The following is a 72089-nucleotide window of genomic DNA, read 5'->3' as shown; positions in this document are numbered from 1 at the left end:
CCTAGTCCTACCTCATTTCTTCTCCTCTCCAGAGGAGAAGGATGCCAGAGATGCACCTAAGCAGCAGAGCTGGGAATACGCATGGAAGAAAAAACGCCTTTGTGTAATAGGATCTTGACCATCTGCTGCACCTGCCATTTCAATCCCTTGTCTGTTTTGAATCATACATTGTCAAATGTCACAATTGCTACCAGGCCTGAAGCTTGGATTAGTTTTTGAGCTTGTAATGCTTATTTCTGAAATGAATGGCAAAATGCCTACTGACTTCAGCACAAGCAGAATTCAAGAACTGACAGCTACAGTCACCTTTATTTGCACCCCACCCATAGTGGAAGAATATATTGGAAGTGGTGTCAGCAACAGCAGTGGGACTGGGGCATTTGTGACAAACTACCTTTGGGGTTTGCTTTTGGAATAAAATCCTCATTTACCAGCCTCTGGTAATGAGGTGGCCACATGACTTTAGAGTGAAGGCATTTTTATTAGGGCCTAATGGTAGATATTGTAAATGAGGTTTGTGAATTAAGAAAATACTTTGAACATTCAAGTGATCAAAATCTTTGATGATAAAGATGGGTGTCAGAAATTCCCCAGTTCCAATTGTTGGTCCCATAGCACTTACATGATTCACTACATGTTAATCTAGCTGTCTGTGCATTTATTGTAGAGGTAACTGTATGGTGGGATGATAGTAATTACATATTCTGTCCTCCACAGCACTCAGAAATGTAAGAGGTGTGCTATGTCAGGAGCAGGGGAAATTCAAAGTCCAGTAAGTATACCTTACTGGGGTTAAAAAGAGAGCTGCTTTTCTTGCTCATGGAGCTGGAAGGGGCTAAGGTGAGGAGACCCACTCAGATTCATAGCAATAAGGGCTCTGTGCTGTCTGGGGTCTCAGTTTTTTAAAAAAACCCTTCCCATTCTGTTGTGGGATGTCTGAATTCAGCAGATCCAATTCTCATCTGTTTGTATTTTAAACTGTGCCAGACCAAGTATCTTCTCCTTTCCCTGCTCCCTTGGCAAACAGCTCACTTCTTTATTCCCTCCTGGAGGAAGGATATCAACGCTGAAAAGGTTAAGTGGGCTGCCTTATGAGTTGGGATGTTGTGAAATTTACAGTCATTAACTTCTCTGGGTGGCCATCAGGAATTTAATTAACATCCTTGACATGGGTTGTGATAACTGGTATTGTGGCTTCCAGATGCCCATTGCTGAGAGACAGAGATTGTACTTGTGAAGAGTGACAGCTTTCAGGAATGTGCAGAGGCTTTGTACTCTGTCTTGCAAGAAGAAAGACAGCTCTGGTTGCCACCTTCTTCCTGTGGGAAAAAAAGGGAGAAAAAAAAGGCAGCCTTTTTGCAGGTAGCCTCACTCATGACAGTAACATCACGTCTGTTTCTGCCCTTGTCAACACATCTCACTGTCCACAATCACTCATCATCTCCAGACAGACAGCACTGGAGGAGATCATCAATTGCCAATGCAATTCAGCAGATACACTTCATAAATTTTAATTACATTCCCACTGAAAATGAATGGTCAGAAAATATAAAACATCTGCCATCCAGATCATTTACATTTTTCATACAATAAATCATTGGCAACATCCAAAACAATGGATTAAATCATGTGAAGTGTGATAGGTCAAGAAAGAAGAAACGGCACCCATTGTGTGATTACTGTTTGGACCAAAGCCATTACACGGTGTACAGTATCAAGAAAAATAAAAACATTAAAAAATAGTAACCATTTGGACTTGTGCTCATAAATAAAAGATCCCTGGTATCAGATAGACCTTTCTAATGGATCTATTACTGTGTCTCTGGAAAAATGAGGGATTGTTTAAGTAAAAGAATATTTAGTTAATTAAGATGGAGGGAAATGAGCATTTATCAATTGAGTGTCTGGCCTATTTAGCTTGTAAATAGAATAAAGAAGTGATGTCAGTGGAAAATAATCTGTTAATCAGGTTTAACTAATATCATGACTGTTAAAATAACTCAATCAACCTTGTCTTCGATAGTGTAGTGTGAAATCCTAGTGTGAGATCATCGAACAGTATGTCCAAATCATATGTTTTACCTGACAAAGCATCACCACACAGGTTTAAAAAACCAGGTATGGGACTCAGAGGGGACCTACTACATAATTTCTTTCTCTATTTGGCAAGGGAGGCAGCTCTGATGTGGTGGTACAGTGATGGTCAATGAGCCCTGCCCCAGGAGGTAAGAAATCTGTGCTCAACTCCTGTTCTTCAAACTGCTGGAGAGACAGGCCAAGGCAGCAGGGTCATATTTCCCTCCACAGAGGGTTTAAGGCCAGAGCCACAAATGCAAAAAATTACTTTCTGTTCTAGGTACCACAGATTTCCTCAGATTTAGTGAGATTTGGGTGCCTCAGACTCTTGGAAGTTTTTACTCTGAATTGTAGGTGTTTCGTGCTGTTCAATATTATATGGGTTTTTTGTTTCATTCTGCTTTGTTATCTTTTTTTTAATGTGCAAAGATATTGTTATATAATCTTGTGTAGCATTTTAATCCAAATTATTCTTTCTTCAGCCATTCTCCTCACTACCTATGCAGTTACCAAATCTGAGACATTGTCCTCTCCCCCTTGAACCATTCTTATTTTCTAAAAACTGAAAGTAATTTTGGTTGGATCCATGTCAAAGCTTGTTCTTTTGTTTGCCTTTTAAATAGTACCAATCCAAAGGCATAGACATCCATGGGAGCAGCAAACTGCGAACACACTCAATCACAAGGTGTTGGATACAGCACATCCTCATCCCTAAAGCAGATGAGAGATTAGTGTGTTTGTTAACCTCAGTATCTTTCCTGTTGAATGAAATGGATGGAAATCAGGTATACACTGAGCAAATGTTTATTTTGACTGGAAGCCCTGTCACTTTGTGTATTTATGTGAAATAGAGAGATGTATGCTTAGCCTGAGGAGGTATCTGCACTCGTCAAAAAAGGCCATTGATGAATGGCTGTAAAAGCTATACTTTTATCTGTTTTATGTTCTTCTAATGCTGCTAAATTGTTGTATATTAGGTTAAAAAATAGTCCATTCTGACATTACATGATGAGCATGTCTCGCAATGGTATGTGCAATATAAGCCTCTTTCATTTGACGATTTACTGCTGTTAAAAGGAAATAAAAATCCTCATAACATATGAGAGAACAATGTAGCTGAGAGATTTTTCAAGGTGTTCAGCTTGAGTTCCTTGAACTAGCAATAATGTTTTTTTGACTCAATGTATCTATGCATTTTTAATTCAGTTACACAAATATCAGGGGAAAAGATTTTTTCACTCATAGAGATGTTTTACTTCCTACCAAACTCCTTTACAACAACAGTAATTATTAAAAAATACCACAGAAGTGCTGCAGCACATGTTATTAATTACTATTTATACAGTGACACATATTGCTCTACAGACAAATAAAAACAATGTGGCTTTTGCTCTCTCACAGTGATGGCTTATGAGCTTTTCATTGCAAGTTTGGCCAGCTGGTTTAGGTATGACTCCCTGAATCTATTCCTTTTGCCCTAAACTCCACCCTGAAAAGACAAGTTTTTTAAAATCACAAAGCATTTGTGCCATTTTTGTCTGCTCTTCCCATCTTGTACCACATCCTGCAACTCCTGCCTCTCCCCACAATTCTCTCATTTTCTAACCTTTATTTTTCTTGGCTTTTTTCAGTCCCATTGTTGCTGTCTTCGTATCTGCTGTGTCCAAGTCTGGAAGCAAAACCAGCAAGCTGTAATGCAAAGCTCCCAGTACCTCTGCCCATCCTGGAAATAAAAGATATTGGCAGACCAGTTTCCCATTGTTTTCAGTCTTTGGCCTCAACAGTGCTCATCTGTATATGGTAGGATATGGGATAGTCCAGTGAGCCATTTCCTTCTGGCTTTGCCCTCCACCAAATTATCCACTGCCCATTGCTTCCTCCTAGATTTTCACAGGAGTGCCTAGGGAAGCCAAATTATGCTCCTAATGTGCTGCCTGGCTCAGCATATAGAAGAGGATATACTCTACATATCCTTAAAGGAAATATCAATTCTACTCCTGTTGTTCAGGGAGTGCTAGGGCCTTCTTGGTAACTACATTAAGCCCTCCTTATACTTCAGATTTACATATTTCACGGGGCCAGTTGAGGGCATATATTCCCAAGAACTCATTCAATCAGACAAAACCAAGTTTGTCCAGTCCTTAAGTGACTTCAGCACTTTTTTTCTCAGTGCACCTCCATTGTGAAACATTTTCTGCAAAACTTACATAGGTTGAAGAGAAAATTCAAAAAGGTGTGTAGTCTCCTAACATGCCACTGCAGCAAAATGCAATTGCCAAAATTGATGTCATCCTCTGATTCCTTACGCATCTGAAGATCAGCTCAGGTAGGTACCTAGAAGTTTCTAACACAGCTCTGGTGCTCGTGACTTTCTCTGGATCAAGCCCATGCTGTTGACAGGGCCTCCAGATCACCCCCAGCAGCTGAGCTTTGGTTTGCATCCAGGATCAAGGTCAGAACGCACCAGCTGGCTTCCTCTTGGGTAAAATCCATCTGGAAAAAGCACTCTGGGAGCTCACGGAACATGCCCAAGGCACACATGGGTGTCTCAGCCTGATGGGACCAGGCTGCACTAGTCCAGAAAGAGTGCCCTGGAGGACGTGTGCCATGGCCATGCGGGGCTCACTCCCAGCTCTTTTGCTGAACACATCTGCTCCTATTGGTCTGCGTGACAAGTGCAGGCACAGCCACTGTAGCTGTGCACCTCGTCCTCTGCAGTCAGAGCTGACTGCATGTGCACATACGTGCGCGGGGCCGTGTCACCCGCATGCGCGTGCGTGCACACGTGTGTGCACGTGTAATTTATCATTTTTTTGTGTGTGACACACCAAAAATAATGTATGAGCTCCCTCTGCTGCTTTATACAAAGAAATTAATCAAGAAAATTGCTTGCAAAGCTGAGAGCATTTTATTCATATCTTGCTGATAATGCTGTATGCACAAGTAATACCAAAAATAAGTGTGTATTATGCTTGCAAAGCACTGACCAAACACTAAATAATTAAATAAACAAAGGAATCAGTGTTGGCTTTTTTGACTTATAAAATATTCCAAATAAATACATTTTTTTTTCAAATGAAACATGTCAGCATTTTAGGTAAGAGAATGTTTTCTGACTTCCAAGAAAGTAGCAGTAAAATAAGTGAAAGCTTTATTGAGAGGTAAGATACATTAATATAACTAGATTTTCTTTCTCTTCTTAAAGGAAATAAATAATTTTAAAATGTTTAACAGTAATATATTGCTGGGTTAGCTGTTTTTGGATGTCTTTTGCATTGTGTTAAACAAGCTTTATATAGTTACGCAACGTGTCATGAGCTACTCTTGAAGTTTCTCTGAAATTCTAAATCCCATAGAAAAAAAAAACAGATTACTTTAGGGATGAAAATAGACTCACGCAGAATAATATTGTTCTAAAGACTTTAAAAAGCTCTAAAATATATTTTTGTCTTTTCTTTCTTTTCTCTTCTTCCCTTGCTTTCAAAATGATGCAAGAGCACTAACTGAAATACATTATTATTTTATGCATTGGAAGGGTAATTTTGATAAATTGAGTTGCAAACAGGTTATTTCCTGAAGGGGTAAAATAAAAAGTGTAGTTCTACGAATATAGTCAAAGAAAAAGTCAGATCTGAATGAAAATTTTTAGTCAATTTTTCACCCTGAAAAGTATAGGTCTAGTTAAACAGAAAAAAAGGGATGTATTTCTATCAATTCAAATAATCAGTTTGAATGACTTTTGAAAGATTTTTTTGACATTTTGAATTGCAGAATAATAGACTGAAGATACCCCTGGAGTTATCTGATCCCTTCCCAAATTAAAGTGTCTCAATATTGCTTAAGTGGATGCTTTTCTCTAAAAATGTACTTTCAAGAAAGGAAAAGATATGCAAGAAAAGCTCACAAAGTAGATGAACATTTTGAATCATACTAGGCACTAAATGTGACACAAAACTGCTTGACTTTGCCTTAGAACTTAGTCAGAAATAAAAAGAAAATTAACAAAAAAAAAATATTGTCAGAACTGTTCATGAACAATCATATTGTATGTTCAGAGCTGCTTGATCTCAACTGACAATGAGAGACATTGAGAACCAAATAGAAAAAAATTTTTGCTGGAATTACACCAACCACATATGCTGAACCAAACACAGTGGAGCTTCCTGAATATTACAGAACCACAGAATCATTAAGGTTGGAAAAGACCTCCAAGATCAAGTCCAACCCTTGATTGATCACCACATTGCCAGCACTATGTTCCATGTCCAGTCATTTCTTGAACAGTTCCAGGGGTGGCAACTCCACCACTTCCCTGAGCAGTCTGTTCCAATGCTTAACAAGCATTTTCATGAAGAACTTCTTGATGTCCAGCCCGAATTTCTGGCACAGCTAGAGCCTATCTCTCATCCTGTCACTGGTTTCCTGGGAGAAGAGACTGACCCCCATCATGCTACAACCTCTAAGTCATCGTAGAGAGTGATAAGGTCCCTCTAAGCCTCCTTTTCTGCAAGTTAAACAACTCCAGCTTCCTCAGCTGTACCTTATAGGACTAACTCTCTCTGCCTTCATCAGAAAGGCAATGAAGTTAGTGAAGGGTACAGAGTAAGTCTTTTAAGGAGCAGTGGAAAGAGCATGAATCTGCAAGAACCTTAAATTATAATAAACTTCAGTAGTTTCAAGTTTTCAGAAATTTTTCATTGCTTTGACTACTTCTGCCTTTTGACTTACAGGACCGATAATTTCCTTGGCTTTTGAATACTTGTCTTTTTTTAACAATTTTTTGCTGCATGCAGCCTGTATTGGTTGAATGGGACTACCACCCCTTTCCTTAACTTTCACTCCATATATGTCAACTGTTGCACCACAGACCTGTAACTGAAAGGCAATTTATTGCAACCACCATAACTTTTTAAACATCTGTAACTTGTTTCTCTATGTGTATACAAATTGATGCCAAACTAGATTAAGCGTGTAGCTATCTGTGTTTTTTTTCCACCATTAGCAACTTAGCAAGGATAAGAGGCATTTGATAATCTCCTTTTGTGTCAAGGCTTCCTTTTGTGATACTATAAGAAAGCAATATTTCTATCTGATTGAGTGCTGAGCTGTGATTTTGAGCTTCTCTAAGTACCTTAACTGTGTATGTTACTGGACCATATTGCTCAGGACAGTAACTATTGGGTAGCTGCATTGAAAATGAGTGCACCTCTCATAAAAACTGAGCTTTAACAAGCCATCCTTATTTGTACACATTTGCCAGCCCTTTCTACCATGGCAATCTCTCAGTAAAGACTTCTGATAACCAAATTTGGGTCTAATAAATACACTACTCACTGATGGAACTATAATTATCCAATCTGCAGTCTTTGCACATATGGGAGTTGTTGAATCAAATATTCTAACACAGGCCCTGATGTCTCTTCTGGCAACTTCACCACCTCAGTAGTTTATGTTTTTCAGTTTTAAATTGGTAACATTAAATGTCTTTAATAGGTTATTAGTGGAATCCTGTAGACAACAAAGTGAATACAAATAGAGTACTTGACAAATCACAGACTGTAATGGTTGACAGATCCCATTGACAATTCAGTCATGTGCTCAGGATCACAGATATTAGAGCTGGAAAACACACACTAGGTGAAATCCTAGGTTTAATGAAGAAAATGGCAGAATTTCTGTTGAGTTCAATGGGACTAGTTGCATTAATAATGTTGCATTATATCCTCTTCCAGTATTGATCATAGCAATCCAGTCTGTGTGCAGTTCTACAGGGAGCTCTTTGAATCCAGAGGCTTAGTAGGAAAGTATGTAGCTATAAGCTTTACTGGTATCTGTGTTCATTTAGCACTGGCCATACTCCCAAGGTCCTATCTCTTGGCTCATTCAAAATGAACTAAATTTCTTCTTGTTATATAATCCTGGTCAGGAATCCAAGGCAATGTACCTGGGACATTACACAGAATGGGTTGAAACCCGTCACAAGATCCAGAATGACTTCTGCTGAGCTTTGCAGATGTTTCTAGCAGGCTTCTTTAATGTTGTGTGTTGGAGCCATGGGCTTCTTCCTAAACCTTGACTTTTACTATTTTCTACTGTCATCAGAAGTACAAATGGACCATTAAAGAGGCAACAGAGTATGCCTTTGATAACAAAATTCTCTCAGGTGGCAAACAGGCAGGAGGCTCCCAAGGGAAGGAGGCAGTTTGTGCTGAGGGTCAGGGTTACAAGAGCAGTGCAGGGTACTCCAGTATTCTATACCAGATGCATAACTTGGAACACCCTAAACCTCATTTGTGCTCAGATTGTCCTAAATATTCCTCAAGTCCATTCTAAAAGTTGAGTTTCAAGACCAATAAAAAGTGGAAATGTGACTTTAATGCACTTTTCTGCTTGTGGTCATAAAGAACATAAACTAAGAATTGAGTCCCTTGGCTGGTTGCACAGTTTCACTGTCATTTCTCAAGACTTCAAGCTTCTCTTCTGCTAAATGGAAATTAGACACCAGCCTCCAGATATAAGCCCTCGAGAAGAAAAGCTACTAACAGCTCAAAACTTTACTTGGCATGTAACTAGTGCACTAATATATTCTGCTGATAAAATCCCATGGTCATATATTGTTTCAAATCCTTCCACTGACTTTCAGGCAGTAACTGAAAAGGAAAAATGCAAGGTGATCATTACCTCAATAAAAACCTTTCAAAGTCAAGTGTAAATGAATGCTGTAAATTTCACATTTTTTTTCCCTGTGCGTCTCACATATCTGAGCTGTGAGGATCAATCAGTTGCACACAGGAGTCATGACCCTGCTCTCATTGCTCCAAGGAACTGTTGTCTCACTGCATGCTATGACCCTTGGCATGAACCTGGTAATATTACTACTTGTGGGTCTATCAACAACAAGCCCTCTGTGGTTCCAATGTGCTTAGGAAAACTTAATTCCTCTTGTTCCAAATGTAGAGATCTCTTCTGTGCCAATTACCCTTTGACACTGCTATTCAAGCTTACTTTTCCAAACACTGGTTCCATAAACACTACTCCCTTCACAGGGACATAGGCTGGCAATAGGAAGGAAAACTAGTGCAAAAAATGTTTTCCTTTGATGTTCTGATTTTGGGATGGTTGCTAAATGTATGTCACTGCCTTTCAAGAAGCTTTGCATAATGGCTGGATAGCTGACTTCCTTGTGACTTAATCTTCAGTTTTCTTATAGGCTTAGCAGACAGGTTGCAAATGCTTTGTGGTCCTCATGGTAAGTGTTAGATCTTGCTATGAATGTAGGAGTGAAATCAGATTCCTACAAATCACTGTTCAAATATGTGTTAGCTTTGACTGCCTGGGTGGTCAGTCACAGTCTCAAAATCTTCTCTGTGGCTATAGTAGCTTTGGAAATATATATATTTCAGTTATTTTCACATTCTTGAATCAAAATCACTTCCTCTGACAAGGAGGTGAGTCCTGATCAAGCCAGCTCAAGTGCTGCAGCAGCAGCAGCACTGTTAATGTCCACAGTTGCTCTGCTTGCTGGTGTTGTAGAAGAAGCATTTGAGTTGTGCATGCATGTCTCTAAGTAACCATTTACATGTGAATTGTCCATCAGGGGCTGGGAAGTAAAAGATTGGTACAGAATGCCCTAGAGCACTAGGGTCTGCTTGGCCTTGTCCACTAACTTCTACACTGGCAACTTTTGTCTACCACTCTGCTCCTTTACTGAGTAAATAAATACCCTGGTCACCGGTTTCCAAGGCAAGGTCCTGCCACCTTTTCCAGCTGAGTGGCAGGTTGCCTCACCAGCAGGCAGCTGGCCAGCATGGTTTAGGCTGTCTGTTTGCCAGGTGAGCAGGCTGGTGGCCCTGGCATACAGCAGCACTGCAAGAGACCTGAAGGAAAGGAAGCACACTTGATGGCAGCTTGTAGTTTGACAGCCTGGAGGTTTTTCACAGACTCATCCAAAGAACAAATGCCACTTCTGGGTCTTGAGAAGGGCAGAGTGAGCTTAAAAAGGATGAGGGCTGACATTGAAAGGAGTGTCGTCGGGGTAAACTGGGCTCTTCCTGATCACTGATCTGCTCAGGGGCTTTCAGGAACGCACTACTTTGTGCCACGATTTCTGCACTCTGCTGTAACTCACAGAGCTAGACTGCTCCTCAGGGCAAGATTGGTGCTGCCTGCCCATCTTCTCAGTGGGGCTCCTTGGGTTGTACTCAGCCCAGCTCCTGACACACCACCCCAGCTGCTTCTCTCCCTGGAGGAGAGCAGGGAAGCTCCTGTGCAGCTGTGAGGAGCCCACAGCCAGAACTCAGCTGCCACTGCATATGAAGTAAGCTGGGTGTTTGTGTCATACTGGGGGCTGCAGTTGGGAGCAGGCACTGGGCAAATAAGTAACTTCTCCCGTGGGTCTTCAGCAGCTAAAATGGTAATGAATAAAATGGCTTCTTGGACAGATGAAGGCAAATGGGGAAGTGAGCTGCAGTAGTTAACAGCAGGCAGGATCTGCTCCTCTAGTGGTTTTCATTCCTTTGCCCAAAGACTACAAGGATGGCCTGTTGTGCAGTTCATCTGCCTGAAGATTTCTGCTTTAGAAAGAAAAAAATTGTTCACTGTCTGCTTTTTCTATTCTTCTGGTCAATCAGTGAAAATTAATGTTTCTTGTGCTGTTGTTGTCATTTTTAACAGAAAGCCAGCAGCTTGGGAGCTGGTGATCTGCCAAAGTCACCACACATTGCAAGGTAAGGGCTGCCCACCGTGGCTATAGGCGGGACAGGCTGTGAAAGGCAATGGAAGTGGGTGAGGGAAAGGGAACAGGGAAGACCGAATGGAAATGGATGAGGGTTGTAGCATCAGGTTCACCTTTCAGGGTTACATTGGATGGTCTCTTTTATTGTGATGTTATCTTCTTCCTTTTCCCCAGGATGTTTCAGTCATGTCCCATGGGGGTGCTCAAAGAAGCAACAGTAAATTTCCTTCCCTTAACAAGTGACACTGGTGAAACTGTACTCCCATTGCTGTTGTCCTGGTCTTAGTTTACTGCCAAATCCTGTTGTGGGTACACAGCAAGAAGGGAAGTTTTATATATATATATATATACTCTAGATATTGTGGATGGCAATATTTTTTGCTCAGAAAACTCTTTGTCTAAGATGAAACAAAGAATGGGGATACTTCCAGCCCCAAGGAAGAGAGCTTTGGAAAGTTATATGTGAAGGAAAATGAGATATACAGCCTATCCACTGAATTTGTATGGATTGGGATTTTTCTGACATGTTTGTTCTGACATTAACTAATGTCACTGAAGTTTTTGTGGCCTTTGATCTTTGATCTTTGATACTGATTATAGCAATTTAGTTTAAAAGGCCTGACTTGGGTCATCTATTATTATTACTCTAGTGGGGTTATAGTAGGTTTAGTGTTTTTGTTTGAGCAGCTCAGTTAATTTTAGGTGGAAAAGGCCTCATTCTCCTGTGGTTAGCACATTGGGTCGTCACTTCCTGAAAAGCTTCCTCTCTGATGGCTCCCTTTGGGCACTTATTTCCAGTGAGTTAAGGTGGGCTTTTGGGTCAGAGCTGAGAGAGCTGTGAGTCAGGATAGAATCAAAGATGATGTATTTTTTTCACTCTCTCTATCTCTGTGCTGTTTTATTTCTGGAAAATCAAATATAACAGTATAATCAAAAAGGAAGTGGGAAACAATGTAAAAATACTGCCTAGCTTTTGCACAAATAAAGAATAAATGAAATAGAAGCATATTCATCAAAATCCAAGTCAATACTGAAATAAAGCTGGCCCCTGTTGGTATATGCAACATAAAAGGAAAATAAAAAAATGTAGAGAGCAAAGCACTTATGAAAAGGATTTTTTATTTTGGTGAAATAACTGTTTTTCAGGATATAATAGCAGTAACACAGTCTATGCATAAATGTTATGAGGGGGAAACTTAGGCTTTAAATTAGATGGTTTTTTTCCTACGCAAAAAGAATAGCAGAGAATAGCTTTGGACACTGTTTAGAACTGGGAATTACAACTTGAGTATTTTGGAGGGGCAGAATTACAAAATCCAATGTGATTGATGCTGACAGGGCAGATGGGCCCTTTAAAGTCCTGGCAAGACAGGAGGTCACACTTGTAATACTGTGGCATACAGGGACTGGGAATCCACACAGGAGACTGGGAACCCTCCCAGGGGATCCCAGCCAGCAGCCTTAAATAAAGTTCTGGTGCAGAAGGAGTCCTGAAAATGCTAATAAATAAATAAATTAAAAACAAAACAAAACAAAACAAAACAAAAAAAAAAACCCAACCAACCAATCAAACAAAAAAAACCCAAAAAACCAAAAAAACACCACAACTTAGCAGGCTATAGAGGAACTATCAGTAGAAATATTTTTCTTAAAAAATCTGAGGGAAACTGCTGCCTGTTTTTTTTTTTGTTGCTCTTTCTCTTAGACTGAGTTTGGGGAAGAGCTGCTCAGGAGTTTTCTGTGTTATGGGAAAACAGTATTTGGCCCTGTGATCTAGTGGAAAATGAGTTGAAGTTGCCTGCATCAGCTACACAATGGCCCCTAGGAACTGACCTGACTCCCACTCAGATCAGCACACCTGCACCACCCTCCTACAGAGCTCTAATAGATTAATTCGCCACTGTGCCAGAAGGTACCCACTGGGGCTAGAGAGCATCTCCCTGAGTGGAAAAGGTTCCACTCAGGAAGATGCAATGATCCACCCAAGAACAGACTCTAACAGGAGACAGTGACTTTTTGCCACACCATAAATCAAAAAGGTAGCTAGGAAGTGGTTGGGGAAACTTGATGATGAATTCTTCCATCAGATGATCAATAGATGCATCAGCTTTTCTGATGATACTAAAGTGAGTACTGAGAAGGTACTGAGTGGTACTGAGTGGTACTGAGTAGTAAGGTGCTGTCAAAGAAAGGCTTTAAGAAATTTGATTCCTTATAATTTTTCTGGTCTTGCTCTTTAGGATTTAGGAAAGGTTTTGGGATGGAGGAGTATATTTTTTTGAATAAAAAGTTGGGTTTGTATGCCAATGTAATTCTGCTGTGACTTTGTCTGTTTTATCTGAGTGAAATCTCTTGATGCCAAATGAATGATTCTGGATAATGCAAAAATAAAGCTGTACAGGTTAAGCGAAACTTGCCTTGCATATTGTCTAAGAGCCATAATCCCAAGAAAAATACAACCAAACTAAAAGGCAGGAAAGAGCAGAAGCTCATCAAATTTTTCATTTCCCTTTCCACTGATGCCTTTATGATAACTGGATTTTATAAGAAACAAGGGTATGGGAAAAAAAAGGGACCCAGGTTCCTCTTGGCCTTGAGGGCAGACCTGCAGAAATTTACAGTGCATTTCACAGAAACCTTTAATAAAACCCCTTGGAGTCCTACACAGCCATTTGGGTTACAGAAACTCCAGTTTACTGCAGTTGGGAAGAGGCAAATAAATGGATCCCATTGCCAAGTGGCTGTGGTACCCATAATGTTTCTGACAAGAGGTTCAATTTTAGACACACTTCACATCCAGTGAAAGCATTTGTTTTATAGTGGTTTATAATGTGTCCCTCATTGGACTTAACCTAACTTCTAGTGCCAGAGATAATTGGTCTGTTCAGTACAAGATGCAAAGTGACTTTTCTCCATATTGACCTTTGCATCCAGAGGAGGGAAGAGAAAGACAGGACCTTTGTCTGAGGATGTTGGTCAGGTAAAATCATGGAAACAGGAGCCAGAATGCCAAGGGAAGCAGAGATACCCTAATGTAGACATTTGTCTTGCCTGAGTACCCCCTACTCTGCTCAACAGAGGTTGTATTGCACCTAGTGGCTGTGATGAGTCCCCTTACATCTACTGTCCTTGAATGAGCTCTGGCAGGCCTGCATTTCCTGACATTATTTACCATAAGTATTGGAAAGACAGATGTGTAGTTTGCCTCCTGGGCAGGAGAGCAACTGCCTGCAGAATGCTGTTAGATGGGAAATTTAACTGCATAAACTGAAGTGCTGTGAGTGATGATTTTAGAATTGGCATGTTCTCCTTTCAACTTATAAACCTATTTTGATATTTATATAGACCCATAAAATGTAACAGAAAAGTTTTAATATATTTACGTTCATAGGACAGCTACATATATCCTGAAACCAAAGCTGTTATTTTTGTTTTCTTTACTTGTTATCCGGCAATATTTAAATTATTGATCACATCCACTCAGGCTTAGTAAATCTTGCATTCACATGTAGCTTTTTAATGACTGAAATAGTGATTTTTTTTTCTTTTTGAGTCTGTGGATAATAACATTAATAAGCATACAGTACTGAAGCACTGCTTTAACCCACCTACCAAACAAATATATCTGCCATGATGCTGTCATGGTTACCTTTGATGTGAAACCACCATCTTCTTGTATAAGAAATGAGGGGCCGTGTTTTCTGGAAAGAAGAATTTAGATGACAATGACATTGATTTCTAAGATAAGGTTCTGCTGTTATCTCTGCTGCTTTGACTTCTTTGGGGCTGTTAAAATTCAGGTGAGGGCAAAAATAGAAACAAAAAACATAGCTTATAGAGGAGAAAAGAGTGTTCCTCATTTATCTGGCAGAGAAATAAAGAATAATACGGAAGGACCCTCAGAGGTTGCGATATATTTACTAAGAAAGATGGATGGAGGTAGAGTGAGTGGAAAGTTTTGATGAAGTTGCAAGGACTGAATAAATGAAGTTTCATTCAGAGTGGGAAGTGTGGTCTTCAACATCACCACTAGTTTGGCTCCAAGTCAAATTAAATAATAGATGTTTTCCTTGATCTTTTGCTACTTTCACAGTGTGTTACATGGTTTGTTCAAAAATTAAACTGCCTCTTAATAATACTCCTTACTTTGGTGCTATTATTGGAGTACCACATACAGCCTAATCTTCCAGGCTTCACTTGGACAAAACTCTCAGTGTTTTCAGAGCAGGTTTTGCCGAAATGTCCAAGAAAAGCTTGTGAATACAATATCATTTCAGAGCAGTACTATACATTTCCAACACTCACTGAAATGGTAGCTGAAATAGGTTAGAAATACCACAGCAGAAGTGTTTGGACATACATCAGCATTGTTTGTTTTCATCAGTCTGGAAATACTATAAGATTGTCTGGATGCAGCAAGAGAAGCGTGAGTCTGTCCAATGGGAAGAGAATAGAATTCTATACAATAGAATAGACTTTAGCTTAAGCTAGAAGACACAGATGGATCCCCCTTGGAATCAGCTTGCTCACCTCTGGCCTCTAGAAAACATTCAGTAATGGGCCAACACTATCAAGGACCTGTAATGGTGAGCTCAGAACTCTTTCAGATCAGCATTAATAGAATGTGCCTGTGCTTGTAAGGATGCCTAGTCTGCATTTTTATAGGTGCATAAATAACTTGGCAGACTAAATTAATGCACAAGCCAGGTTAAGACCTTTATAAAAGAAAAAGATTGTTGCATTATTGGCATTAATATGATTGAAAGGGTGAGTGCAGAGATACAATGCCATATGGTGGCAAGCAAGGCCTGTGGAAAGCTTTCTGCTGGGAAACAGGGTGTCACCTTAGGGAAGTGCAGCAGAGAGTGACTAGAACACCACTCATGAAGATCTTCCTCAGGTTTTCTGTGTCATCACTGGTAGTAAAGGAATAGAGAATTTAACTATCCTGACCTGCTGTAGAGTGTAGAGAGTTTATAGACTTTTCCCCTAGGACTTCTCCCCTAGGAGAAGAATTCCTGTTGTATCCTGCACAGTACTTTTCCATTATTTGTACTTTGCTTACCATCTCCAAATGTGCGTACCATCTTAACCCCAAAGAGATCTCTTGTTCAGAAAATGCTGCCTAAAGTGAAGACTTTAGACCTCTCAAAAATACACCTGGATATAATCAAGCATTATGTTTTGAAATAGGTAATGATCAGAGTGTGCACAAAGCACTGGAGGGAAGGACAGAGAATGAGAACGAAAAAGCAGAGTTCAGTGTTGTCAAAAAGCCACAAGACCTTTGAATGATTATGCTGAAAATTGAAAATACTTTATCAAAATTGATGGAAGTGACATGTAAGGTTGTTCTCCCCTGTACCTTATGTCCATAGTTTACACTTTGAAATATGTTTATCTGTAATTCAAACCTAGGAGTCTGAGTGACCTCAAGTTATTTTTTTAAGCAGTCTCTATTTATATGACTCTATGCATGATGACCCTTTGGACACAGAAAGACAGGTGGGTGTACTTTGAAATCAAAATGACTTCATACATACATGCACAGACACAGACACAAACACACACCCTTTCATTCCATGCTTCTCCATGTGGCAGTTCCTGCAAATTCCTGTCTTTTTTTAAGTCTAAGAAAAGATCACAGAACTGCTGGAATGTTATTGTTACAAACTAATGCTGTAACTTACAGTATTATGCATATTCTTAAAATGCATGTGTGTGCAGCCTCACATGTACATACTGTGCAAACATACATGCATGTGAGAGCACTTCAGAAAAATCATTACAATTAATCATGCATTGTGTCCTCCCCACTACTTGAGGATGCAAGTTTTCAATACTAATGCTGCAAAGTGGGTATTATGTTGATTTATGCTAATCGGTTCTATACATGCTGTCATATTATATTGTTAAGTGATGACATTGGTGAAGTACTGTTGCTTCCAGTGTTAACAGCCCACCCGTGCTGGTTTGTAAACAGCAGGGGAGCCACCCACCTCCACAGTCTCCATGGTCTGTTAGATACATCTGGGAGCTGGGGATCCACTCATGCTTTTTGTTATTCCTGTATTGGCACAGCTAGATATAAGGAGGTTACAAAGGTATTAAAAATGAGGATTTTCTCAAATGACTTCCAATTTATTACTGTTTGGCTACAACAGGGCACATTATGTGGATTTGACACCTTCCTTTGGACCCACCCTGACTTAGGAGCTGAAAATGTCTGCCACGTGCCACACGGTAGAGTAACTTCTACATGAGCCAAAATTTCTGAGCCTTATGAGCAAGACCTTACGAGTGTCCACAAGGAGAATTGTCCAGCCTCTGCACAGATGTGGAGGAGGTGGATGTTGCTCAAGACCTCTCTGCTGTCTGCAGTAGCAGGACTACTTGAAAGGACTGAGAGGGGTGAGGATTAGGAAGGGTGATGATTGACTGCTCTTCCTGACTCTGCCTTCCTCCTCCCCACACCCGACGGCAGACAGGGCTTGTGTGTTCCTGGGTGCCTTGTTAGTTCCCTTTGTCAGTGCTTGAGGGTACAGAGAAAAATGCTGGTCTTAAAGCAGCTGTGAAGGATGGCTGTTTGTCTTGTTGATGTGCAAACTCTCATTTGCAGATGATAGCGCTTTGCTGTGTGTTGCACATGTACAGCCAATGAATGCTTCATCTAAGAGCTAGGGAAGGACTGATGATTTCATGTCGACTCTGAAAGAAATGCTTTAATGAAGGGAAGTAAGTCAAGTTTCTTTGAACTCCATTTATGTGTGATTCTATGTTTGCCATGTCCTGTGCTTAAAGACTTTTATACAAGTTCAATCTGGGATCATCACAGATGACTTTCACTGTCCGAAGTAGGATAGGGAAATGTTTTGTTTGCATTTTCTATTTTACATTAAATAACAGAATATGTAAGATATATTGACTTCTAGTAAGTGTATAACACAGCTGATGTTCAACAGTGCAGTAGTAAAGCATTACACTATTTTGAAATAGTCACTTAGGTCATGCTATAATGTGGCTAAAATAACATGACCTTCACCTATCTACCTGTTGTAAAACTTCACCTCAGAGGATGCATTCTAGCTGTGTAATTTATCTTCCAAACAACTTAGATTTACTAAGCCCAGCATGAGCTGAGTTCTCTTCTTTTGATCAGTATATTAATTTAACTGAAGAGCCTCTGAAACAAAAGGAACATTGATAGAATGGAAGCAGAGGATAGAAAGAACACAGCAAAACAAGCCCTTCTTGCAAAAGGAAGTTGCCCTGAAGAAGTAGCAATAGATCAAACACTCTTCATCACCCGGAATGTCTATGGTAATTGAAGTTAACACTGGAACATTTGTCTTATTGACACATCATTTGTTTAAAAAGTAAACTCGGTTTGACTCATAGACTGTAATGATCAGTTTGCAACATGTGGTGGAAGAATTTTTAAAGGCTGGCTTGTGAGGTTTTTTAGTAGTATATGGTACAAGGAGGGGTTGCAACAGGATGGGATAGGGGAGAGTTGCAGCTATTAAAGTACTGAAGGGGGAACACTGAGCAGTTCTTGGGAGAGACTGTAAGAGAAAAGTTTCTTGGTTTTCCCACTGTTTTGTTTCTGAAGATGATGTGTAGCAAAAAACTTCCCAAAATATCAGGAATACTTGTGTGCTTCTGTCTGCTGGTGACCACCCTGGGGGCTATGCCCTCCAGTGAATTGTTTAATGACATAAGGCAAGCAAGCCCTGTGTCACTGAACATTCTTGCATAGCCCTTCAGGACGATAATATATGTCCACACTTCCTGCATATAGGGTAGAGGCAGACTTGCCCTCATGCAGGGCCATGGGGCTACTGCTGTCTCTCTCTGCAGGCATTTCTCTTCTGTACCCTGATTACTCTGATGTGTGGATTTCAGAAGTTCCTCCGAGCTGGATGGCATCCTGCATCCTGTTTTTCCATTAAATACTAGGTTTCTACATCAAAAGAAGTAGGAGAAAATGATACTTTAATAATCCTAAATTATCTTGTGGGGAATTGTCTTCGCACCTCTTTTTGCCTGGGGCATTTAACACCTCTGGCTATGCCCATGTGTGAGATTGCATGTGCTTGAATAGGTGTGTGTGCGTGCATGTGCAGGAATGAGTGTCCAGAGTTTACCATGCACATTTTCTTACACAAAAGAGACAGAACAACCTGTCTTGCCATCACTACAAAGAGCAGCAGCAGTGTTCATCTAAGAAAAAGAACACTCTCTTCACCAGTAGCACATTTGTGCTGATTGCTGTTATTGAAGCAGTTTATTAAGTATACAAGAAAGTTCAATACAACAAATTCAGAGAGAGAGAAAAGTTGGAAAGGCCAACACAATAGCTTTTCTGTGAATCTATTCATTATGGAGTCATTTGGGTTGGTCACTACTTTAGAGGGAAAATGACATTTTTTGGGGGAGAAAAAAATTTACAAAAGCCAAAGTGCTTATCTTTTTTTCCCTCCTTTCCCTCCACTCAATTTTCTGATAATGTCTGGTATTCACTGAATCAAATGGTGACTGCTGATTGTTTTGATGATAAATTGCCTGCAGTGCATGTGGGACTAATTACAAGATGGCACATTTCATTCTGCCACCTGTATAAACTATATTTTAGACAGGCACAATAAGGAAAGTATTCCCAACAAAGAACATTAGGAAAAGCTGCAGACATTCTCCCTGTTCTCTCCTCCACCCTTACTAAGGGAAAATTTGTAATAAAGAGTTGGGTCTTGTGTCTATAATATGGGAAAAACCTGAGGGAATAGAAGGATAAAGAAGAAATCAACCTGGAGGATCTACAGGAAAGGAGAAGTGGGGTTCTGGGAGAAAAGAAAGAGAAGGGCAATATGTCCATAGAGAAAGATAGATCAAAGGGAGTAAAAGACCTGAAAGCAATAAGATTGTTTTGGCACATGAGAGGGAGATGATGAGGCTTAGGAAGTTGGCCTGGGGAAGTAGATGCTCAAAAGGTACAGGCAAAGAGCTAAGAAGAAAGAGACAAAATCTGGGTCAGACCCTGCTTGGTGACTGAAGACTGCTTGATATGGTTTGGAAAAGTGAAACAGGTGAATTCTGACCTTTTCTGTATCACTGGCATGGCTAGGACACAAGCATTGCAATCACACGAGGCCAAAAGGAAACTACAGATGCTTTTTGCCTAACCTTTCTCCTGCTTCCTCTTGGAGGTGAGGTGATGTACAATTTTGATTAGTATTCTTTTGAAAGAACACTTTTTTTTTTTGTGCAAGAGAAAAACTCTAAATCATTACAAACCATATTATAAGCTGCACTTGGCATTTCTCTCACTTAATTTGTATAAAATAATGGGACAGAATATTCAACTTTTTCAGATTTTTTTAATAAGGAGCCCTTATTTTCTATAGCTGTCTACACATTGTTTTTCTGCCTTTCCCTTTGCTCTCTGCAGATGTCAAGATAGTGCAAGTGTGCATGAAGGTCCTTGAGTATGAGAGAGAAAAAGAGCATAGAATTGTTATTTCATCCTGTGTTCTACACAGTCATGTTGTCATGGCCCCTTACAATAGCAAATAAATAATCTCTCTCCTGTCTTCTCTGCTCCAATAATGGGGCTTGTATCTTCCATCTTGTTCAAAAGTCCCAGTGCAATAGCTGACATAGAATAGCACATCACTGCTGCTCATCCATGCATGTATGCATGTATATGTATTTGCACATTATCATCATGTTGACTGGCTGGAGCCAGCTATTGGTTAGTCCTCAAACCCTCTAAGTCCCTTACTGCCATTGTGTTTTGTACATTGCGTTACACCCCACAGGGATATCACCAGGGTACCAGTAATATCGCTTTGTGATACGCATGTAATCTCCCAGAACAAGTATTTGTGACCTAATCTGTGTGTATCACTCTTTCCTGCCCAATTGCCATTCAAGCATAAAGAAATTATTTCAAAGAGAATTATCTTCATGTGTGTTTTGCTGTTCCTCTTGCAAGAGACTGGTAAAAGTCATGGCCATTTTCTTAAGCCTTTCCTTATCACCACAAGAGACAGCATTTCCAGTGATGCAGACTTTTGTAGTTTTCCTGGTGTTCCTGAGAAGAGATCATACTTATTCGAAGTGAGTTGAGTGTCAGTCAAATTTTCCCTAAAAACTCCTGAATGCACTGCCCACCTTCTCAAACTGATATTGAGGGTTTGGGGGATCCCACAGAGGATCAGGATCCCACAGAGTTGATGTACATCTGTCCTGGATAGAAGAAAGAGACACAAGTTAGTACTCCCACCAAAGACTGCTTGAAGAGTGAATGCATCTATGTCATTAGACTCCAGAGAACAGACTCAGGAAAAAGCAGGAGGAGACAATGCTGGGAATGCAGAACCATGATGAAGTGTCTTCTCCTGGTAAAATTCTGCTGTGGCTTGCCCTTCAGCAAATACAGGTAAATCTGAACCTGAAGCTCAAAGGTGAGAAACAGTCTGTCTAAACTTAACTGGCAATGACACTATGCAGAGTTTCTCTTTTGTCATACATCCATCCAGCCAGCCGGCTAGCCAGCCAGACACCTGGTTATACTTTGGAAAAATCATAGCCATTTGCAGGATTTTTTTTATACTGTAACACGCTGTAATTTTGCCTTTAATGTTCCTTGTGCATAAGATTGGTTTATGGACTACCTTTACAGATGAACTATTAGGAGTGCCAGGGGAAAAAAAATTAAAAAACCAAAAAACAAAAGCCTGTAAAAGCAGCAGATTAGCAGAAAAGTATCAGTGTGAAGTCCCGACAATAAATCATTATTCTATAGTAATAGTGTAATTTTGGATTTGATTTGATGGATTTCCTTTGCCTTCAGATCTGAATGTATATGAGACAACTTTGAGTAAAAAATGGTGTATGCATCTTGTGGTGGACACCTGTGCAGCAAAGGAAGGGTTGAGCTTGTAGTCATGGGATAAAGGAGTCTTCTTGGACACACAACAGAAGGGATGGGGAGCTGGAGGCCTGAAGATTGAAAGTGGGAGAAAAAAATGAAAGCTGTGGAAGAGCCCTAGAGTCTTCTGGGACCTCAAATCTCCTTGAATCTTTTTGATCCCCAAATCGAACTTCCTCTCCAGTGTCTGCATTTGTGTTCCATCTCTGTATCAAATGAAGACAGTAACGGCATTGAAGTTAAATAAGCCACTTTTTTACTGTTATAAGTAATAAATCTGTTTAAAGATGCATTACTACTTTTCTTGAAGAATAATTTAGACTATGTATCAAAAGGAAAATCAATAGTTTTTTCTTTACAAATAATTACCTGTTTGACTCCTTACTATTTTTTTTTTATTTTGTCTTCAAAATATTTCTACTGAATACGAAAGGTGTCTTCTGCCTTAACTCTAAATCACTAGCAGCAAAATCATCCCAGAAAGCCTTACCTGAGGTGGTTTCAAAGGTCATTCATGCTCTGCAGAAAGTAGCCAGAGATTCAGAAGCTGGCATGAGCTCATGTTCACTGCACTACGGCATGCAGAAGATGAAACCCATGTCCTGAAAATATGAACACAAATGTGGTTAGAACAGAACTGGGCTTCTTTCTGGCTGTGAAAGCTTTAATTTTGATCACGTAAGGTTTCTCAAGGAGATATAGGTTTCTAGGCAAAAAAAAATTTAGGACCATCTGAGACAGATTAAAAATAAGAGGTGGGAAAATAGGAAACTATTTTAATAACATCATGTTTCAAAACTTCTCCTCAGTATGTACCTATGAGAAAAAAAAGATTTTGCTTATTCATAATTTTCACTTCAGCAAAATCTGTGCTTCTGTGTTCTCTTTCCATTTTATTGATGAAACAACCACAAGACTAGTAACCAAATAAAAAAGTTTTTATTTCAAAAGATAATGCTTTGAAGAAACATTTTAAAAAGTCAAAGCTGAAAGTACCTGAAAACATGAGATAGCCTGCGTGATTTCCTAGTCTCCTGTTCTTTTGAGTCTAATCTTCATATATTTAGCCTTGGACTATTTGTTTTTCTTTTTCTTTTTAGATGAAACACTCTTTAAATTATTTTTTATCAGTATAATTAAAGTATCATGACTGTGTGGACATGTTTCATGTTTGCCCCTTTCTGCAATCTTCACCTGTATTTGTATTTGAGGTAATTATAGCAAAGCCAGATTTAAAATGAATTAGCTGAATACTGGTGTGAGCAGAGTGGCTGCTCACCTTCAACCATGTCAGCATGTTTCACCAGGACAAGTTGGGCTCTAACTCCATCAGGTTGTACAATTATTACAGCTAGGCTGGATATGTCAATAGGAATTGCAACCACATGTTCCAGTTACAGAGCAAATGCACTTAAAGGTTGTTTAATATAATTCTTACACTATTTGCATCATAGGCATGGTCAAGACTATTAAGAATGCCCAAGACAGTTTGGAACTGGTTAAATATATTCACTGTTCACTTCACTGAAGCTCAAACTCATCTGTGAGTGGTATAGGTTTACTATTCTGAAACTCCACAGGATTTCTGTCAGAGATTTTCTGAGCAGGGGAACATGACCACCCCATTTTCTGGAGAAGCTTTCTCTTTGAATGCTTAATTTGTGAAAAACCCTGAGGTTTTTGAGCCTTGGACTCACTGACACTCTCTGTAGCTCCTGGCTGTTCATGTTTTAGCTGAAGTACAATGGCGTTCATCTCATCTGGTACAGGCTCAGCATTCCAAAGGAAAAAAAAGAAGAAGTAAATTTTTAAGACTCAGCATCTTGCATTTTCTGATTGTCTGTTTAGGCTGATATTTAGTTCTAACGAAGGATAAATAGTTTGCAGAGGCACATTCCTCTCACTTTCGGGGGAAAAGTGTGTAGGAGTGAGGGGCTAAGAAAGTCTTAATGAAAATGCACAGTTAGAGAAAACAACATTTATTTGAGCATTCTTGTTCCTTCTTCACTCTCTGGAGTATTTGAAGTGATAACAGGGAGACAACTAAAAGTGTATGGTGAGTAGTAGGCAGAAGTTGTTACATGCTGAAAAAGGCATTTCATGATGGAGACCTTACTGAGGGATCTAAGACTGTCTTGAATGTGCACATTAATAACACCCTAAACAAGTGCCAAACTAAAACTGCTGAATAGGGATAGAAAAATATTCATTCATCTCCTATTAAGATAGTCTTAAATTCTGCTCTTCAAAAATAGATCATAGTGGGCAAATAGATCACAGGAGGCAAATCCACCCTTTGAAGGCTGGATATATTTTTATCTCAAAGTAAAAGTAACTTCTTCTACTGCTTTTACTTTTTCTCCATAAAAAGTAAAAAATGTAGCTAGCAGCAGCGGTAGTTGTAGTGCCAGTTCTGCAAAGCATTTAAGAATGTGCTGAAGTGCTTCCCTATGCAACAAAGCCCATAGCACCTGCTTTATCTTAAACATGTGCTCAAGTCCCATTGAAAGCATCAATGTTTAAACACGTGTCTAAATGCTTTGCTGTACCAGAGCTCCGGGCACAATTCGTTGTCCTTTGAAGCCAGTGGGAATCTTTCCAGTCCTTTCAATAGGTATCCCATCAAGCAATAAATCTCAAATGTTAAATAATCAAACCAGAAAATAAAAAAAGAAATCTCTTAAAGGTAGTTGCTGACTACATTCAAATAACAAATAAATATTTTAAAAAAGGCAGGATGTGGTCAGAGCTATTTCAACAGCAGACACAAAGAGAGATGAGATTCACTCCATAAATTCTTCGTTCAGTTACATATATTGAGCATGTTCATTCTTCTAAACTATAAACCTGTATTTACATAATTTTTTGATGTTTCAGTTCACCATGGCCCTGATTCAGCAAATTACTTAAACAGGTGCTTTGCTTTCTACATCCCTGAGTCCAAAAGTCAAAGTGGATCCACATGTATTTGTGGCCTGTCAATGAAATGGAGCCTAGAAGATAGCTTTGCTGAATGTGAGATCACAAAAACCTTCCTCCACAAAGAAACTACTATTCAAAGAAGAATTGAATATATAATAATTTTACACCCTGTATCTTCTTACAGTCTGATATTACAAAAAAACATTCTGTAAAAAAGAAAAGTGATAAAAAACAAACAAAAAGAAGGCAAGTAAACCAGAGCATTGTTTGATGATGGCTTAACTTTTTAGGCTGAGAACAGGTTCATAAAGCTAATTTACTAATTACAGGATTCTTGAAAATGATACAGCAACTCCATCAAAGGGAAGAGACCAGATAGAGACCACCAAACTATTGTTCTGGGTGGAAAAAAATATAATTCAGAAGGTCAGACTGAAGCAAATTTTCCAAACTGGATGAAAATAAAGCTCAAAGTTTTCAAGTTAGATATACATTTTTTCAACTGAAATATGATTTTTTTTTAATGTTCCATAGAAAGAGTTAATATGGCAGAAAATTTGTTGCCTAGTAATTCCTTTTTTGTTGTATAACTTAATATCTATATCACACTAGAAACCTACACGATATCTTTATAAAATAAATTGACACGTTGCATTACCCCTCAATATGACAATTTTACACTCTTGACACAGAAGGCATGACAACGTTCTGCTTAAATGCTGCAAGGCCAAAGCAAAGAGAGGCATGCTGATGTCTGCTTTGTGAAGGTTCAGTCCTTGGTATTTCATAATTTTTGCCACTTGGGCTGGGCAAACCTCAGCACTGTTCTCCTACCTTCTGCTGACAGCCCTCCTTCTTCCACAGGGAAGGGACACAAATTGCTCAGGTAGCTTGGCCATGGTGGCAGGACAACCCTCTCAGTGCCTGGGAGGCAAAATTGACTCATGACATTTGTACATCTCCAGGCTTCTGATCACTCAGTGACTAGGTGGGACCCTCATCTTACCTACAATATCGACTGCACATTATAAGCAAATTATGGATGAAATCCAAAGTGCACTGATTCATTCTTTGAGCATCAGAAGCATTTTCTACCTTTTAAGACAGTTACAAAAGCAGAACAAGTGATTCTGGAAACATTCCCTCCTACACACCAGGTCTGAACCCAGAACAATTCCCTTTGACATTTCATGGCTTTTCTGCCTTGCTTCCTCGAGCTTTAGGATTTACTGAGTGTACCCAGGAAAGGAATTGCCTTACCTGAGGGTGAGGCTTTGGAAGTCTCACTGTATCTGCTGTTTGTGGTGCTCTTGGCCCAAGGCTGGCCAGGCCAGTGCATTGCATCAGTGCTGGACAATGCTTCAGCTTCCTTTGTCTGTAAAATGGGAATGGAGATGTGTAATACGTGGAAAGCTGATGATGCATGAAACACTACAAAAATGAAGTGCAGCATAAAGGCCAAGTCATTTTATAATTGTTTTCCGACTAAAACTGAATTAGATTCTCAGTATCAGAGCATTGAATGATACACTCACATAGATTATAATGTGGCACGATAACATAGTCAGGTGTTGGTGAAAGCAAAGTGATATTCCTAATCAGTCAACTTTATTAACCTCATAGAAGAGAACACAGTGAGTATATTGCCTTTCCTTTGTATTTTGTTAGCAACCTGCTATTGCCGTCATAACATATTATGAGCAAAACTGCACTGCAGATAAAACATCTGTTTTGAATAAGCAGGTGTATGGCAATTTCAGAACCAAACCCCACATCCTAATTAAAGGTTGCCATTCCCATTTAACAAAAAGTGTTACTGAAAGTTAACCGCAGTATAACAGTAGCGCATGGATGCACACAGTCTTCCGATTATCAGGAGTCACCTAATAAGCAAATGTATCCATAGATTGAACAAGTTCTCCAGTAGTTTTTCTTTTTCCATTTTTCAGTGATGCATTTTAGCTTAAACAACATCACATTTTTAACAATTAGAAAGAGGGTGTTGGACACCTTTGTATCTAAAAAACTGGTATTTTTAAGACAAAAGGTGACCATTTCATTGCTACTAGTGGCATTTCCCATTTACACCATGTTAACTCTTCTTTGAATTAATGACTCTTCTCCTGATCCTAGCTTTATTAACAGCTGTTCTAAGATCAATGGATGATCCTGCTGCTGCTATAAAACATTTGATTTCACTTGTCCAACTTAAAAGGTGGAGAGTGCTCTGGTCTGTTTGGACCTCTTAGTAATTAAATCTATTTTGGAAGGGTTACTGGCTGGTTTAGATAGATGATTAATAATGCTGTTTCTTAAAAAGTAATTAGGAGAACTAGAGAATTCAGACAAGTCAAATACTTTCCTCCAGATGTCACCTGGATCTAGAAGGTTACGAAAATGTAGACACAACCTGAAAAGCATAGATCATAAAGCAGGAGCCTTTTAGTGCTTTTGAAAGAGAGGGAAACTTGAGACCTGGGCTAAAATCCATCAACCCTTTAGATCAACTTCACTACAAAGTCTGTGAGACCTTGGAAATAAAGCAGTTGAACAGAGGGCTGAAAAGACCATGAAAGTTGTTAAATATGGTGCTATCATAGACAGTAAATCCAGAAGTTATAAATTATCCTACCCCTACTTCGATAACAACTTGAGATATTTTGTACAAAGGGCCCAAATGCACAAAAACTGCTATGTGCTACTGGAAAAGAGGAAAAGAGAGACAAGATCATGGTATATTGACTGTTTGCACTATAGGCAGATAATATTAAAATTCAAACCTATCCCAGGTACTTTTAAAGGAAGGCAAAACTTAGTAAATATAAAGTAAGGGAGTCAAGCTTTGAATCAATACCTAGAAAAAACTACTTCTCAGCCCCTAAAAATGATGCAATGGAAGATGTGCATTGTGTAATTAAACATAACTGTGATACAAGTACCTCATGAGGCACTGCTGCCCCCTCATAAAGTGTTACCTTTGAACTTGGTCATTCCTCCCACACGCTCATGCATGCATTTGGACTACTGGTTTAAAACTTTGTTACTTTCATGGTTAGTGATTATTTTTGCTTTCATATTAACACTACTGATGATGAACTTAGACTCTTTAAAATGTCTTGAATGTTTAAAGGAATAAAAAAATAAGTACTTTCAGTCTTCTCTTATAATCTTCTAACTCTCAGCTGTTCTAGCAGCCTGTGGGAGAAACACTCTTAAAAGAGTTGCGTATTTATGAGTAGGATTTAAAGACACAGTGCCCCACAGATAAATGCATTTTATCAAATTCCAGTAGGTATGATATTGAGCTTATTGCTTAAGAATTCCTACATCTGTCTTGCTTGGAGTCAATTCTTCTTTTCGTGTATGAGGCATGAAGACGTACCATTCTAATCCTTGCTTAATACAATGTGTTTGAGGTGTGATTCTTGTTGTGTGCAGTGCTGTACAAATGCCAAAGACAAATCTTGTCTTTCTTTAAACTTCTCACAAACCATCATAATTTCTTTGAAAGTTAAGCATAATTTTTTTTTGCTTGAATGAACAGAAAACATGTATATTCAATGCAGGGGGAATTATAGCTTGAAATGTCAGGACTGATGGAATAAGGGAAAAGGATAAATGTTCTTGTTAACTACTTTACCATGTTCAAATGAACAAAGTAGAATGGAAATAACTTATCCAAAGTGATGTAGAGTGTGCCAGAGTTTATGGCAAGACATAAGATTCATGGCTGTTATAATGTTATTCTCTTTTTATTGTGCTGGATGCCAAGCTAATGAAGGACATGGAATATTTTGTTGGTGCTTTGCTTGTGGGTGATTCAGTCCAAAATACAATCCACCTTTTTATTTCTTTTTTTTAATAGTCATTGGACTGGCTTTAGAAAAATTATTGTTCAAGACCAAAAAGTGGTGGCAATTTTGGTTATTAGCAAAAACCAAAATCTGAGCAGACCTTCAAGCTATGTAACATTTTTTTTTTTAAACATTGTGGTAGGCTTAACAGCTTGCTGCCTTTTAAGCCTTTGGGGAGCACCTGGCTCACATTTGCAAGCTTTTCTTCATGTTTAGGAGGGTGTGAAACTTACACTCCAGAGGCAAATGCTGAGATTTGTTTACTCCTAATGTGCCTCTTTCCATACCAAGAATATATATATGGATACATATCTGTATACCTTTATATTAAAAAATATGCTTATAATATGTACACTCTTTTAGACCTAAACTACCCCAGCATAGGAATTTACAAAGTTTTGAGAGTCTCTGTGATTCGAATATGGAAAAGGCTTTTTCAGGCCATGAACTCCAGAAAGTTTATCATTCACATTTTGCCATAAAGAGGTCAATACTGGAAAGGCAGGAGGAAGCAGAGCTGAGTTCATCTGTTGATGATCACCAAAGAATAATCAGCACATTTGTTTTTCAGCATGAATTTTCAGTCATACTGAATTTTGTCCTACAGCCTATTTGTATTTCCATCATAATCTAGCACTGCTAGAAATCTCAGCTATGCTGAAGACTGCTATTGTTATAATACATAAACAGTATGGGTTATTTTAATGGACATATTGCCTTAAACTGAATTTTCACCATCTGTTCTGCCCCTAATTTTGAATGCAAAAGAACATATTTCACAATTACATCTGTAAGTAATGATATAAGTAATTTAAATGCATGTATATGTTCACACAATGCAGCAGACAGCTGGGATGTTTTTTTCTTTCAGGCAAAAATCAAGAGAAGAAATCTACTAACTCCTCAAATAGCACTTTCCCCCTTCCCTCCTCATTCCCCATTTAGTGAAGCTATTGCAGGCACAGGTTTTCCAACAAGACAATTTTGCTGTACCTAGGAGTTAAAAGCTTGCTCAGTAAACTAATGCGCAAACTCGTTTTTACAATGCTTCCCCTGTCTTCACCCAAATCCCCTCTGGCTTGAATGACAGTTTGGCAGATGCAAGGCATTAAATCAATCACTTTCAATAGATGTTCAGGAGGAGACAGGTCAGGCTGTGTGGGCCAGTCTGTCTCTGCTTCTGGCTTTGCTTTCATGCCATCCTTTTACACAGGCTTTGGCAAAAGTGCCCTTCTGCAGGTGAATCTTGGACTGCCTGGGATGCAAGCTGCCTGGCCACAGAGTGGGATTCACTACAGCAGAAATGGAGCACAAACTTATCAGAATATGTTAACCACAGCTATGTGGAAGACTGTTATGAAAGAATAAAGTAAGGAGACTATTTTGACTCCTATTTGCAAAATGTCAATTTTCAGAGAAGACCTTTGACTAGAATTTCATTCCTCTGCCAGTGTTTGTAAGGTCATGGGATGTCAGTTTAATCACTCAAGTTATGCTATTCGTTACAGCTAAATATTGACTGAATTCCTTAATACTTTGCAAAGAAATCTATTAAATGAGAATTTGAGGTGTATAAAGGGTGAGGGTGTCATTTAGATAAAAGCTGATTTAACAGATCTAATTGAAAGGAAATAATTATATCTGTAAAAGTTGGATGGATTTTGCCAGATACTGGCATCCTTCACATGTGTCATATGCATTTAGTTACCTGTATGTACCTGCTGACGCTTGTCATGTCTGCTAACAAAATGAACTGGGATACCAGAATCTAGCAGGAAGAGAAGAGGAGGCAATTGTAAATTTCTAGAACAAAATTTTAACAGGGAGTTTATTCCTATTGTTTAGTGCAAATTGCTACTAAGGATTAGAGAGGCTTTTATTTCCTGTATTATCACTGCCTTTTTATGCAGCTGTACATTTACTACTGCTAGCTTTTTGCCATCTATGAAATAGATAACAGCAGTGAATTTGCATGGGTCTTATATTGTAGTTTGATAGTATTCCCTACAATAGTGCCCTTCAGACCATACTGCATTTCTTACTTTTAAACTGATAACATCTTTTTTATTGTAAGGAGGTCATAGCCAGAAACAACGAAATGCTGATTTACGATGACTGTCCCTAAAAGCTTACAGAGTTGAGAATGATGGAAGAAAATGATCAGTGAAATTTAGGTAAGGTGAGTGGAGTCATGCATTAGGAAAATTGGAACTGTGTTGGAGATATTAGACATTCAGATTTTCTTACAGTATCTTGAAATTCATATCATTTTAGCAACTAGCTCTCTTCTCCATGGGAGTTGGGTGATTAGGTGTGTAACTATATATAAGATGTAGTCAGATAATAGCTGTCTGGCTACTGATATGCCAAGGAATGAGGAAGTGCTGGGGCCAGCATCTGATATGGGTTGCATTTGGTGCTGCAGGCCAGTCAGTCCAAAGACAATGGAAAGATTGTACCCATCTCCATCCCTCTATGGGCTTCATGCAACTGAAACAAATCTCTAGATTACTGTTTGTCAGCAGGGTTGGGATGGGTACCATCAATACAGAAAGGAAAACTCTCCTGAACTGAAGTAAGGACCACAGAAACTGATTTTTCAAAATGATTCAACAGACAAAACTCCAGATTATAAGTGGATCTGTCACAGTGTAAAGGAATTTTATAATATCTTGCTACAAATGGAAGAGACTGTTTTCTCTAAAACCTGAAAATAGGATCTTAAACACCTGAAACCCATAAAATTATTAAGGCTGGCATGAAAACCTTAACTGAAATCATGAGTGCCAAGGGGTTGCCTTCTGCTTGTAACACTAGATTATTTTTCTATGCAGGGCACCTACGTTAACAAAGAAAATCCATAGCTCGTAGTTTCTAAACAATTAAGACAGTCTGTTTCAAAGAGTGGATGAATTAGTTTTCCTGGGGGAGGAGAACAGCTGCACTCCTCACAGAACACCTTTCTGGCTTATTTCTTGTAACTTTTTAGATCTGTGTATATGAACAAATTTTCAAAGCAAATCTTTTCAGAAGCAAGTGGTAAAAAGAGAGCATCCTTTGGGAAGGAGAAGGAATGAAAAAATAGCAGCCAAATGAATTAATGGGAAAAATATAAAGATCTAATTAAAAAGAAGGAAAGGAAAAATAAATAAAGTAGAAAACTGCCAGATAAAAGAGGGTGTGGTACAGAAGAGTCTCTGCCATACACAGCTTTAGTGCTGGCTTGGAATACAGAGTCAAGGCCATAAGAATCAAACACAATTGCATTAGTTTACTAATTAAACAGTCACTGCAAGCACCTAATATAAACAAGTGCAAAAGCTAAGCAAAACAATGCAGGGAAGACAACCTCTTAAAATAGGAATGTATTTTAACAGGAATTGGCTATCTGAACACTTTCATCCTCCTGGAGAAAAGGGGAGATTCAAAACTGAGGTAATTAAACAAACTATGTCCTGAGCTCATTCATTAAAATGGACCATTCAAAAATTCTGATTCAAATATTTATGATGTTCTGACATAGAAATGCAGCCATGATATGAAACTGTGGTTCAGGCCCTTGTTCAATTAAATCCTCATTCCCCAGCTTTATCAGAGACTTTGATGTCTTTTATTATTCTTAAGCACATAACCTCTAAACAGAGAGATATGTCGAAGGAACAGGAGGAGGAGATTTTGTTTAAAAAATAGACAACTGGAAATATAAAAGAATAAAACCCAGACGTTTTTTTGTATTAATTATCTGTATAAGGAAACCTCTATTGCAGATATGCCAGCCAACTCTCTCATCATCAGTTTCAAGACTTCAATCAGTGGATGACTCACAGTTAGTGAAAGAAAAATTGTTCCAGCTACACAAGGAGAGCATAAATATTACGTTTCACTTTGTATCATAATTAACTGCATGCTTCAGATATTTCTTTCATGTCTGCTTTCACAATAGGTAATATAATTTACCGTTAATAGGATTAAAATGTCTTAAAAAAGTAAATACTTTAATGGTTTAAGAATGTTTTCTGTTTGTTTTGTGCACATACATATTTGGCTACAGGCACAGTATTTATACCTCAGTGTAGAAAATAATGAAAGAAAGAAGATAATATGTATAGTCCAGAAGCAAATGCATTTTTCTGTCTTGCTTGGCTTAATATTAAAAACTGATTTTCTTTGAATTCCTGAAAATGAATCCTGAAGTCCCAAATGATGTACATTTAAAAAAATTCATGCTAAGGAAAAAACTCAAAAATATTGCAATGTCAAGACACAAATGTTTGCTTTGGGGACTTAAAATAGTAATGCTGAAACTCCCAAATTCAGAACTGCCCTTTTGCTATAGCTTTCTAAATTGGGAGTTGAAAAAACAACAAAGTCTTCAAGGAAAAGAAATTCTGTAGTATGGGGCATCAGTTACTTCCCATTATAACATCCAAACATAGACAAACCAAGAACACTGAACTGTAGGTCAACAAAGAAAAAGATGAAAGGGTGAAAACAGTATTAAAATTATTAGAATTATTATTAGCAGCATAAGCCTTAGATTTCGAAACACAGCTAATAAGCACATACATGTCCATCACTTAAATAATACTGAGTTACAGTTCAAAAGTATTTTCTTACTATAGTTATGATTTTTTGTTTTATTTATCCTCTCATTTTCCCATATATTTAATTAGATTTTATTTTTGTTGTTTCAAGTGGAATTACTCTGACTGACATCAGAGCAAGCCAAAAGGAAAAAAAAATATGTATTTTAAATATCAGTATCCTATATAACATATTGTTTCTTTTATAGGTAAAGGGAATCTTTATTATATAGGTGGCATCATTACATCTGCTGGTTGGTTAGTATAGAATCTGTTTGGAAGAGACTTGGTCTCTCTGTTCACTGCAGCAAACAGAATTTGGCATAAACATTTGAATGTACTCACTTAACTGCTGATCCATCTATTGAAGTTTCATTAGGGAGCCATGTGCATTTGCAAAGGATGAATGGTTTCATTAGCACTGAGACTAATAAACTTATAAAAGTTAATAATGTGAATATGTTTGATTTGGAATTATGCACATAGACATTAAGAATCAAAAAAAGGCAGGCTTTAAAATGCCCCGTTTTTTTCTAGACTTGAACAGCTGGAGTATTTTTTGTTTTTCCAAGACCTTTTAACCAAAAACACACCCTGATTTCTTTCACATGTGCTCTTATGATGTAATCAACAGGTTCTAGTATTACACTTGGATTTCAATCTAAACATACAAATTTTATTCCCTCTAAGTATTATTTGCAACATGGTTTACTGTGGGTTTTTTGTTTCCTAATTATAGCAATTTTTGTTATTAATAGGTCAAGGTAAGCGCGTCAAAACTGTGTTATAGTCAAAAACACATTTGAAGGGTCTGTAAATGCATGGAGGTCATATGTAGTCTTTATGTATTCCTTTCATTGAAGAATTACAGAAAACTTTCTATTACAAGATAACTTCTGTGTTCAAAAACCCCAGCTTAGCACAACAGGTCTCTTGCAGTCATCCCTGGACTAGTTTGGTTGCGAGCATCAAAGTGACCTAGCACACTTTGGTGCTATCTTTCTTCATCATCATCATCAATCATAAGAAGCAGAAGAAAATGTTTTTCGTTTTTCTCCCTCCCCAGCTTGCTTTTCTGAAGCACCTGATCACCTCAATCTACTGTCTGCATTCTGATTTTCATCTCTGAATATTCATGATGAGGTCTGAGTAATCAGCTCTCATCCTTGGAGCCTGACTTGAAGCTGATCTCTAATGGTTACCTCCCAAATTTGTAGACGTGTACCATTCTGTTTGTTTTAAAGGTGGAAAACTAATTCACTTACTGAAGTTACTCAATTACAGGGTAAAAATAATGAAATATGCTTCAGAAAGCTCTATGTTTAGAGTTGACAGCAATGCAATTGTTTCAGTAGAGGGTGATGCTCAGATGGCTACAGGGTTTCTAGGACCTTAGTTCACTGCTGAATTTAGGTCATGGATATCTGACCAACTCTGAGTGTAATGTGAAGAGACTAAATCTTTTATCCATCTCCAGAAAGTTTCAGCAGAGACAGACACAATGAGGAGGACCCTTCCCATCCTGGCCAGCATGTTTTACCCCAGATCTACAAACTTAAATCACAGGTCAGTCTCACTGCTTGCACATCTCACTTCTTGGGGAGACTGTCAGCAGCTGCACCACTTCTTATAGGGGTATCTATTCCCTCTCACGGGGAACTGGGGTGAGAGCACATCAGGTTCTGTCACAGATGGCACAGGGGGGTTTGGGGAGGAATAAATGCCAGGCACATGTGTATGTTCATCTCTGAATTGAAGATGTACATTTAAAGATTCTCTATTGACAATAACTGGAGTCACCATCTATTTTCTTTCATCACTTTCTTTCTGTTAGGAAGACAACTCATCTCTGACAAATCTATCAGTGGCTCCATTCTTAGACTTAACTAATAGCAGGGCTGCAGCTGCAGGAATTATAAATACATCTGGCTTTGTGCTGCCTGGTACAACACTGTATCTATTATTATGATCTGACATACATCCTAACATCTCCTTCAGGTGCTGGCACATCATTTACAATAATCTCAGGTAACTGATGTTGTGACACCTCTCCTGCATGTGTGCTAGGTTCCTGTTAAATGACCATGAAGTGAGCTACTAAAGGGAAACATTGTCAGAAAAAAAGCCAGACCAAATTCAGACCTTCTGTAGGTGGGTGCAACTCCACAGACATGACACATTGCAGCTTGCAGGACAAGATGGAGATTTGACCTGCAGTGCTATGTGTTCTTTTCATATATAATTTTTACCAGCTAGAGGAAAACCAATACTCTCATCTTGCTGCAATTAATAGAAAGTATACTGGGTATAATGTCTGTTGCCTAAATTATCCTCCCAACTCTTTGTTGGTTTCCATCAAGCAGCAGTGTTGTAGGACATTGTCTGAAACAAGACTACAGTGAGAAATTTAGAGGTTCAAAAATGAAGCCAGAAAATTACAAATTAAACTTTCACTTCAGACTGAATAGTAAGTAAGAATTTTCCCTTAAAATTAAAACTAGGAAAAAATAATTTAATTCATTCACTGACTTGATCCACAGCTACAGGCTTTATTTCAGATATGAAAGGCCAAATCTAGTCTAAACTGGAAAAAGCATTTTGTTGATTTTTTTAAAGGTCTTGAAAGTTGAAAGCTATATGAAAAATCTTAAATCCAAGATAAATTCCCTCCTCTATCTGAGAGCAATCCCCCAGCTCCCACCTCCACTTGGGTATGTGTACTCCCATACTGTCCCCTTGACACTGTCCCACTTCATATGACTAAATAGACCAATTAGTTTCATTTTAAAAATAATCAAATTTTTGGCACACAAGCTCTTTCTTCAAGACCTGAAGAAGGGCATATGTGTCTGAAAGCATCTGTGATTTTTTCCATCCTGACACCCTGTGGGATATCCTTGCGGCAGCTGACGCAGGAGGCAGATCCCCACGTCTCCCACAGCAGGGGAGTGCTCTGGATGGCAGGAGCTTCTGGGTGAAGGACATGGGAGTATCCCCAGCTCTGAATTCACTGTTGCTTTCTTTGCAGCTGTAAATCAATCCTGCTCTTTTTCCCTGAGGGAAGGAAGAATAGACATCCAGACCTAAGTAATTGGGCAGTGCAAGTTAAACTTGCCACGTTGCATAGGAATAGGAAAAGTACTTCTTTTTAAGAATTTTCTACTCAAACAAAATAATAATTGTTTAAATGACAACAACAATGATAATAATGACAACTACAAGAGTAATAATAGCAACAGCAACAATAATCCTACACAACCCCTAGGGATAACTACAACCCCTGAGGGCTGCCTTGCAGAGAAAGTTGTATTCCCAGCTGCTGATGAGGCTACTTAGGTATAAATGATACAAACTCACAAGCATGGTTAAAAACTCAAGACAGCTTCTGAAAGCCCAGCTCACACCAGCTTTCCCCTGGATACCTTTAGAAACAGTGCTTGTGATTTTTTTTTTTTTTTTGGCAGAAAAGGCAGCATGTGGTGCTGCAGGCAAGGTAAGGTAGTGGAGTGAAGGCCAAGGAAATGCACTACCTGTCTAGCTTTATACACGTGTCATGGATACTGGCAAGGGATCTGTAACAATGTTTGGGTGGTGGCTTGGTAGGGGCAACTTCTAACTGTGGAAATTTGCTGTGGTTTTAGCATCCAAAGTTTCAAATCACCAGCTGGAAAGCCTTCTTTGAACAGTTTCAGAAATCCTTTGTATTGATGAAATTAGCATTTTTCAGGGCTCACAACTCAGCAGAATTAAGGCAGGTTTTTCCAGTGACTGGTTACAAAAGCTCCATCTCTGTCTAAAGTCAGCTTCTCTGTCAGAGTCCATATCCCTTGTCCAAGGTCAAATATCTTGCTCTCCATAAAGCAGTTGTAAATTTATTCTGATTTAGTAAACTGTATTTTTTCCTTTAATGTGTTTTCAGAAACCAGTGAGAAAAATCAGGTGACATATTAGAGACACAATTGCGTTCCAACAAAATTCTCCCCTAGAAAGGCAGTCAATGCAGCTCATTCCAACAGAGTTAAAACCAGGGCAAAATTCTAAGCAGTGAAGCTGGAGTTTTATAATGAGAAGTACTGTGCAAATTTTGCTGTAGGCAACCTTTTCAGATCTATCAATAGTACAGTTAAACACAAATTGACAGACGGAAACTTTCAGGATGGCCTTATTAACATGTGAATTAGTCTAGGTGAAGTCATGCTGAAAAAGCTCTCCTTTAACGTGTTTTTCAAAACACCTGTGTTTTTGTGTATCATCCTCCAAATTCAACATGTTGCCACCTTTGTATACCTCAGAAAGCTTTAGACAGATTTATACCACATTGCATGTGAACTGTGAGGAAAGGTGCTATCAGTGATTATGGGCAAAATCCTGCCCATACATGCATGCATGATTCCTGTTGGATTTAGTGAAGTTTCATATGCATAAATGAGAGCAGGGTCTAGTCCTTAATCTGATGACATTTTTTCATTCTTTCTGTACAGCACGATAGGTTAATAATAAAATGGCATCTCTTCATTTCTGTATGCTTTTTTTTTTTTTTTTGAAAGAAATAACTGCTATGTCTTTGGATCAGGTGTTAATTATTCCCAGTAAGATTTGGTGGGTAACTAGTGATGCAGATATCAAACCACCCACTCTCTTTGTAGATGAAGGGAAAGTATCAGGAGGATTTCTGCTGAAGTATTCATCACATCTCAAGTCTCAAATTGTCCAAACCATTCAATTATAACACTTCACTCAATACATGTCAGCATGTCTGGCACTGTGTTTCAAGAACGAGTTGAGCTGGATTTCTCAAAGAGGCAGACGTTGGCTTGTCCCCTTGAGGGACAACAGAAATAGAGTCTATTGGCTCAAAGTTGAGACCGGTTCCTGGATCAGTACACAGGAACTCTGGGAACTATTACAGCTTTCCAACTTTGTAGCCTCCAGACTCAGTTCACACATACATATGTAAAAGGCTGAGATTTCCTGTGGTAGCAGCACAAGAATCCTATTTGCCACCGAATAAATAGGTAAAACGCTGACCTGATGATGACATGATAAACATGTCTGGGGAAGTGATGCTATCAGTGCAGATCTAAGCCTATCCTCACCATTGCTTTAACAGTAAATGGAAGCAATGCCCATAGGAGGAGAGGAAATCCTTTGAGTCCTTCAAGGGTTATATGAGATTTTGTTGTTAACTGCAGAGATACAATACATCACTGTCAGGAAGCAGTGACCCTGGATTATGGTCACTGATTATAAAAAAGGCTTTCAGAGGCAGATGATGGACACCATGTTTATTATGTGGTGGAAAAGAAAAAAGGGTGGCCGGAGAACCTCTAAGTGGATGGGGACATCATGCGAGCAGATACCTCCTTAAGCTCTTTGTGTTTGCTTTCTGTGCTTGGCCTGGGCTGTACATGTTCCCAGAGCAATGAAAAGGCAGCTCACAGGGTTTTTTGTGCCAATGTTCAATATGATGTATCAATATGGTTCTGCTTGCACAGGCTATAATGAGCTGAAGATCATAAAGCTCTTATCAGCAACCCTGTTTAAATGTAGCTCAGATGATTGAGGCTCCTCTTCACTCTCAGTTCAGTCAGTTTTGACCTGAAGCTGTAGAATCACATTGGTGAAAATTTGCAAGATCAGTAAATATCATTCAGGAGAATATTTCCAACCTCATCAGCTGAATTTAGCCAATATTAGAGTCTGTCTTTGTGAGCTCCAGCCACAGTGCAGTCATGTTTGTGTCATCTTCTCTATTTTTGGTAGCAATCCTAACTGCAGAATTATTTTGGCTAATAAAAATAGAAGGCAAAAAATTGTTTTCAGAAAGCCTTGTGTTTGTAGACAAGTCAGGTAGTGTGCAAGGAGGTAATGCTAACATGGGGCTGTTTCCTCTGGCAGCCTTACTGGCCTACTCCATAGAAATTGGGCTGGGCATTTCAAGAAAGTGCTTGTCATGCACAGAAACAGAGGGAGGTACCTTCATGAATTCCAAAACAACAAACAGATTTGCATCTGGCCTCTGGTGTGAACGGAGGAGTTCAGGTCTGCCTGCCCTTCCTGCAGACATGAGTCCTGAGTTGTTTAGGAGTATCTATCCCAAACAGACAAGTTCCCATCCAATCAGCTCAACTACATTAAAACCTATTCACGGGCTGTGTAGAATCAGTTGCCAGCCTGACCTAGTTGTCAAAATGGTGTCTCACGCTAAGGCTGTGTTTGTTACCACACATTTGTGCTCCTGGGGAATTCAGGATACCTGCTTCACATGCATGACCAGATAAAATGGTATGTTTTTAATTAGGAGAAAAAATTAACAAGACAACAGACATCTGAGGGCAGTTTTGTTGAAAGCTAAATTGATGATGAAAAGCTTTCACTCTTTGAAACCATTCAGTAGCCAGGTGTTTTCTAGTGGTTCTTCAGTGCATTTCACTGCTGCATGTCAGTGTTACTTAGCACTATCACATTTACATCAAGTCAAATGCTGTAATGCGGAGAGTATCACCATAAGGAATGAAATGTGTCAGCCTGCATACAGGGATTCTTGGGAAATATGTGCCTTTCAACAATCCTGCGGCTTTTATACAAATTCTTCTCACATGTTTGCTACCCTAAAATTCACAGGTAATTACAATGGGATGAATAATCCACATTAATCAGGTAAGCAGGTATTTGAGATCCAGCACATCTCCTATCAGACAATGCACATGAAAATACAGTAATTGAAGCTGCTGAGAGAATTCCCCACTGACAATGTCTATGTAAATCCACTGTAAAGAATAATTCTACGATTATGTAAAATTTGAACAAGTCCTTTTATCTTTAAAAGAATGCTGCACCTTATTTCACTTAGCACACCAGTCTGGAGGCCCACAGAGTAAGAAGCGAATTGTCACAGGGTCAAATCCTATGGGATTCACAGAGCCAAAGCCATTGTTGGTGTAACGTTGGTGACTCTTTAGTCTGGTTGTCGTCTTCCTGCAGAAAATTCCTCTGAATTAATGTAGCATATCCATACTGGGTTTCAGAGCACCCTAAAGCTCTTCATTTCATCTCCCTTTACCCCTCTGCCACCCCACATCTCAGAATTTCTTCCTGTAATCTTTTTTTTTTTTTTATAGCTTTATTGTAGCAACTTTCTGTTTGTATTTTGGCTATATTTCTATGGCTGGATTCTTACATTCTCAACCTGGTTCAAGTCTTAGGTGACACGGAAGAGTCAGAATGATGTAACCCTATTCTAGTATGCACCCTAGCCTTAGCAGAGTCCCCTGACATGGGAAATTATCAGCAGGGTGTTTATAAACCCCCTGAAATGGGACAACAAAGGGAGTGGGTGAGTCAGGATCTTTCTAAGCTTCAGGAGAGAAAAATGCCACAGGAAATGGCACTTAAGGAGACATTTCTGCTGATTAGGGTACTCAGTCTTGAAACTCATAGCTAACCTTTTGTAGAGTTTGAGGCCCTCCTTACTGGAAGGGGAGGTCAACATCCTGAGCCCTTAGCCTACTTGTACAGTAGGAGAGATGTGAAAAGGGTTTCCCCTCATTGTCTGAAGGTTTGTTCACCTCTGCTTTTCATCTCTCGGGCTAATGCTGCTGTTTCTTCATACTCTGCTTTGGGAGCTTATGTTGAACATCTGGTAGGCCACACAGAGGGGTTGTGAGAGGCAGATAGTTATTTGGTTCTCTGTACTTCACAGTATGATCTTTCCTGGCAGTGGAATTTGGATTTTCATCCTGTTTGAGTGAACATTCATGTAACACCTCAACAAATTCTGCCCTGTTCTTTATCTGTGTGCTGTAACCACGGGTCTGGATGTGACTTGGGATGAGGGTCACTATCCATGATTCATGCTAGATGTTGGAGGACCTTGTAGGATTCTGCCATGGTCAAACAGCAACTGTGAGGTTCTAAACATTGCATATAAGAGATACAGTAGCACTTAGAAGGTCTTCTGTCTAAAGCCTTTTCCCAGAAGCAGTGTGACACACTGGAATGAGGGAGTGTGATGCACTGGAGTGATATATGAAGTCCAAAAATTCTCTTTCTTTGCCTGGCAGCCAGCTTGCTGAAGCTAAATTCAGTTCAAAGGATCACAGGATGGGTAAGTTTGAAGGTGCCACAGTGCCAAGGGGTCCAAACACCCTGAAAAAGCAGAGTCATCCTAGAGCACATCACACAAGATCAGTTTCTATCACTAAGACCAGGCAAGTCTCCTGTCACTACTTCTCCAAGTCCTGGGCAAGGAGACAGGGAAGAAGTATGGCCTCACTAGTCACTTGGCATGAGTTTTCCAAGAGAGCTGTCTGTAGGAGGAGCACAATCCCTCATCTTTGAAACAGGGGCAATATCTGATCCCTCAGGAGATTGTGACAAGCAAATGGAATATAAGGGTCATAAAACAAATCACAGCTTTGTTGAAAGGCACATGTACAGTTCCCAGACAGATTCTCACTCATCACCCCACAGCTGCTTTTTTAATCCATGACCTTGCTATAACAGTGTATATCTGTTAGTGACTGTCCCATGAACTTGAACTGGTGATAGTCCCATGTACCCTGAATATACTATGTGTAGTATTCCATGTAGTCTTTACTAGGCTAGAGCCTAAAACCCTCTTGCACCAAAAAATCATACCTCCTTTTCACATGTTTTCAACTTAACCATCTAGGCTACAAGTTACAATGAAGAAGAAAAGACAGAGAGACAAACTGATGCTGTGGTAATAGCTGAAGTTTCTTTGGTAAACTGGGGGAACTGTCTGGGATTTACAGTGACAAGACTAAGACAGGTATCTCATCAAAGAGCGGGCTTGTGAAGAAGAGAAAACTCACCAACAGAAAACACTGGGGTAGACATATTTCTCTCAGAACAATACTAGTCATAAACCTAAAGGATTAAAAAACACGAGGCAAAATTGCATAATCTGGCTAGAGACATGGGAACAGTGGCTTTATTTAGGTACATAACAGTACAGTTAGGGCCCAAATCTTCACACTGATACTCTATGCTGCAGCACATTGCTAGCTGAAGCAGGAAAACAAAAGAAGCTCTGAAAAAAGGTTAGGTTTGTAACAGAACTATCTCACTACCTTTCACCAGGGACTGGCTGCTGGGATGTTCTGTAAAAGCAGCAGCATTGGTGACTTCACCAGCTTCACGTCTTTGGACTAGGGATGCATAATGACATATGACTGCAGCAAGGCTTGAATGATGCAAGGGATGTGATGACCCACTACCCACTGCCTCTGCTATCCAGGCGGTGCAGGCTGTGCTGCATGCATGCTGCAGTGCCATCCCTGAGCTCTCACAAACAATAATCAAGTCTCTCACAGCCAGAAAAGCCCGCCAAGGCCAGCAGGACAAAATCACAGCAACATAAAATAGATTAAGCATATTTTTTATCCTATTTTTGAAAATTTTCCTTTTTCCCATTTCTGACTCATCTGCAGCCTGAGTCTTTTCATCTTCCAGCCGGCTACAGAGATCCTCTGGGAGGGAAAACAGTTCCATACACACAGCTTCTCGTTCTCTCTCCCCTGCAACAAATAAATACCCTAAAGCCCTTCAATTTACTTCAGAGTCATCAAGCACAGTTTAAAATTTAACCTGGTAATGCATTTTTAAGGGGATTCTTATGCAAAGTTTGTGCATGTGTGTACATGCATGTTTTTGTGCCTGCAAGAATTTCTTCCAGCTGTCCCAGAAAAAGCCATCTCCATGCAATTTGGTTAGCAGCTTCCCTGAAACGACTGTAATGCCCCTGAAGTGTTCAGGCATCATAAAATCCTCATACCACAGATGGACCAATTTTGGAGGCAAGAGGAGATGTGTGTGTGTGTGTGAAAATCTTTCTGGGCCTAATTCATATGGGCAGCTAATCAGTAACACTGGATTATTTAAAACATTGTTTAGCTGCTATAATGACAGCCAGGTATCCCTCTATATTGCTTTCTCTTACCAGATGTTGCAAAGTGAAAGCATTCCTAGTTTTGTTCCATGTTTTCTAGCCTGCTTTTTGACACTAATTTCCACTTATCATTCTCCTCCTCTGTCACTGAATTCTTCTGCAGTCCTTTCGCAGGGACTCATCCATGAGGATACTAACTTGCATCTTTACTGCTTCTAAATTTCATCTTTCCCTTTTACTCTGCTCTATTTCCATATGTCATTTTCCTTTTCTGCCTGTCTGGGAGTTGCTGTACCTAACTCTGTAAAGCATTATCTCTCCATCTCTCTAAAGTGTTTTGTGGTACTTTGTGTGAAGGATGGCATATAAAAATAAATTGTATTGCACTGTATTTTTGGACTGGCATCTAATCTTTACTGAGCTCATTCAGCCTATTTCTGAAAAACACTGGATCTTAAAGACTCTTCCGATCCAATGAATCTTGATGACTTTTCTGATCCTAGAAAAAGACTCCCTAATTTTCAAGCCATCTCCTGACACTAACACAGAGATAGAAGTCAGGAGAGTACCTTGAAAAATGGGGTTTGGCAGAAAAATATTCCTGGAACTCTTCCTTGTCTATCTGTGTGTCTTAACCTCACCTCTGGCCTCCACCCCACATTTTACTTGCAAATGTCCACCATTATGAGCGCTGGGGTGGGGGGAGCGGGAAGCAGGCTGATGGCGCACAGCACTCGTAGCGAAACAATCCAACAGCTTGCTTATGCATCTATTTGGCTTAGGATGGGAAATTAGAACAGCTTTAATCTGCTAGCAGCATCAAGCAGGGAAGCACTCCCTGGAGTGAAAGCGTTAGGAGTATCACAGCAGGGGCTGATGAGAGGCAGCTTGCCACGGTGTCACAGCAAGGCAGTTGTACTCAACGCACAAAAATCTGGGGTGCTAAGAAGGACCCAGGTACCTGGCTGGGAATTGTAAGGGGAGAGAGAATAAACCTGTGTATTGGGGTTTTCTGCAATAGGAAAATGCTTTCAAAGACATACTCCCACATTACTGTCTTTGCTCTTCCCCCCCTTTTACTCTGTCACATCAAAGATTTGGTGCCTACCTTATCAACCACAATACACATGTGCCATCCTAGTCTGTCATGAGAGCCCATTTGACTCACAGAGCTTCAGCATAGGTATAACCATGACTACATGTGGTCAGGATTTGGCATCAGACTGGAAAACACAGGGAGTAACAGCCATACCTTTGCATTTGTTATGCAAAGCCCAGTTACATTTGATTTCTACTCAATAACCCTATTCATACTAATTAAAGGGCAAGACCTGAGTTACTAAGGAAAAATGTAGGATCCTTCCTTGTTTGCACTGAGACTCATTGAACTTTGCAGGACTGTTCAAATGACTGGGAATTTGAGGGAAATCATAAGCTTGTGACTTACTGAAAAAGCATCAAATTTTAGTCCTGCATAAACTGTTTCTTGCATTGGTTCTTTGTCACAGACAGGGCCCCTGGAAAGTAACTCTTCCCTTACTTGCAAATGTGCTTAACTGCAGCTTGAGTGTACTCTCTGGATACATATGGGAATGTAAAGGTAGGTGTAACATCTCCATTTACAAGGTAAAGAGCTGAGACCTGTGAAGAATTAAGATCTTCTTAGCAAAATAAGGAACATTAAATTTTGCAGTATAAGATATGGACTAGCTGAAAATTGGAGCTAAGACCCAGTGGCAAGAAATACCTATTTTTTTTGTTTGTTTGTTTGGGGTTTTTTCTCATGTGTATTATATTTTTAATGTATTAGGACAAACCAACACATGTACAATAGTAAAGTTTAGGTGTGAACTTTGGCCAAAGTTGATTATTATCCACCTTATGTATGTTTCTGGAAACAGAATGTATTATTTACTCTGTCTTGTGTTCACAGATGGTATTTTCCAGTCTACTTGAAGTCTCTATTCTTGTTGGAAATATTGGGATGTTACCAACAGTCAGAGCCCTGCCATTCTTCATTGCTGTATGGGAAAAGCAGCTAGGACTTCAACTGTGTGCAAAAATGGTTTATAATCGTTCTGTGTTCCTGTGAACATCAGACCTGGAAACCAGATATCAGACTGTCTGTAATAAAACCCCATTATCTTGTCCAACCTCACATAGGTCTTATATGCCCACTTCTTGGAATTTGTGTAAAATTGTGCTCATGTTTCTTGGTCTCTTCTCTCCTCATTTCATAGCTGCTGACAGCTGTTTTCTTCTCAGTGAGTTATTTGGAGCTGAATCTGAAAATGAAAAGACTACCTGCTTCTAAAGCCTCCCTCTACATAATGCACCCACAAGGTTTCTGAAGACAAATAGTGATTCAATGTTCTTGTGATTTTCTGAGGGTGACATGGAAGGTGTGAAGTTTGCTGTTCATATTCTGAAAGCATCAGGCGCTTTCTGCTATCTGGATGGGCCAGCAACCACCAAACTAACATGGAGTGAAGAGTGTGTGTACACGGCTAAGTGGGAAATGCAGGCAATGCCATTTCATCCAAGAAGGGCTAGTTGCTTGAAAGAGTTAGAAAAAGCTGCTGGACAATGATAGCTATGGAGACTTGATTCTTGTTCCTTAGCAGAGACAACAGGGATTGGCAAGGTTTAGCATAAACCTCTGCAATTTTATTATACTGTACTGCCAAACTGTCAATAGAAGTAGAAGAGCATGTCTTGTGTAAAATGACTTAATGCATAAACTGTATGGTGTGAGAGCAATTTCAGCAAGCTCAGAAGTGCTTACATGTGTGGACAGCTTTCTCTTTAGAGCTGTGGCCACTGCTGCATGCAGGAGCATGATGGAGTGGGTGTTTTCCAAATGACTGGAGCACTCTCAAAAATGAAAGCTCAGACAGTTCTCCTTCAAGCAGCTTGTACAGATTAGTTCTAGGAAGAAGCAGATAGCTCCAACTGGCCTGCTTCTAATGACTGGATGGGGGATATGAGGAGAAATGAATAAAAGGCTAGCATTTAGCAGTGTCATCCCTGTCCCAAGTGCTCATAAATACCTTCAGAGATGCACTTCAGCATCTTTCAGAGACATTGTCATCATGCTTTCAGTGAAATCTCTGCAACTTCATCCCAGTCACCAAAATAATGTCACTTAGAAAAGATATGTTTTTAAATATTTCAACAGCTCATGTGTAGCATTTCTAAAGATTAATGACACAGAAGACACAGTTTATTCTCCTTCCCAGTAAAGGAGTGAGTATATAATACTCATCTTTAAAACAATATTAAATAAACTAGAAGTGCAGAACATCATATGCTTAATTTTTTTGTTTTCTGACTGGTTTTAATATTGTGAGATGAACCTAAAACTGAAGAGCTCTTGCTTTGGTAATTTTACTGTTTCCAAAAGGATAGTGTAAAAATGTTAAAATTATATTTTTGCGTCATTTCTAAGCGTGTGTGAGTACTGTCATTGGAGTTCACAGGATCACAAAATAGTAAGTGTTGAAAGGGACCTCTGGACATCACCTAGCTCAATCCCCTACAACCTACATCATAACAATATTAAACAAATATGCAATTCATACCAGGAAAACACAGTGTTTTTTGCAATTTGAATTGATACAATGACCTTACCCACTGAGAAATTTCATAGCAGTAGTAAATGTCTGCTTTAATAATGTTTATACAACCTTCTCCCCCCATCAATTAATTTTACCAGGCTAAATTCTAAGGAGATCTAACTCTGACCTATGAGGGTTTTCCTATGCAACCTTCTAAATGCTTTTCCTAAAAGTTCTTCCACTCCTGAATGGTCTAAACAAAGTAATTTGGATCATAATTTATGTGTTTATAATACCCATGAACCATATTTCACATTTTGTTTGAAATATCTTACCAGTCTTACGAATCTTTTATGTTATCTTTTATTGTACTGCATTTACATGCTTGTAAGTTTCAGATTTAAATTAATAAAGGTCATAAAACACACCACCAAGTACTATATCAAAAAGTAGTTAATACTTTTTCTAAGTTAAATCTTGTGAAATTAACTAGCCTCAGCTCTTCAAATACATTCTCTACCTAATGTGTAGTGATATAAGTAAGAAGACTTGTATCCACCTTCAGCACCCAATCCAAATGCTCTGAAGTTAGAAGAAAGACCCCATGTTGATGCCAGCGAGCTGTGGTTCAGCCTGTCATTGCTGGAGAGTAATAAATCCACCCGAGCAGATGTGTCTGAATCAGGAGACCAAGCATCTCTAAGGACCTCTCCATCTGGTTCTCCACAGTAGACATTCCTTCATTTTGTCTCTTTTTCACAAGGAACATCAGTGCTATCCATGGTTGTCACTTTGTACTTTGTTTTACGATCCCTTTGTAGAGTGGCTCATATGCTAAAGCCAGACTGAAAGTAACCACGTGTGTTTGACTTCACTCAGCAGTGGGAGTGTGAACCCTCAACCAGGCATCACTTTCGAAATTGATATTGAGTAATTAATCTATAATAGTGCAACTGGCAGGCAAATACCTTTAATAAAGGAATTTGCAGTTACATGTTCAGAAAACAGTGAATGATTTATTATTTTACTCAAAGCTGAAAGAAAATAATCTTTGACTTGACAATAAGTTACCTAGTTGGAATAGGACATGCTTTAGGACTGAAAGAAATCTTCTTATAATTTTCATCCAGCCAAGAGCCCAAACTTACATCAGAAAATAATTAAAGAATACCAAAGACTGGAGCCAATTTGGTTGAGAATGGACAGGTGCTGTATGATTTATTATCAGCTAAGGTACTCTTATCTGTTGAGTTATTGTATTTGTTATTATTATTGACTTTATGCTTTGAAGGAAGTAAACCTTAAGCTCTAGAAGTCTGTGGTGGAAGCTGACCATCTGAACTATTTTTGGCCAGAGTAAGCAATTTTCCCAGTTTCTGTATGTGTCTGTTGTCTAACTGAGCTTTTCTTCTGTCTCTAAGGCCTGACTATGGCACAGAAAGCATTGTTTTGCCTGTTGGATTGAATGAATGCAAAAGGACTAAATATAAAATTATTGTATCACCCAAGAGGACTTACCCCTGATAGTGTTCAGGCTGCCCAGTGTATGTAGTAGGCCACAACAGAGTGCTCCTCCTAGCTAAGCCATTCCTCTGAACTTAGGGAGTGCTCCTGGAACTAAACTTGTGACACTATGGCAAGGAAAATGTAAATGTACATCATTAACGTAAGCATTCTTTTATTTCTCAGCAGTAGGTTTCTTCTCAGAACTTGCATCCTGGTCTCAGGATGAGAAGTACTGGTGGAGATACATGTTGACTACCCAAATCTCTCACAATACTCTCCACACAACCCATGTCCTTATAAGAGACAGAAACCACTATGTCTTGTGTGCATCTGCACACCCCACTGGGCTTGGTATATTTAATTTGGGTTATACACACAGTGTTTGCACTGGGTATCACTGAAATAAAGTGGGTGTCAGTCCTAGTGAAACTCACTGTAGAAGGCTGATTATCAGGTTATCTGGACCACAGTTAATCAGTACCTGAGGTGGCAAACATTCCCTGTGTTTACTTTAGTTCTCTTACTCTTATGTTGATCTACTTGTAGTTTTGCATTTGTGGTCCTTGAATTTGTGGAATCATTGCATCATTTTTTTCCCCACTTTCTTAGTTCATATGTTGAGAAGGGTTGTACACTACTCCTCTTTTTTCAAAAGATTTTCTCATTTTATCAGCTATGAAACAGGGAAGTGGTAAATCTTCTAGGCCTTGCCAGCAGGCATTTAAAATCCTGTGACTTCCATGTTCATTTGACACCAGCACAGTTGAAATTGTCATGAAAGTAGAGATGACACACACAAAGTACAATCTCTAGTGATCAACCAGCTGAACGTTCAAAGCGGGTCTGCTGAATCTGAGACAATCAGGAAGGAAAAAGCACAGAAGCAAAGAGAAAAAGATAGGTCTTATTCAGTTTTGTTCACCTGGGTTTTCTCTGTGCAAACTACATGTTTTGCCTTTTCATCCCAGGGTAGGCAGAAAGTTTATTTTGATGATGAGGACCTTGTTGCATACTGGTTAGCACAGACAGGGCAATTATCACTAAGAAAACCCAGCCAGTGTTAACAGTCCCAAGCAAATTTTGATTTACATAAACTGGTGACCTTCAAAAAGTACCCTCAGTTACTACCACTGATATAAAGTCCTTTAAAGCTCCAAGTTCAAGGACCTTTTTCATTCGCTTTGTGTGACTTGTGACACTGAATAAGAGAAACAGGAATCTGGCTATCATCTGGATTTCATTTCATCATCTATATATTCCAGCACAAATAGTCACAACCAAGAAATCCATTACAAATTCATGGCCTGTAGAGCTTCACTGTTGAACTGACAGCATTTATCATGAGCTCTTTGCAAAATCATATGAGATTTCATAACAGGTGTCCACTTCGCATAGGTCATCACCACCGTGGCCTGTGTCAAAATCCATTATACAAGAGCTGAAAGCTGTACATACGTGTTGCCAGCTACCTCCTTTTGCAATGTGTGGTAGAATGCAGTAACAGATAAGCAGGAGACCCAAAGTTTAGATCTGAACTTTTCCTTTGCACCTGGATTTCATCCTCAAAGGTGAAAAAGAGATGGCAGCACTGAATGCAGAGTTCTATTTTCAGTCAGCCTTCTGTTGTGATACAAAGAGATTTAAAAAAAAAAAAAGGTACCATGAGCATAGAGTTTAAATAAAAATCCAACACATTATATTATTCTTTAGTGGCCACTTTTAAGCAAAACATAACCATATAAAATTCTACTCATTCTTGCTGAATTTTGTTCCAGTCTTGTCAGGCTAGGCTGACTTGATGTGTAATGAGTCTCTTATCTGACGTTTCCTATTGTCCCTAGTGGTTGTAAAATCATTACTCCTGAGAAAACAAAGTTTACATGTTGATAAGTGGTGAAGGAAAGAATAAGGCTGTGATGAGAAACTGCAGCTAGTCTTCTCACTTCTCTCTCATGCTCTGTCTCCAAAAGGAATAATTCACATTCTTGCAATTTAGAGAAAAGTTTCCAAGTCCTCTATTTGGGAACATATTTCAGTTTCTCCTGGGAGGTGAAAGCAGTTTGCTGTGAAATGCTTCAGACTCTCACAGTGACTGATTTTCTGCTTCCTTCTCTTGGGGTAGAATCAATGACGGTGGGGGAGGTTCCAAAAAATTTATTGGCATAGGAAAAAAAAAAGACAAAAATAGTTGGACCCATTTAATAGCTGTGATATCATTTTACTGACTTCTCCTGTCTGCAGGGCATATGTCAGTGGTTGATTTTGTGCTTAGAGCACCAAAGGAATGGTCTTTAAAGGCTTTTTCCATCCCAGTATCAAAAAGAGCACCCCAGAGACAGCTGTCCCTGATGTGATTAACCACTGAAATGGTACTTGCAAACAGGGTGATGAAAACCTCTGAAGTCTGCAATAAAGTGATGAGGCTCAAAGTCACCTTGAGACAGGGAAAAAAGATTCCTAGAATTGGGAGAAAATATGTGCATTATTGATATGAAATACAATCCAATAATATATTATAAGTAACATCAGAAAATATCTTTATTACATTGAGCAGTTTTTTAAAAAATAGATTATTTAAAATGATTTAGCTTAAAATGGGCATATAAACAGTGCTTAGGTTCTGAAGAAAGGAACATCAATTAATTTTTTCGGGTTTTTAATGCAGACATGTATTTGCTTTGCATTGCCTATGCAAGGAAATTATTTACTAAGTTAGCAAACTTGCTCTGTCAAACCCAGTTTTCACTTCTTAAGTTTCAGGCATGGTCTTTCCCAACTGGACCTGCATCATCTCCTATTATCACAGACATCAAGGAAATATGTTTTGGAGTACACCATGGCAATTCAAAAGGCTTTGGCTTTCTCAGACTGGCAAAACTCCCAAGTGAAAGTATTTTTCCACCAACCACCACATATTGAAAACAGGGTTCTACACCTTTGAGAGCTTCAGATGTACCTAATTGTTATGGTGTCATACAGAAGAGAAGGGACACCTATCAAAATTGAGAGTTAAAAAAAGTATCCCTGACAAATGATGAAGTTTAAGGAAAAGTCAATTCTGGTGATTCATGGTGTAAATATCTGCGTACCACTAAAAATGTACCTATCCATTTTTTCCACAATATAAAGGGCAGGCAAAAAGCAGTTTCCATTATTCTGCCTCAGGGATCTTGCAAAGAAAAAGCTTTCTTTCTTAAAAACATGTCTCATGAATATTATTTTGGAAAACAAATACTATCAGCACACCTACCCTACCCAGCTTAATGGGTCTTCTGTCAGTGAACCTGACATTTAACACCAGCTCATTTTGGAAATTCCACCTATCCACCTTACAAACAAACCAAGCTAAAAGATCCCAAGAAAAACACTATTTTGCAGAAATGGAGCCTATCTGCTTCTCCCTGTCTTTGTTGCTTCCTTTGGCTGTAGCATGGGAAAATATCTAGTATCTCTGCTGCCCCACTGCCCTGCAGACCAAATCCCATCCCAAGAGCTTGGGCAGTGACCCACGGACCATTCTCCTGCTGGCAGCAGCTCCATGACACCATGCCGTTCTTCCTACCCCGGACAGAAAAAAAAATTATTTTCCATACCTCAAGCAGGCAGAGGCAGTCAGTTTGAATAGCTGGAGTTCCTCAGTGTAGGTGAGAAAAAAAGGAAGAGAAGAACCAAAAATAGCACCTTCTCTGAGAGCGTGCAGGGCTTGATTCTTCCACAACGTGCTCTATCAACCCTGCTCCACAAAATGGCAGCTGCCTGGCAGGCAGCAGCCTCCAAGAAAGATGAGGTGGTACTCCCTGGAAAATTAAATAACTGGTATGGAGCTGCAAATCCTGCAGTGCTGGCTCCCAAAATGTTGGCACAGGATGGGGTGAGGTGTAGAGGGAGTGTTGTCATGCAGGGCTGGATAGCCTCAGGGACGTTTGCACGGGAAAGGAAGGAGATGTGGAGCTGGGATGGGATCGTGTAAGTTCTGCTCTAAAATCTTGCAGCCCAGTGCTTTTAAAGCAGTACATTTTCCCTGCTCCAGCTCCTGAACAAAGCAAATTAATGAAGTGCCATTAGTTGACTACTTAACGTTTCAAGCATTTTCCCACCTTACACGTAGGTTTTTAAAGCAGATCTCAGACACTACCAAAAAGCATACTAAACTTTTACCCACTTTTTGAGCAAATTAAAAGTGCAAAGGGTGAGGGAGAGAAAAGCTAAAGCATTTTCAGTTCTGTTTATGTTTTAATTAAATTTAATGGGTCTGTTTCCAAGATTTACACCAATCTCTTTTTCAAAGTGGAAAATGGCACAAATTTAACAAATTCTCTCTTAAAATGACCCTGAAATTAATAAGCCTGTGATGTTGATGAAGTGTTACAGATTTTTATTAGGCAGGATCTGAACAGCTTTTATTTCATGCTCTTATGTCTTCATACCTGTATTGGGTGCAGCTCTCAATGTGAAACTCTGAACTCGGTAATTATAGCTAAAAATTGTGACAGAAGGTTTTAAATTTCAGAGGAAAAAGAAGCAGAGAAATATATCATAGACACATGAGAGACATAGTCATTTTGTCTTTGCTTGAGAAATCCTAATGAAAAGATGAAATTGCACTTGGGTTAAAAAAAAAAAAAGTAGGAGCAAAATTTGGCCCTGATTCTTGGAAAATCTGCCCTTAATTTAGCTGAGAATAAGGATGCCTCCTTTCTAAATGAATGGGATATGGCAAATTCAGTAGTATGAGAAGAAGCCTGTATAACATTTTAGCTACTGGGCAATATATTCTCTGCTAAAAAAAAAATCTTACAGTGCCTCCTTAAGTGCAAACAGAGGTAGCCAGCAGACAGTGTACAACATGTGTAACTCTGGGCACTGAGAACTTTGTGAGTCTGCCAAAAACTCATCTCATTAGTGTGCTTTGCAGCTGTAGAACAACCGTTTGGCTGAAATGATGTAGACTGAATATAAAACCATATCCTGGAGGTGAAAGGCCCAGTGGAGGGAGCATGCTGGAACTCCATGCACCAGAATGATGTTCTAGGAATTCCCTGGTCAGGATGCAAAAATTCATCTGCACATCTTGATACCCAGCTTTGACAGGAAAAGGTATATTCTCTGCAACAAGATCTTTCTTTGCAGCTAGCTCAGTCCTGGAGCTGTGAGGCTGGAACAGTACATCTTTTATACATAACACTCACAGAACTGATACACTTGCATCAAGAAGGAAATTAAGACAGCTGCCTGTCCCGTAGGAGCACAAATTAAATGCTGAAGCCCAATGCATTTATGCAATGTTTTATACACCTCCAAAACACAAAAGCTGTCAAATCACAATTTTGGTGGTTTTTGAATTGTTTTTTACACACTGTCAGGTTTTTGTGCACCATTCTTTACATTTAAAGAAAGCAACACAGACTGATTTCTGACATGCACCCTCCTATCCCATCTATCAGTGCAGTACAGTGAGTGTTAAATGAATGTCACCACAGAGCCTCTCTCTCTCTCTCTCAAGTTTTAAATTTCCCTTGCTAGTGTAAAACTTAATGAAAGCCCTGGAGTATACAATAGCATTTTGAAAACAGGAATTTGTGACTGCTGTGAATCATCACTCACAGCAGGGACCCAGAAATGTGAATTGTGGGAGGAACAGGCTCAGTCCCCCTCTCTTTTTTACTGGGAATTTATTACAGGCGTGTCATTATTTACAATGCACCATTCACATCCTCTAAAGAGCCAATAAACTGGCTGCTGAATATGCATTTTGCTCTGTGGTGAACACAGATGTTTCCAGCTAATATCCATTTCATTTAATTTCTTTTCTTTAAAAAAAAAAAAATCTATCTTGCTATTTCTGTAGCAGCTGGGTAACTATTTGCCAGTCTTCGGTTTGGGAATCACTCCTCATATTTATTATAGTTGGTGCCATTTGTGTTGCACAAAGTGGAGGTCTGTCCATATTACCAGTATCTGCCTGTGTTTGCAAGGGTACCAAATGCAGTTGCTAAAATTCTCTCACAGTTTAAAGAAAAGGCCACTTGAGGATTCAGCACAGGTTCAAATTTCACTAATGATATGTGGCAAAAATAGTGTCAGATGTTTTTGTGTTCCATGAGTACATCAGAAACCCCTGGTGTCTGAGGGGGATTTGTTTTGATTTTGCATTCCTGTGAGTAAAATATATTGTTGATTCACAACTGACAGGTTGATGGTCATTAATTTACAGTGCCTTCATGTATTAGTAGGAGAAGGAATAGGGAATTATGGTGAGCTGTGGAAGGTTTGTAAGTTCAACTCAGATAATCATTCCTAACTTTATATACTTATCTCTGCTAGCACTGTCCCCTGGGATTGCAAAACTGGTCTGTCATTTCTGTGAAAAAAGACTCTCCTGAGGTCTTAGTTTCCTGCATCTTGTCCAGCTGGAATCTGAAAGTTCAGAGGTAACTAATAAATACATTTCTGATTATCATCATCATTATTACTCACAGTCCTATAGCAATTTTTTAAAACCCCACAAGAGCTGCGGTTTCACACAGTTTGAATATGGATAATGGCGGAGGAGGTGGCAAAGAGGGGCTCACGTTTTATCCAAATCAGATTGTTCAAACTAGATTGCTATTCTATAAATTCCTCCCCTCCTTGTGGTGTGGAAGGCAGTGTTATTGGGAATCACCAGATGGCTGGTTACAGATGGTGTTATACATTCTATCTTCAATTAGCTCTTGAAGAAGTGCTTATTGTTAGCTGTGGTGCAGTTCTTCCTCCACATGAAAATACTGCTGCTAAGACCTGCCCTGCCCGAATCTCTGTGATAAGCAAAGCACTTTTAGATGTGAGCGTGTGGAAAGACTTCTCAAAAGTGCTCCCATGAGAAGGCGTTGAAAACCCAATGGGAGCTAATGACTGTGAGTGAGCGGCTCCCTGCATTTTTACCTGCTTCCTACAGTTTATATCCAATTGGGGAAATAAAATGCTGTTTGGGTCTAGACAGCATTTTATTTCTAGACATTTCTGGCATTTTGTTATCTAGATAGTGGGAGGTGAGCAAGGCCTTGTAAAAGCAGAAGGAAAGGAACCTAGTGGCTGTTGCAAGGTGACAAAGCATATCACGCTTTGCTCTCCCACTCTGGTCTCCCCGCTGCACCTCCATATGCACAATCAGCGCTGTCCTCTGCTGGAGGCTGTGTATCCCTGCTGAGCAGCTGGAGAAGAGGCAGGAAGACTCGAGACATCAGCTGGTGTGTTCGTGCTTCTGACTCACAGGAAGGGCATCTGAATGAGTGAAGGCAATTCTGCTTGGAACACCATGCTTGGGGACACTGTCGGCGTGACAAAGACAGGAACCTGCAGTCCCTGTTGCAGTAGTAGGAAGAGCTGCTTGGAGTATAAATGGAAAAAATTTCCTTTTAAAGAGCTGGAGTCACTGGTTTTTATTGGGCCATTTTATCACCCTTTTGGGGGGTTGCTTCACTTGTAAAAGCCCAAATCAGAAGTCTCCTAGTATTTCCGTGTTCCTGTATGAAAGAGATAAGTGTGGCAGGCACCCTAGTTAGTCTTTATGTTGGATCACGATCTTACCTCCTCTATGACTAATAAAAAATATTAACCCCTGTAACTGCAGACTGGTTGCAAAGTGCAGGTCAATGAAGAATGAGGTCTTTTGCATCACAAAAATATCTCTTGCAACACATTTAAATTGAATATGGATTTCCCACGAAGGACAAATATTTTGTTTTTTTCATAAAAATTTGAAATTAACAAATATTGAGGTTATTAGATAGGCTCAACAAGGGCCAGTTGCACCTTTAAGAAGAAGGCAGGAATCCCTCATTGTCCTCAAGAATTGAGTCAGATGACAACATCTGCCAAAGTCTGACAGCAGGAGAAAGGTGGACAGAAGTGTCAGTCTCCGATGCTGCAGTACAGGCTGAGTGAACAGATCTACATGCCTGTGAGAAGGGGTCCTCATCTACTTGGGCCTCAGCTTCCTCTCATGACCCAAAGTGACAAAGTCTTGGTCCTGCAGTGATATTCATGTGCATGGAGTCTTATAAAAATGGGGGTTCTAAGATGCTTAATCATAGACTTCAATAACAGCAAATAACCAGGTGTGGAAATTAAATACTACATGTGCAGATCAGTCCCTAAATATGTATTTAAATGCCAATAAAAGGTTTACAAGTCCCCTGGTGCTTGTGTAATCTGGCTCAACAGCTTCCACCTCCCTGGAGCCTTGTCATGATGGCAGGTACAGTGGGTTTTCCTTTGCTTCCCCAGGGCAGAGGGTTGGAAAGGGCACGGCCACCACCTGCTGCACAGCAGTGACAACTCAGCTGGTGCAGGCTTGGGAGGCCACTGGTCTCTGAGGCTGTGGTATGAGGAATCCAGGATGCAGCTAGGTGAAGGCTGCAGTCAGTAGTAAGCAGATACCAAAGTTGCTGGAGAAAAAGTAATGGAGCCTTCTGCTCTGCTTCTCTCTCTCATCTTATGTGGAGGGGATCTGGGAGCCATTAAAATTCAAAACAAGGTTTTAAATCTCATTCCTCCCTTAAACAAGGTGTGCTATACTTCCTTTCTGTTTCATTATTCTTTTCAGACCTCAGAGTGATATTCTTTATCTTTGCAAGAGTGGAGATCTTCAAGATTTTTCCTCCCGGTCTTTAACTGGATTTGAATTTAGCTTTAGCTCATAGTCAAATGTCTTACTTGTGATTTTGGGAATTCTTGGATCTTGCTTATAAGCAAGCAAATATTTTCATGCTTTTTCCTCAGTTGTACTTGATTATCTCATACCTTCTTCCCTTCTAGCCATTTCCCTCCCTCACACTCTCCCTGCCACCCATGGCAGAAAAATCTCCCATTTTTCTACTTTCCCTATTCTCTTGAACAAGGCTCACACAGGCATACAGGTAAGAAAGAAATCACTGAAAAGAGAAGGAATTGAGGTTCAATGAAATCATGCAGGTAACAGTGATCAATACAAAAAAGGGGACAAAGGTGGAAAATTTTTCTATATGACTAAATCAGTAAAATCAATGTAGGCTACCCTTCATAGCAACCCCATGCTCAGTGCTGGTTTTGGTGGCCGATATTTTGTCTGTTTTCTATCCTCAGCTTCCTGCTGTGCTGTGCTCTTCTGTGCAGTATTGCTCTGCACAAAGCTTACATCTCTCTTACCCACTGTAAGCAAACACCAAAGAAGGTGAGGCAAACCCAGCTCAAGGGAAGCAAGGTATTATAACACAAGTCACTGTACTTGTTCTGATTTTGCACAGCTTTCATAATTTGTCTCTATTTTTATTCAATCTAAGTTGAAGATATATATAAAGTTAGCAAAACTGTTCCTTTTGACAGCTGCCTAAAGGTCTTATCCAAGCTCACCAAAATCAATGGAAAAAATCCCATTCATAACAAGGGACTTTGGGATAGTTTCTAAATACTTATTTATATAGGAGACAACTGTTCTTTCAGATAGCTAATACACATTTCACAAACTTCCTTGAGGGCCTTTTAAACCAAAACAATGACAGAGAATAAAAAACTTTAAATAAGATTAAGGTTAGATGCACTGCATTTTCAGTACCACTCTGTAATTCAAAGGCTGCTATCTATGCTCTGGGCACAGTTTGGAATATTTCCCTTCCTTTTTGTAAAGGGAAAAAACATGAAGGAATGATTTAGCAACAGTTTTAACTCTCAAAGTCTTGTTTTCTGTGTTTGCTGTCCACTCTTTACCTTGTTTACTGATAATATGCTTGTAGAGGATACACATGGGTATAGGGCTTAGCATGGTATGTAGAATATGGTAGAAGGTCACATTGTGCTTTTTATCTCTCAATCTGCCAGTGAATGAAATAAAAGTTAAAAAACATTGGCATTGTCTTCAAGGGAAAAGGCTGGTTTTCTCCATAGATCTTCATTGCATCACATTGGATGATACTGTTCTGTACAATTAAAGAGTGCCGCAACAACCCTTCGTAGGAATGAGCTCTGGCTCATTTCATTCCCTGTGGCCAGCACCGTTTAATAAGTACAAAACACATGGTTGAAATAGTACCCTCCAGTTTGTGTGCCATAATATTGGCAATAATGTACAGGAAAAGAGCAGGAGAATGTGTGTGAGGGGTTTGCATGTGTGTTGTGTATGCCACAGCAGGGCCATGTTCCATATAGACAGAGGTTGTCCAGCAAAATACACTGGGGCTGCACTTAACTCAGTGTCTCTCTGAAGCAAAACCAGGCACAAACCCTAATTAAATGCAGGGTGTGAATCCCTGGAGGGCAGTGATAGAAGGGTCTGTGTACTAATCCAGCCCGTGCTGACTAACAGCAGCACTGTGCAATCACTGCTGTATGAATATATTCTTCTGGCAGCTGCATGCAAACGGCAGTCTTTGCCATTCTGATGACTTTTCATTTTTATGACACTGTGTTTTAGCTTCAGGTGCGAGTGTGAGACTGCCAGTTAAGTGGCTGTTCTGATTATTTTAAGTAGTCACTAATCAAAATGCTGAGCAGAGGGGGCTGGGGGAGAAGGGGGAAAGAGATGGAGGTAAGAGATGTAAAGGAATGTGTGAGGGTTAGAAGGGGAGGGAGGAGGGCTTTGCATCTGATTTTCCTAAGCAGGGCAATTTCTTTGGTGAGGAAGGTGAGCCTGTCACTACTTGGCCCCTGTCTTCTGCAAGTACTTTAACTTCTCAGAAACCCAAATGATGATTATAGGAAAGGGGAAATGACTGGAAGGTTTCTAGCAGCAACAGCAGATGCAACGGCAGAGAAATGCATTATGAAAAATCAGTTTTAATAAAGCCCCAGCACTGACCTTGGAAACATAAGTTTTTATATTATTGACTTCTGTAAGAGGTAATTTGTTAAAAACAAAAAAAAAAAAAGGAAAAAAAAGAAAGAAGAAAAAAAAAACAAAGAAAAGAAAGAAAAAAAAATTTCTGTTCTTGTCTTGAGACCTGAGGAAAAAAATAACTAAAATTAGAGAAACTGGAGATATAAACGCAGTGAATAGAATAAGGCAAAATACCTCTGGGGTGTTCATCTGCCATAGTAGTCATTTCATATCTCATCTGTTATATGAATGTGATAGCTCTTTCCCTTTTTGATAGGATCATTATGTAGACTCCACAGATTCAATTCCATTTACAAGTCAATGGTGTGAGATTTTATGACAATTCTTTTTACTGGGTTGATTCTGGATGATCTTCCTTTACCAAAAAAGAAAAAAAAAAAGGGAAAAAAAAAAAACTGAGAAGGGGACAGTGTCATTTTGGTGCTGACACGTGACTGTTCTGGATGCACCAGATATTACTGTGACAGATCTAAGAGCACTGTTCCATCACAAATGTGCCCAGGTGCTCTTGAGCCTCAGTGTCAATGCTGCCAACATTTGAAGAGGTCTGTGCTGAATGGAGATCTGTTGGGGAGGAAACAGTTGCTCTGGGTGGCAAGGGCAGCTGGTATCAGTGGAACTCATAGGTTTATATCATTGCACAGATGACTTACTTGTTATCATGCTCAGGTCTCTCATTCCTAGCGTTTCCCTCAGCCCTCCACAAGGGCAGCTCCAGCCTGGAGCTCCATAGAGCCTGTGGAGGATTGGTGTGCATATATCCAAGCTCCGCTCAGGATATTTTCTGGGAGTGTGTGGGTTACATACCTTTAGGGTTGAAATGAAACCTCATGTTTTGTGTCATGAAAATGAATGAGGTGGGATGGTGAGGGATTGGACAGTGAATATTGTCAATATAGGTACATGCTCACAGTGAAATCCCTTTTGCTTAGGATGCCATTTCTTTGTTTATTGCCAAGCTCCATTCTGTCACAAGCAGGATCCACCAGAGTAATCCCCTTTCAATACCAAGAGAAGCACAGGAAAAGCAAGTACCCATGTGTTTAACACAGGAGGAGCTTAGAAAGGAAATCATCTCCTGTGTGGGGCAGTGTCAAGTCAGGGAAAAAAACCCCAAAACCTCTTGATGTCCTTCCTGACTCTACCTTTCTGTACCCTGCAGAATATAAAGAAGGAAAGGGACATGAACACTTGGACAAAGCAAGACCCTACCAGCTTTCTGCAAGTGAATTTTTGTTAGGACATATCTCCAGGCTATGACAAATAGCTTCTGTGGAAAAGTTTTACTGTTTCAGTGCATGTTCCGAGCATGCCTAATGTATGTGTGTCCATTCAGAGCCTATTGGAAACAGGAGCTGTTTCTGCTCCCCCTCCATCAGCCACCTCTCCTACAAGCAAAGGTCTGTCCCCCAGCCTGGGGGTTGGAGCACGTGCTTATGGACTCACACTGTCACAGGGCTGACTCCAGCTCAAATACCCTCCTGCAGAGGAGGCCTGGCTTGGGAGGTGGTATTCACCACCAAAAGAAGGTGAAAAGGCCATTGAATAAACAAATCAGGGGAAAAAAAATGTCAGTGATTCTCTAACCCGTGGTTAAAGCATTTGGCAGGATAAAAAGGAGACCTGGGGACTAGTCTCCATCATAATTAATCCTTACAGAGTAACCGGATAAACCATTTCCTACTGGTTCCTGGCTCAGCATGCCAGCTTGTGACAAGGCACTCCCAGGCAGCAGACTTTTCTGATTTTGAAGGGGAGCCTAAATGCATAATTTAGGGGTTTAACTCTGCCTTGCAAAGAGGGTGCATAAAGGTGAGGCTGCACAATGCTCATCATTAGTCATTGGTAATTTAACCTTAGGAGCCTCCACCTCAGCCACAAAAAAATTATGAGAATAATGACAGTAGGAGAGTCCAGTAAAACCCCACAAATTTTTGATGCATTTGGAGAAGGGCTGAGACCCTCTACAATGTTTCCCCCAAACAACACTACTTGCCACAAATCCTGTAGGACCCATTACACACCAAAACACCTCATGTCCTCATGAGATACAATACCATAAAAGTGAATCTAGCAGCTGCTATTGATTAAGCCAAGTCATTGCTTCCATGCCTATTCCCATGTGGGTTTATCAGACATTTATGCCACATATAATGTTGCTCCTCCTGGGTTCATGACTGCCCAGAACACACATTTTACTTGAGCTCCTTCTCAGCCCCAAATCTCAGTGGACCTCCAGTCAGGCAGGATTCATACACACAGCCATGCTTTGAGCTACAGGCGAAGGGGAGGATGACAGTGCCACACTCAGCTCCCTCCTGCTGACAGATTTCTGGGCTATCTGAACCTTCTCTTCTGTGGCAAAAAAATCAGAAGGGATGAACTAGCCAGTAATTTGCAATGCTCTTTGGTGTAGAAAAGTCACTTCATAAATCTAAGATACAAGTATGATAGATGAATTATTTACTAATAGGAAGCCCTTTCCCCCTCCAAATTAAAGTACACCAGAAAACTGGAAACTGCTTGAGAAAGAAAGATACTGCAAGAAACCCACCCAACTACAGACGTCTTTGGGAAAAAGTGTAAAGCATATCTTCCTGTGCTGATCCTACATAAATACTTTGATTTGCTCTTTTATTAGCCATACAATTGGACCTGGAAGGCTTTCTCTCCTGCTGTAGCTCATTGATGGCCTGTTTTTATAGGGGTAGGGAAAGCCTTGGCATCTGGTGTCTGATAAAACACAGCACCCATATCCAGCATTCCTCTCAAGTCTCACTTTTCTGGTCATAACAAATGCACTGAATTCACTGGTGCAATTAGTCCAAAAGGAGGTGTTTCTATCTTTCATTTCAACATAGATTATGTGCTATAACATAGCATTTGAAGTCATCAGCACTTTAGCTTAAATAATTATGTTTTATACTGAAAGGATTTTGTTTTACCTCAGTCAATTAATAACAAGCCATACTCAAATTTAATAAGTGTAATGAGAAACTCTTGTTTGATTTTTTTGAAGTCACGTGCCAGGGTAAAAGATGGAGCAGGCTATTCTTTTTGACTGGTGCACGAGGTCAATGACAAACTAGTATTGCTCAAGGGTGGTGTCTGTAAGCTTGGTTTCCAGACTGTGCCCTAAATGTTTGAAAATGTTAGAGAAATCCAAAAGTTCCAGGAAAATATATTCTCAGCCAATATGTTAATTGTCAATAGGGACAAGAAAATGCTTTGAATCTGTGTGTGTGTATATATATATATATATTTATTCCTTTTTTCTCATGTACTCTGTTTTTCATTACATATACATGTTTTATTTAATCCTCTGTTGTGGTTAACGTCCTTGGGTGCAGCCAGTATATCTGCACTGCCCCAGCTTTAAAACAGCTAAAGAAAAGGTTCTCCACGGTGGATATAGACGCTTTGGATGTCTCCAAGGCTACAAGTCCTCTTTCCCTTAGTAAGCCTTGGACAACTAGAAGAAGGTTCCTCTGTATCTCCAACTTTCCAGCACGTGGGAAAAACTGAGGCTACAGTTACAGCTCTAGAAGGGCTGTTAGGTATTTCTTCAAAAGCCTTCCCTGGTTCATCCCCCTGCAGTTTTCAGGGCAGGTTATGGCTTAGTGATTTCACTGATGACACAGTGCATTTATGGTGTGTGGCAGCTGCATCCAGGTTATCAGCCCATGCAGGGACCAGTCCCAGCCTGGTCCTTCAGGGGGTCTAATGGCCACTGAGTGCACAGCCCATGGCAAAGGTCCATGTGTGCCTGAAAAACGAGTGCATATCCAGAGGAGGAGTGGGCACAGACCTGTTTCCCTGTATTAGATTCAAAATTAATTCATATAATTGTTGGAGGTGTAATCCCTTGGTGTGGGAAACCACTTAAGTGCATGGTACAATCTATCCATATTTAGGAAAGCAGTTTAAACACTCCTTGTTAGGCAAGTGCTTGAGTTCCTTTTTCCTCAATAGAGCAACTTTCCTGAATTAAAGCTTTTAAACTGGAGTGGTATGCTCACAGCATGTGCCATTCTGCCTGCCTTTGTGAATGTTAGATTTGTACTGCAAATGTGATAATCTTTGTACAAATAAGAACTCTACTTTTCAATATGATTTTCAGTTTTTCACTCACGTAAAGCAGAAAAAGTCTTACAGCATAGTCTGTGCAGATTTAACATTGAAAAGCTATCTTCAAACTACCCACTAAGGAAGACACTAAGGATAATTAGAAAGAAACTCTATTTTCAATGCATTTTTGTCCTTTTTTTTTCCCCAAAGAGCAGTTCACAATTTCCTGAAAATGGACTCACTGTTCAAAACTACTGTGTAGATAGTTTCTACAAGGAACAACTGGTCTGTAACTCATGCATGAGTGATTTGCATTAAAAATCTGAGCTGTTTTGATTGGCCCTTTCTTTCATTGGGTGGTCCTTCCCTCTTGCTAAAAGAACATAGCTCATAGGTTTAGGTTCCCACTGCAGTCCTCTCTGTTTACATAGTGCACACTTGGCTTTCCTCAAATATTCTAGTGTTGTTGGGCTAAAATCCACTTTTGAGGAAGAAAAAAAGTCTCATTCTCTTGAATGTAAAGTGAGTGTATTTGGGCTATATTAGCACTCTAGTTTTAGTCATTAAGCACTGTGTAATCTATGCCTCTGCACCATGTGCCAATCTGCCCAGACTTCTGCAATGAGCAGAGTTTTTGAATGCACTGAAGAGTTATTAGCGTGCTTTTTTTTATACAATTACAGTGCAGCTGTATACGTCTGTTCCTCTGAGCCAAGCATTTTATGTGCTAGAGGTTGGCATGTGTTGGAATGATGCAAGTAAAAAAATAAATACAGGAGAGTAAGATGTCATTGAAAGCTGTGAATCTTGGTGTTAAGGTGGGCTCACAAAGAAGCTCAGGTCTCTGAAGATAGATGGAACTGTGGTTGCTATGCTGCTGGTTTAGAGTTAAAAGATTGTATTAAAGGAGAAAGGAAGAGGTTAGAAACAAAATTTAAAAAGATAGTTAATGTCTTTCTTAAAAATAGGAACTTTCTGCTTGCAAAATAAGAACCTCATGACAGACCATCAGCTCGGGACAACTGCTGTGTAGCAAGGAAGAACTTGAATCCTTTTACAGACTTTAAGGCTTTAATCTTGCCATCAGCTGACAACGAGTCTAGCCAGCTGCCTGCCTATGAGATGTTTTGACAATTCATTTATATCACTGACCTTGACATGCCGTTTTTTGCATGATAAGGATTTGCTTTTGGGGTGGTACTGTTTGATAGGGCTGGCTAGAAAGAAGCTTGCAGAACCCTTCCATCAACAGCATCTCTCTGGGACGTGCATTTCACTCCAGGCTCTTTGCCAGCTTCCCTTGTTGCAGATCGTAAATGAACGTCTCGCTCTGCCTACACACTGTTCCACCTCTTTTGCAGATTTCAAATGGACAAACAGGTATTTTTGAATGCCTTTCACATAAAAAAGGACTTAAGTGTCTTTTCAACCTGAGCTGGAGAGGAAAGAAAATCTATTATGACAGCTATATACAGGGTATAGTATGCATGTATGCATGTGTATGTATATGGTGGAAAAAAAACCACTAATCACTTTTCAGCATTTCTAAAACTTCATTTCCACATGCACATTTAAAATTGCTTAAAACCACTATATAAACAGAAAAACAGTGAACCTGAGCCCAGCTGCTGAAATCGCTGAAGTGTCATGATGGGTTCAGTGTAAGAATCTGTACAGGAAGGTATAGGATCATGACAGAAAGGTTGGTTGCTCTTGGAATAGAGCTCTGCTTGCACAAGAGAAACAGTGAGTGAATTATTCTCTCCCTTTCTTTAAAACATTTTTGGTAGCAAGATAGATTTAGACACAAAAATCCTAAAAAATATATAAGACTCATGATGTGGGGAAGAGATTTTTTTTTAAATTTCATTTGGGAATAGCCGAACTCGGAGGCAGTCTATCTGCCTTCCTGTCTGATGGCCCGTATTCTTCACAGCACTCCTGAGGCTGCACTCTCACCGCATATAATTCCTCCCCGGTCCAGTCCTGTGTGCAGCATGTGGACTGCTCTCTGAGGGGAGGGGGATCTGACTTGGCTGGCAGTCAGAGCAGCAGGAGCAATTGCAGATGCTGCTATTTACACTATTTTCACATTCTGAAGAACAAAGAGCAGGAGGCTGCCAACAAATCTTAGAGGCTAAGCCTTTGCCCTACACGCGAGGCACAGCCAATGAATGCCGGCAGAAACATGCAGTGCACCTCTTTGTGAGATATTGCATCTCTGTTTTGGTGAAAATGCAGTCAAGATCACTCACCGAGGAAGAAAAGAAAGGTAAAAAAGGAGCTTCATTGCCCAGGACTGTCAGCCTTCCAGGAGTGCGAGGCTGAATGAAGTATTTCTGTCTCACGTGAATGAGCCATTCCAGGTCTCGGGGATGACTAACCCTTAAAATTCATGGTTGTGGTGGTAACAAAGATAGATGTTTATCCACTGCTCTTTAATCTAAGCTAGACATGAGCCCAAACACAGTTCTTTGTATGAAGAAATGCTATTTCTGTGCAAAAGCATTCTAGAGATTTGCATTGTGCTGCTGTGCTGGACATGTTTTGCCCCTCTCCATGGGTCTCCTGTATGACCTCAGAGAAGTCTGTCAGGGTGAGGTTTTCAATAAGATGAAATAGGCAGGCTCTTGATCTTCCTTAGAAAATCAAGGATAATTCAGGTTTCTCTGAAGAAGGTCCTCTGAAATAGCCCAAGATTGATCCAGTTTTGTGCCTTGCCTTTTTTTTTTTCTCCTGGTCCTATTTGCCTTTATTCTCTACTTATGTGGCAGAATGCAGTGTCTGACTGCATGCACAAGGAGTGGGACTCTTATCTCAGTTAGACCCCCTAGGTGTAAGACACATTAATTATAATATTAATAATTTCTATTACTTATGACAGACATCTGTGTATCTGTAATATCTACACCTTTCATCTTTCATCATTAGAGTGTCAGAAAAGCCAGATGATAAATTTTAGTTTATTAATGAGAATTTATTAAAGTGCTTTTTGATTACTTTTAGCCATCTAAGGATATTTTTGTACATGGACAGACCTCCTTTATCTTCTTTAAATCTGGACTGGGATTCAAAATCAGGTGTAGGCATTGGAATTCAAGTGAGTTTTGGTGGTGGGCATTTGGTTTGCTTCAATTTACCATTAGAGGACCTCTGCAAAGAAGCAAGCCATGGAAACTGCTAGGGATTCAGCACTCTTCTTGCAAAGAAGCAGACTCACAGACTTGGAATAATTTCAGATCTAGCTTTAATAATTATTCCCCTACCAGTCTCTTCTGTTTCGCCTAGTGAAAGTGAAACTCTGGCATTTAAAAAAATGTGACTTTTAGGGAATTGGCAATTTGTAAGGTTTCCCATCCTCAATGCTTCTGTGTGTTAGCTGGGAGAAATCAGCAGAGAATAGTTTCAGTGTCAGATCCTCCCAATTTGTGGGAGAATTACAGTAATGTGAAAGAAAAATAATTTTCAGATAAACAGCATATCTAAGGACACAAGCAGAATTTAAAGTTTTCAACTCTGGGGGTACACAAATAGACATTCCAGAGGTATTCTATTAATCTAATTCAGATGACTAAACAGCCAGAGCAGGTTTTCTGCATTATTGTACCTGCCTAACACTTGCTCAGACTTCACTAGCAAACACTTTCCCTGGGAACAGCCACAGGCTAATCCTGGATTTGTGTGCCCACAAGGAGTGAATATTGGCTATGCCTCTAGGGGACCCCTTTGGGTTTACTTTAATAAAAGGAAGAAATCTCAAGATTTGATGCAAAGAGCATATCCCAAATGGGCAGAAAAACAGGCCTTTGGGCCTTGCACCTTGTGTAGTCTGTTCACTCTGAGCAAAAGGAGTGTAAACTACTAGCAGAGCTGCATGGTACCATTTTACACCAGCTCTTTACAAGTGTTGCCGGCAAGGTGCAAGGTACAAGATGACAGAGCATAGAGGCCCTTTAGCTGTTGCTCAGACTCTCCTGCTATTTAACTAGTTTTGGGACAATTATTTTTCAAGGCAAAAAATAAAAAAAGAGAGAGGAAAAAATAACCCAAACACTACAAAAAAATCAGAAGCTCTTAAAAGCATAGTTTATTTTCAAGTAGCACATGTGCCTGAGAACCTCAAAGTATGTTTAAAATGTGAATTAATTAAAGAGCCACAATTTCTGAGATGCAGTTTTTATCACAGGCATTAAAAAGGAGAGAAAACACCTTGCAAAAAGTCAAGTGGTTCAGTTCTGATGTCCTGCCACATAGTGGAGATGATAAAAAAGGCTTTCTGATCACTAACAAGTATCAAAAATCTGGGGTGAGTTTCACTTAAGCTCTTATTCCTTAAACCCTGGACAAACCAGAGAGTTACTGTAGAGTTACATACACACACACACACACACACACACACGCACACGCACACGCACACGCACACCGGCACACACTCATACACACACACTCATTCCCTGGGGATTGTTACAGGTTGGGGAAGAAGATACTAGAGGTCTTTAATTTCAGATACCCACAGAGTAATTTTATAAGCAAATTGGCAGATATTCTGATTATTCTTGGCCATAAAGTCCTTTTGAAGAAACAGAAAAATCAAGCAGGACTGTGTAAAGGGAAAAATTGAAAGAACTTCATTTCTAGACCCATCCCCACTTCAAGGAAAGAATTGTTCCTCCAAAGCTCACTGGTCTGCCAGGAAATATACTATCTACAGGTCACATCTCCAGTTGCACGATATTAATAACCGATATTTTCCCCAAATACCCGATGAAACCCAAGAGGTACAGCAGCAGTAGGGTCATCTCTGTGCATCCACCCAAGTAACAAGGTGGAAAGGTGGTGCTGTGAGAATTAAAGGGCAGCTTGTGAGCGAGGGAGAGGAGGGGTTGAGTGGTTTGTATAAATAAAGGTAGAGCAAACATCTCCTATGTGACAGTGCTGTGACAGTACGTACACTCTCATCTATACACAGGTACCTGTCGGAGCAGCTACTGTAACCATGTTGTAAAATATTCAATGACTCAGTGTGAATAACTGTCTCATTTAGAAGAATAATCTGGTGACAAGACCAACATTGTTAAGTTGTGTCAACTTGTTAGGAAAGACATAAAACAAAAATACCACTAACATCCAAGGGCTGGAGGCAATGTCAATAATTTTTTGGAAGTGAGCAGCTGGAGGAAAGTGAGGCTGGGCTCCAGCAGCTTAGCACAGGCTCAGTTTGCAGAGAGGAATGCAGTAAATGAGGCCAACCATTTACAAATCAGTGCCACACTGATTTACTGGGGTGAACATACCATAATGGAGATCCCCCGGTCTCAGATATGAGCAGGTAACTGTCCTTAAGTATGAGATGCCATGGGCCCAGTTCTACCTTTCCATGCTGCTCTCCTCCAACACAAGGGTTTCTGCTAGAGAAGAGAGTAGATTACCAAGAGGTAGTTTCTTGTCTGACCCCATTCCCAGTTCTCCTGAAGCTAGGATACCCACTTCCAGTTTCAGACACTTATTGAAATCTGTTGCACTGCATCAGAGGGAAGAAAGAGGAAAGTGTGAGCCTTGTTTGCCTCCTCAGCTATCTCATGGGCTGCAGAGAATAAAATATGGTGGCAGCATGGTGACTTCCAGACTGGGAAAGCAACTCAAGAGCAACACATAATATGACATAATATTATATTACATCTAATATAACATAGTATATATAATCTATACAGTAAATGCAATTATTATAATATAAAATAATTCAATATAATATTATGTGATTGTCATTTCCCTCCCAATAAAAATGAGGGTGCCTTCATGATGGGATATGGAGGGGGTGACTAGGCCAGAAGGAAGGTGAGACAATAAGCTCTGGTCTAACTGGTTGCTGCTGCATCTGATTTGACTGAACTAATTGACATGGGTGGTTCAGGCCTTGCCACTTTCAGCACTGGGACACATCTCTGCAATCTGCTGCTCTCTGCTGCTAGATCATTTCTCTTTGTGTGCCTGATGCACAGGCTCTTGGCACACTGGCTAGCTCACACACCTCAATAGCACCTTGTGATTAACAGGCAGAAGCACAAAGGCTCCTGGTGTGTTGGCGAGTTTGTATGGCCCACTAGCCTTTGCTCTCCTGTGGCATTGTGCAAAAGCTGCTGAGAGGCACAAGCTGGCTGCCAGGTGAGGCGAGAAGCAGAGCCAAAATGTTGCAGACCATAGAGGAAATAGGAAAAAAGAAAATAGTGCAGGAGTCAGGGAATTTATTCCTTTTGAATAGTAGTGCCTGAAGTAACTATAATAAGGAATCAGAATCTCAGTACAAATAAGAATCTATGGAGGTTATCTAATCCACCTTCTTGCCCAAAGACCAAAACTAGTTCGAGGTTGCCCAGGGTATTGTCTAGAGTTCTGAATGCCTTCAAGGATGGAGATGGGCAAACTGATACAGTGTTCGATCACTCTCACCGTGAAGAATTTTTACTCTGTGTCTCATTGGAATTTTAATTGCTGTTGCTTGATTCCATTGCCTCCAGTTCTTGCACTGGGAACAGTGTAGCTCTCTTTCCTCTATAGACTTCAACAGGTAGTTAGTAGAGTTATCAAATAGATTCATCCCCCAATTAGGCACCATTCCCTTAGCTTCTCCTCATATGACCTGACCTGCCTAGTGGTTCTCTGCCAGACTTGCTCCAAATTGTCTATGTGCAATTGGAGCACATAGACAATGGTCTCTTTTTGTCCAATGGAGTCCCAGAATTGGACACTACTCAGATGGGATCTGATCTTCAAGGGCTGAACAGCAGGAAATAATAACTTCACTTGACCTGCTGGCTACACTCATCCTAATGCAGCTTGCCTTCACCTCTCTTATTCACTCTGAACTTGTCCACTAGGATTCCCAGATGCCTTTTTGGAGGTGCCCTGGATAGTCACTCACTCTCCTGTATCACTGCAGTTTTACACCCTTGACGTAGGGCTTTGCATTTGCTTTTTTGGAACTTCTTGAGGTTTCTGTCAGTCCCTTTCTGCAGCCTGTTGAGATCCCTCTAACTGGCAACTCTGCTCAGCCTCCCAACCAGGAAGATGATGGTGGTAACTTCCACCACTACAATCCCCTGCCTCATCCCCACTTTGGTGTCATCTAGAATGTTGATAAAGGTTCATCCCACCTCATTCCATCACTCAGATTGTTAATGAAGACAATAAAGAACACAGGCCTCAGTGTCAGTCCCTGAAGAATGACGCCAGTAATCATCCACCATCTGGTCTTCAAAACACCAATCATTGTTTTTTAAGCCTAGACAGTCCACACAGAATTTATCCACCATGCAATCTTCCTTCCAGTCTATATTTTTCCAATTATCTACAGTGACATTATGCCGTGCAAAGGACCATGCTTAATTTAAGGTAGATGGCATCCACTGCATTCCCTTTATCATTTACCAAGCCAGTCATCTTAATGTTGTTGTGCCTGTTTTCAGGTGTAATTTGCTTTTGATAAATCCCAGTGCATTGTCTCAGTGTTCTGTTCTTTGTGCACTTGGCAATGGGTGTTTCACAGAAATCACAGATTGACTAGGTTGGAAGAGACCTTTAAGACCATCAAGTCCAACCAATGCCCTAACACCTTAACTAACATGGCACTGAATGCCACATCTAATCTTTTTCTAAAAACATCCAGGTATGGTGATTCCACCACCTCCCTGGGCAGACCACTTCAGTACTTTATCACCCTTTCTGTAAAAAACTTTTTCCTAATATCCAACCTAAATTTCCCCTGGTGCAGGTTAAGACTGTGTCTTCTGGTTCTGTCAGTTGTTGCTTGGAAAAAGAGACCAACCCCCACCTGACTACAACCACCCCTCAGGGAGTTGTAGGGAATGCAGTGGATGAGGTTACCTTTGAGTTTCCATTTTTCCAGGCTAAACAACCCCAGTTCCCTCAGCCATTCCTCACAGGGTTTGTGCTCCAAGCCCCTCACCAGCCTCGTTGCCTCCTCTGGATGTGCTCAAGCATCTCAGTGTCCTTCCCAAACTGAGGGGCCAGAACTGGACACAGCACTCAAGGTGGGGCCTCACCAGTGCTGAGTACAGGGGAAGGATGACCTCCCTGCTCCTGCTGGCCACACCATTCCTGATCCAGGCCAGGATGCCACTGGCCTTCTTGGCCACCAGGGCACACTGCTGGCTCATGTTCAGCTGCTGTCACCAGCACCCCCAGGTCATTTCTGCCTGGCCACTGTCCAGCCACACCTTCCCCAGCCTATAACACTGCAGGGGGTTGTTGTGGCCAAAATGCAGGACTCAGCACTTGGACTTATTAAACTCCATCTTGTTAGACTCTGCCCATCCATCCAACGGTTCCAGGTCTCTCTGCAGAGCCATCCTACCTTCCAACAGATCGACACACACTCCCAGCTTAGTGTCATCTGCAAATTTGCTAATGAAAGACTCAATCGCCTCATCCATGTAATCAATAAAAATATTGAATAGAACTGGCCCCAGCACAGACCCCTGAGGACACCACTGGTGACTGTCCCCAGCTGGATGCAGCACCATTCATCACCCCTCTCTGGCCCGGCCATCCAGCCAGTTCCTAACCCAGCAAAGAGTGTTCGTGTCCAAGTCATGGGCTGCCAGCTTCTCCAGTAGTATGCTGAGGGAGACAGTGCAAGCTTTGATCCATGATCTTTCTAAGGGTTCTCCTTAGTCTGACTGACTGGTAGTTTCACAGAACTTTCTCCATTTCACTGATCACTCTTTGAAAAGGACAGAGAGCTCTCCCACAGTAAGACAGGCCTGCTCCCCCAGGAACATCAGATGCCAAACTGTGCTCATTGTTTTCTACTTTCCCAGTGCACAAAACTGGTTTGTAGTCTGATCTACTTTGGCCACAGGTTATACCTCACTCTACCAGACCCTGTTACCAGCTAAAGGTATTTGGGAGGCCTGAGAGTGGACCTTGCCAATGATCTCAGGCAAAGAAAGCATCAAGCTGTTCCACCTTTCATATGTCCTTTGTCACTAGGTTCCCTGCATCCTTCAGCAGGCCCACACTTTTCTGCTCTTTCTGCCTGACCAGGCATGTCCTGTTGCACAGAAGCACACTA

At 40.0% G+C, this 72089-nt stretch overlaps 1 long non-coding RNA gene across 1 annotated transcript; it reads right to left on the bottom strand.

The window, feature by feature from the left end:
• Window positions 1-46921: 46921 nt before the first annotated feature.
• LOC146768348 (uncharacterized) lies at window positions 46922-69692 on the bottom strand. Its single transcript, XR_014952832.1, has 2 exons — window positions 51672-69692; window positions 46922-50535 (listed from the first exon to the last, which is right to left on the bottom strand). It is a non-coding gene; the product is annotated as an uncharacterized LOC146768348 (long non-coding RNA).
• Window positions 69693-72089: the final 2397 nt, after the last annotated feature.

The sequence above is a fragment of the Lonchura striata genome, chromosome 2, assembly GCF_050655825.1.
Source record: "Lonchura striata isolate lonStrDom1 chromosome 2, ASM5065582v1, whole genome shotgun sequence".
In the NCBI taxonomy this organism is placed as follows: domain Eukaryota; kingdom Metazoa; phylum Chordata; class Aves; order Passeriformes; family Estrildidae; genus Lonchura; species Lonchura striata.
The sequence above is the reverse complement of the archived record's forward strand: the minus strand, read 5'-3'. Positions and strand labels throughout refer to the sequence as shown.